Raw genomic sequence first — 72089 nt, 5'->3', positions numbered from 1 at the left:
CTACTCTACTGCAGGGTAGGGTAGATGGATTAGGCGGGTAGGTTAGAGTTTTTGATATTGAATAGAGGGGTTACTGTACCTACGCTGGTCATCAATTCATCATGTGAATATTAAGCTTTGGCTTACTCAGTCACTGTAGTTGACGGAAGTCAAAAGAGAAACATCTGAACAGGTGTAAAATAACTCTGTTATGGGAAACCATGACATATAATTTGGAATCACTACACATGGCTATAAAATGTGGCACAAGTCAATAATGGATTTTTCTTGATTAGGTAGGCTGGGATGGAAGAAATTAGGAAGGAATAAAGGAGTGAAATACTAAGAGGTGACTGAGTGGGGAAAGGGAAATACACCTTGTGTGTTCAGTTTGCAATGCGTTGAAAACTAAATGCTGCATTAACATAAGAAAATGCATTGTACAGTCATCACTGCAGTCACAAATGGAACCATACTGTACTTTGGTCATGGGTGACAAAATGCCATGTGTGGGGAGGGGGTGATGAATGATGATGGGTGGGGTACATCTACCTCGCTTAACAAATAGAGTGAGTCAATTGAGTAGATCTAATTTTTTTTAAGAACCTCCCACTTTGAACCATAGCTTTGATAACCATAAAACAAAGTAAGCAAAGTAAGTGAGCAGCATGCCCCTCTCCATGAGAAAATGAGAAAGCTCCCTTACTTATTCATCCAAGCAATCCAAATATTCATTAATCCATTCATTCTAAGTCACTCACAGCCACCATGATTTAAACTTTACTTTCACTCATCTAATCTTTCACCGGAATTTCCAACCCATTATCCATCAATTCAATATCCACCCTTTCTTCCAGCCATCCTTTCACCTATCTATCCCTTTACCCACCCACACACCCTTTCACCCACCCACATTTTAACTGATATACCATTTCACCCATCTTTTCTTTTAACCATCCATTCTTTCCCGTTTCACTTACAAAATCATTTTTTTAGCACTCATTATATGAGCTTTTGCTGGTTTGCAGATAGAAGAGGCCAAAACTCAACCACCACTGCAGGTGGTAAAACGGGGGATTTATGGTCCTGAGTCATAAGTTGACAATGCCCTGGTAGCTAGTGAGTATAATAATAATTGTCAATAAGCAATCAATGTGACTTACCAGTACACATCCCTGCCGCTGCTTTTCCCCTTCCACCTGACTCTCCTCCAGCAGCTGCACTTGGGATGCCATCACAGGTGGTGTGTGTGGCTAGAATAAAACATTAAAACACACAAGATGATGGACGGAATGTTGCACATTGGCAAAACATTCACCCCCAGTCACAGATCTGGGTTTAATCCATCGTTATTTTGCTCACCACGCCACCCCAGTTCAGACATGGCCATATGCAAATCAGTCTGGACCCTGTGCCTCATGGGAACAGTCCAGCCCGAACTGCCAAGCCATGTCTTCCCTGGACCGGAATCAAGCATCCTAGGACCGGTTTCGGGGTTTCACCCCTCTTCAGCCAAGATAGCTTGACTCCAGTGGTGTAGAGAGCATGGGACTCACGTCATGGTGAGCATTCATATGTCACCACTCACAGTACTCCTTGTTCCAACCTCCACTGACACTACAGAGATCCAAGCCCTCATAGGTGCCCATGCTCAGAAACCTTTTTTTTTTTTTTGCAGGTTGCCTTTCTAAGCATATACTGCTGTTTCGATGTGCTACGTAGATAAAAGTCAAGTCAACCATTGGTGAAACAATGGAAGCATAGGAACTTACCACACTGTTGCTAAACACAAACTTAAAACTGACATTGCAAGAAACATAAAGGGTTGAGCAGAAGACAGGAAAATGCTCTTACGAACCCCAAGTCACCTCAGTTTTCAGATCCAGTTTCATCTACATAAAATTGTTGATATCTTTCTTTAATCCTCCCAGTGCAAGACATGCTGCAAACATATGTATCAAATCCGCCCCATAGAATTGACAGATGGGGCAGTGCGTACCAGAAGAGCATCCCACCTTCACTATTCTCGCTGGGGTAATATAAAGGCTAAAACATGTATTAAAAAGCTGGGCTTGCAAACTAGTGCACATCAATTTTAATTGAGCCAGCATTAATTAGTCAGCCAATGCGTCATTTTCTGCCTGCACCCAGTCTTGCCACCATCTAGTATGTTTATCGATATCATCCAACATCCAGCTATTCCAAATCCTATATAGAGATCCTTTTGAAGGCTTCTTCCCAATAATCAACTTTACTAGCTCTACCTTTGAAAATCCCGGTAGCCCCTCTCCTTTTTCCCCAAAAAATCCCTAATCTGCAAATATTCAAAGAATTTATTATGCTCCAGATCAAAGTTGGAATTATTAGTCTCAAGCGTGGTTATACAATTCCCTACTACAAAATCCCCTAGAATAAAAGGTCCCTGCTCTTTCCAACATCTAACATTGGAATCCCAGGAAATACCCCGTAAAATAGGGTTTCTTTGCTCTGGGCTATAAAAATTAAAACGGCCATTACCCACTTTTTACAGAACAGCTGACCTAATTCGATATATGCAGATAAGAGTCTACTTAAACCTCACTTTTTGAAAATAAACAAATTCTATCTTCCGCAATAAACATCCTCGAGCCTCCTCTCCTTTCCACAATTCTTAAATCGCGGGGAAGCTGTTATCTACTAATCTCCTTTCCTCCTTACTTTGAAACAGAATAGCCATCTGTTGCAGTGCAGTGGCCCAATGATACTATCGAAGATTCGGAACTGCCCAACCTCCTCACACTCTTAGAAGAGTTAGAGACTTCAATGCCCGATATCCTCCAATCCAGTTCCTTAAACCACTGATTCCCTACCTCAAGGGGGATGGCCCTTAAAAAATATCGAATTTTGAGAAACAACTATAATTTTCACTATATTGCTTCTCCCTATTAGAGTAAGCCGTAGGTTATTTATTCTCCCAAAATCTAACCTAGCTTTTTTTAAATCAGAGGGTCAGGATTAATCTCCACAATTTTATCAGTTTCTGCTATGAAATTAACCCCAAGACAAACCGCATTCTCAACAACCCACCTATCTTCAAACTGTACGTTACTATTGATTATAACTTGAGTCTTGTCTTGGTTTAGTAGATATACTGAAAAGCAACCAAAACTACCTGCCTGCCTTTCAATGTTGTTCAAAGCAGCCCCTGGGTCGGTGGTAATGATTGCCAGGTTATCAGCATATGCCAATATTTTGGTTTCCCACCCCTGAGAGCACACCAGTAGAATGGTTCAGTGACTAAATATCGAGGGACAAAATATCGACTATACAAAAAATCGACACTAAAATATCGAGGGACAGAATATCGACTCCCTATCTACAAACAGGTAAGTACTAAAATATCGATTCCAAAATATAGACTGTCAAAATATAGTTAGCCAAAATATCGAATTTTTTAAATGTATTAAAAATAATATAAAATTAATTAAATATTAAAAACAATTAAATAAAACATACATAATATAATATAAAATAGCTTAAAATGTAAACATAATTTAAGTAATTTAAAAAAGTCGAGATTTTGTTGGATACTGGGAGCGTAAAAATTACTATTCCCACTCCAGTGAGTGCAACAGTAGAGAAAGCGTTGGATAGCGTAGGGGTAAAAATTACTATTCCCACTCCAGTGAGTGCAACAGTAGGGAAAATGTTGGATAGCGTAGGGGTAAAAATTACTATTCCCACTCCAGAGAGTGCAACAGTAGGGAAAGCGTTGGATAGCGTAGATGCAAAAATTACTATTCCCACTCCAGCGAGTGCAACAGTAGGGAAAACGTTGGATAGCGTAGGGGTAAAAATTACTATTCCCACTCCAGAGAGTGCAACAGTAGGGAAAGCGTTGGATAGCGTAGGGGTAAAAATTACTATTCCCACTCCAAAGAGTGCAACAGTAGGGAAAGCGTTGGATAGCGTAGGGGTAAAAATTACTATTCCCACTCCAGTGAGTGCAACAGTAGGGAAAACGTTGGATAGCGTAGAGGTAAAAATTACTATTCCCACTCCAGAAAGTGCAACGGTAGGGAAAGCGTTGGATAGCGTAGAGGTAAAAATTACTAATCCCACTCCAGTGAGTGCAACAGTAGGGAAAACGTTGGATAGCGTAGGGGTAAAAATTACTATTCCCACTCCAGAGAGTGCAACAGTAGAGAAAGCGTTGGATAGCGTAGAGGTAAAAATTACTATTACCACTCCAGTGAGTGCAACAGTAGGGAAAACGTTGGATAGCGTAGGGGTAAACATTACTATTCCAACTCCAAACAGTGCAACAGTAGGGAAAGCGTTGGATAGCGTAGAGGTAAAAATTACTATTCCCACTCCAGAGAGTGCAAAAGTAGGGAAAGTAATGATTTAAATTAAATATAACATGACATTAATTATCAATACTGATAAAAAGTTAATTAAAAATATTTACCAATTAATAACACTTAATTACCATTTAAAAATATTAATTATCAATTGATAAAAATTTAATACCAATTAATAATAATTAATTACCAATTACAAATTAATTATCTATTAGCAATACACATAAATAAAAAAAATAATATTTACTTTATTACAATTAATTTACTTCCCACCCAATTCCCCTACAAACCCACAACCCACTCCCAATAATAAAAAATACAATTCACATTATTATCAATTAATCAATTAATAAAAATATTTTTGGAAATAATAAAAATTATTTAGCAATTCATACAAATTATTTACCCATTAATACAAATGTATTACCCATTATTAATTAATTATCAATGAATTATCAATACACATAAATAAAAAATTAATTATTTACTTTATTACAATTAATTTACTTCCCACCCAATTCCCCTACAAACCCACAACCCGCTCCTATTAATAACAAATACAATTAACATAATTATCAATTAATCAATTAATATAAATTAATTACCAATTATTAAAAATAAATTACCAATTAATAATTAATTATCAATTAATTAATTATCAAAACATATAAATATATTTAACATTTAATTAACCATAATTAAATTACTTCCCACCCTATTCCCCTATAAACCCACAACCCGCTACGGAATTAAATTACGCAATAATTAAATTACATAACATTCATTTGTTTAAATAAATTAAACATACATTACAACAATAATACATCATTTTAACACATATACTACCATACATAACACAATTTGTTTTTCGATATTATGGTAATCTATATTTTAAAATTCGATATTATGGTATTCGATATTTTTAAGGTCTATATTTTGGTAATCGATATTTTTAAGGTCTATATTTTGGTAATCGATATTTTGGACCCCAATTTCGATATTCTGACCTATCTATATTTTGTAGAGTCGATATTCTGTCCACTCTATATGTTTACCCAGTAGAATTACTGAGCTATTTTTATTTCTCCAGATCAGGGGATCTATATAAAGGGCAAATAATATTGTTCAGCATGAGCATCCTTGTCTTGTGACATGTTGTATTACCATTGACTCCGACTGCCCCCAAATCACCGAGATCTCAGTACTTTCACAGCTTTTGTAAATCCTGGACCCAAACCAGTCTTTTCCATAACTGCCCAGAGATAAAACCAGGAGACTCTATCAAATGCTTTCTCAGCATCCAAATGTAGTAAAGCCATATGGTCTCCCGATATCTTGGCCACCTCAAATAAAGTGATAAGTTGGTGGATATGGTCGGCTGTACCCCTCCCTGGGATAAACCCATGTTGCATAGGGGACACTATCTTCTCTATTACAACTGACAATCACCTAGCCAATGTCTTCCAATAGATTTTGGTCTCACTGTCTATTAAAGTAATTGGTCGCTAAGACACTAATTTCTGCACAGGTTTTTCCCTTTTTGGGAAACACTATTATATTTGCAGATGCTCAAGACTCTGGTGGGTCTACCTCCCTCTGGATTTGCAAAAATGCTTCCAGGATGTATGTTTTAAGACAGGCCAATTGATTAAAATCAATCCCCACTACTTTCTCTGATGATAAACTTGAAATAGCCATTGCTATTTTGTCTAATGAAAAAGGCTGCTCCAGAATTCCAAATCCTCCTCATTTAGGTCTTAATATATGACTGATTCCAGGTACCCTCCCATGTCTCCTATGTCCGCACCAACCTACTCTGTATACAGCCATTGGTGAAACATTTGAAAAGCAGCCTGTATATCATCTGGTTCAAAGATTAAACCAAATGAAGGTCCTGAATCCCCCTAATTGGACCTTGAACAGTCTGCTGTCTCAAATGAATCGCTAAAAGATGCCCCACCCTTTCATAAGAATTATGTCTCCATGCCATATATTTGTCATCTGCTTTTCTCAAGGAGATGTCTACTATTGCAGCTTTTGCAACGCCACTTTCAGTTGAGCAGACTAAATGTCTAGCCCCCTTGATAGTACCTCTATCTAGTTGGTCTCTACTAGTAATAAAGTTTCATACAATTCCTGCACATGTAGTTTCTCCTTCTTTTGACAGGACCAACTTAACCATGATGTCTTCCCCCCAAACACGCGCTTTGAAGGCATCCCAGATCCTACCTACAGGGGCACTCCCTAAATTGTCGGCCATAAAAACAGGAATCCATTGCCTCTTATGGTTAACATAATCCTTATCCAGCAATAGTGCTCTCTCAAAAGATCAACTTCGACCTGGGCGAGAAACAGAATCTATTTATACATCCAACACCAATGGGTTATGATCCGACATTACCCTTGGGTATTTACAAACCCAGCAGGCCTGTAATAAATTATTTGATATAAAGAAATAATCCAATCGTACATGCACCCAGTGAGGCACAGAAAAGAATGTATAACCGGGATCGGGTGTGCCTTTCTCGACCCACACATCAACTAGCCCATGGGTCGCACCCAAATTTCTCAGTGATATACATACTTTAGGCTTACAGCCTTGATGGTGATCATTGCTTGCATTTAAAACCCCCCTGGTTATGTTGATGTTACAATCTCCACATAAAATAAGCAGGAACAGCCAACCAGCCAGTTCGTTATTTAGCTAGTCTTACTGGCTGTATATTTGTTTTAAAAGGAAGTATTTTAGGGGCTGAACTCCACTGGTAATCTACATTTGTATGCCTTGATACTTTACTACGTTTGATTATACTGTGTTGGATGGTGAATCTATTATTGAAAGTATTCATATTCAGTCAGATAACAAAAGCTGCTGTGTTTAAGTTCTGATTCTTTCAATAACTATGAAATCATCAATGTTTTTTCCTGCATTACAATATGTTGAGGAAAGGTGTTAGTGGTCTATGTTTAGGCATGCCACCTTTTGTACAAGTCCATGAAAAGGTCTGCATAAGGGAAAACAAATTAATGTAATTATTTCTAATAAAATTATTGACTGTCACTCCTAGCTTGCCAAAAGTCAATACTTATTGCTGAATGCTATGACCATGAATGAGTTTTGCAAAAATATTGTTTTTTTTAACAAAAATGTAGCAATGGAAAACATTGTATACCCAATAGTCTGATCAGAATATCTTTGGAGCCTGGGATGCAAGTAAATACATCTGTCATAAACATACCTAAAAAATTGCAAAATAGTGTAACACATTTTCAATGAGAGACTAAACTCCTGCAAGAACAGGACTTCATGGTGTAGGATGACACTTCAATTTGAGGTAGAGAACAAGATAACTATATGGCTACTGTTAGGTAACCTAATTTGGCAATTCAAACAAGCCCTTTCTTTGAGGCATGTCCAGCTCCTGCAGACTGCATCGCATTGATCAAATCCAGTATTTTTTCTTAAATTCACTACCAGTAAAAGCAAGTTTGGCTCTTTTAAGACAAGCCTACTCCAGATTATGAGACACATTCAGGTTTGGCCCTGAAATGTAACTAACACACTCCAAACTAACTACTAAATACTTTACTCCTGATGGTCCTCAAGGACTTACACAGTGTCCAAAACAAATTACGGAGGATAACTTAATGGCACAGCCCCTCCCCGGCCACCATGTCAGGAAGACCCGCTCCCCTCTACACTCCGGTGCCTTGCCGACTGCCTGGTTCTAATATACATTTTCCCTGTGGGGAAGCCATAAACAGTCAGGAGATCCTGGACACTAGCAGAAAGGCACAGTTTGTTTAGGCAGAAAAATTCCAACTTTCTAAATGTGGCATTTTAAAAATAATGATTTTAAAACCTACTTATTAATTGAAGAGAATCTTAAATTATGTGTGGAGGAAATATTTTCTGAGCTATTCCTAAACCTAATTTACCATTTATGAAGTGCAATAAGGTAAACAAATGTTTATGGGAGGCCACTGTGAAAAACTACTTTGGGGGGTTTTCACTGCCAGGCCATGGAAAACATTACATATCCATATCCTGCTTTTAATTATCATGCACTCTGTACTGTGAGCCTTTAGGAGCCTACCTTATGAAGCAAACATTTTCACAAAACATATGTTTGCTAGACATGTGAAGAGTAGATGAACTTGCAACTACAGCAAAGAGGACCAGTATCAAACTCAATGAATAAAAGCATCACAATTTAAAAGGTAATTGAGTCTTGTAAATTGTTCCAACTTTCCAAACATTGTACATTGGAGTATCATGCAATAAACCTGGGAAAGTTTAGTGCAGGGCAACCATTTTCCATTTACTCCACATTGCAGTTCCTACTCAACTAGTTGATTCATGACTGTTCATTTTTACAATCAGTGGAATTGTCCCCCTCTAATTTTTTCTGTAAATCATTAGATGTTCTTTTAGATTTTAATTTGTCCAGTCATACCTTATTGTTTATTGCCAAAGTAAAATATTTTTTCTTTGTCATCCATTTTGCATGTATTCAATTCAATCCAAATGGATTTGTAGAATGCGGCTAATCACCTCTGAAGGTATTCAGGAGTTGGTAGCTTCTGCTGCTGGTCTCAATCGTATACCAAGTCTTGTGTCCTCTTCTGGATTCCAGCAAGGAAGATGACATCCGTAGGTGAAATGGAAGGTTGTTCCATGCTTTTGTGGCAAGGTGGGTGAAGGATCGTCCTCCACCATTGTTGTGACGTATGCAGGGAGTGTGGGTGATGAAGAGGAATGCGGAGTGCAGGTGTCTGAGCGGAAGGTGGAAATTCAGTCGGTGGTTGATGTACTCTGGACCTTGCTTTGTGGAGCGCTTTGAAGGTATGGATCAGCATGAACTGGCATCTTTCCAGCATGGGGAGCCAGTTAAGCTTCTTGAGGTGGGGGTGGTGTGGGTCCGCTTGGGGAGGTCAAATATAAGCTTGGCTGCAGAGGTCTGTATTGTCTATGGTAATGCATGCAGTGGCGGCTCCTCCTTCAAGGGTAAAAGGGCGAGGACCCCCTAACCTTCACTGCCTCACGCTGCATCCAATTTCCTATATATTGCAGCTTTTACATAAAAAAAATCTCATTTGTTTATATAGAAAACCTGAAATAACACCTTACAACGGAAGAGGGTTTCCCTGTCCTGTATTGCAAGTGTCAGGAGTGGGCTGTTACAGCCCATCCTCACACAGATGCAATACATATCTGGCATGCTGCACTAGCGTCAGGCAGTGCAGCATGTCAGACAATGGTGATATGGGGCCCGTCTGTCATGCAGCCCTATGCCTCACCAGAAGCCTTGATGAAGGTAAAAGGGCATCCTACATTCCAATCTGACCTTCTGATTGGGCATAAGGTTGTGAACTTCACTCTGGCGCCACACAGACTGAAGTCACTGGCAGTGAAGGGAGCGAAAAGATCGCATTTATAATAAAGTCTTCTGGACAGGTGAAACCAGTATGTAATCTGATGCTCATGTTTGAACATTGCATGCATGCAGCCTTGCTTTTGGAACACCACAATTACACAGCACGTACCTCATAGCAAGCATGTGGAAGGGTGAGTGTGTGTCCGGAGCAATATGTTTGTCTTCTCATTTCTGCACCTTTCGCCGGCTTAGAATTAATACCCCTGGTTGCACCAGGTGCCTAGAGGTGCTTCTCTTTCAAGTGAGGCGTATAGTATTCTGATGCTTTCTTTCATCATTCTGCTGCTATTGATATCTAAACAGACCTGTGTTCTTGGTAAATGATACACAGTTAAGAGAACAAAAATCATTGTTAAAATGTAAATGCGCCGCAGAAAATTGTGTATCCACAGCTTCTGATTCAGCACGTCAGAAGTACAATAGGATCTATGGTGAATAGTGTGCCTTGGAAAACGTACCTCCTGTTTAACAGCCACAGTATTTCTCTAACTGATCGGCATTCAAATCAATATTGACCATTACGAATAGGTATAGTTTTGCATAGCGCCAATGCTTCCAGAGTCTGTTTCAAAACAGTTTGCTGGGAGGAAATGGTGGGCTACAAGAATTCAAGGTGGCAGCATCTGTCCTTGGAGGTGCCTCTAATGCGGTGGTAGAGAGACAGAGGGAGGCTGCCGCTTGAAAGAGGCCACAGCACGAGGGAACGAACACAAGAGTAAAATAGATGGTACTATTATGAATTATTAGTTTTTCTTTATCAGAGTTATAGGTATTGTAGCAGATATACTGGTACCAGAGCCCAAGGCTGTAAAGGGACTGCTGCACCTCCCAGGTGGTTGTCTTTAATTGCCCACCTGGGTGGGGGGTTGATTGGATATAGCACACAGCCTATTTGAAAGTGCTCTGATGTATGACAATGAATAAAAGGAGGCACAATAAAATAAAGTATTTATCTGGAATCAGACAATTTAGACTAGTAAAGTAGCTGAGATTGATCTCAGATTTTCCAGTTTCATACTGTGCAGCTTAGTCACTAGATGGGTATCTTTTTCTGACATCAAAATGTTAATGCATTGTCATTATTTTTTGAAGGATTAGATCAGAGCGTTGGACAAAAGACCTACACTACATTACATTTTTTGGCACAGAGAGATTTGTCAGGATTCAAAACTGCTTCTCCATGTTGCATGGTTGGTAGCCGTAGCCACTAAGCCATGTTGCTTCACATCTTTTTGAACATGAACTTAGAAACATACACCTCCTAACCCCCAACTACAATTCCATTAGTAATCTAAAATGAAAGTCTGTTGTAATAACCACCTTTATTTGGGCCAAGTTTCTTATTATCCATGAAGCAACTTTATAGTCTATTAAATCCAACATAAGAGATTTTGTAGAGCGCACATCCTGAGCTCCCATGTTTGAAGGTGCTCGGTTATGTTATAATGGAAGAAAAGGAGGGTTGCAGAAATAAAATATTTTCCTAGGATCACATAATTTGGTCAAGTGGAGAAGCCAAACAATGTTTTCTAGTTTCATTGTGTGCAATTCTTCCACTAGATTGGTATATCTTACATCGTTTTACCTCTCTGGTTAATGCTTTGTCTTTCATTCTTAGTGCAAGAAATAAGGGAATGGGTGGCAGAAAGAAGCCACATTAAAGCTCGGCTTGTTTTGGGCTTGAGGGTCAAAGAAGACCTCAATCTGAGTTAGGCTTCTAGCTTAAGCCTGCAGTGGACCAGGCACCATCTAGATTTTTAGGTCAATGTATGAGATAATTGTGATGGGAAATGCTCCATTTTTGTGTTTGTTTTTGCAAACTTATTTGTCAGAGAACTCCGAGATTCTCAAGCCCACCTGAAGAAATTTAGCTGATTTTCTTCACTGTCTTGCTCAGTCAAAAACAAAGATATTATTTACGCCCCACTACTTTCTTAAATTTACCAGCTGCCGCTGAATTCATGTGCCTACAGTGTTGACTTATAACATTGATTTAGCAGTCTATTGGTATATGAATGCTACTTGCTACATCTTAAATCTGCATTTCTTAACAAGTGCAATTTCATTTACTCTTTGCAAAAATCTACCCATTTTTCATATGCTTCTTGAAATATACTGGCCTCTTTTAAAAGCATGTCTCATCTTTAAGTCAGAATGATTTTCCTATATATTTCTATCTTCAGATATCTGTTTATTTTTCAGAAAAAAATTATGTTTTTGTCTTGGAAGAAAATAGCTGCAAAAATTCTTATATCTTTGCCAACTAAGTTCAAAATGTGTATTGCTGTCCAGAGATTTATGAACTTCTGATTTGAATTTTGACAAGATCCTCTTTTATTTGCTTGTAAACAAATTTAATGGGTCTGTCCCAATCTAACATTGTTCTAATAAATTGGATTATTGGTTGGGGTGAGAACCCACGTCAAACAATATTCACAATCCATGTCAGGTAGACCTACAAACATCACTACATAAACATGTGCTTAACCCTATTGTAGCCTGTCTCAAAAGCAGTCAGGCTTAACTTTTCGGAAAATAGATTAAACTTTGAAAATAAAATAAAATGACATGAAAACAACACAAATTCAATCAGTGGACCAGGAGTTATGAGGCTTTAAAGTTTCAGGTAAAAACAGTGCCAGTAGGTGTGAAACACCAACTGCGAGTATCTGTTCATTCCAGACCAGAGCAAAGTCACAAGTTCAAGCTGGCCGGACACAGGGCAGGCTTTAGCCCGCTGGGATAGTACCTTCTGTCCTTGGTGCAGGGTTGCACTTAGCTGTGATGCGAGGCTCTGCATTAGGTCTGGTGAAACTGGTGGTCAGGAGCTATGTGGTGCCGCAATTCAAGGCTCTGTGTTGCTCTGCTTTCAGTCTGGAAAAGTAAGTGATCAGGGGCTTTGCGGTGCTGATATGTGAGGCCATGCATCAGTCTGTGTCAGGTCTGGAGAAACCTTCAGTTAAGAGGGAAAAGTATACTCTGATTCCAGCCAAGAGTCAATTAACATACGTATAGCACTTGGGGGTCAGGACTCACTCTTCAGAGGCCAGCAGAGGGGACCAGGTCAAGGCCAGTTGCAGGAAAGACCTCTGGAAGCTTGTTGTGTCCCTGTAGTTCAAACAGGAGCTCAGCCAACTGACCCAAAGAATCACTTCTGGGGTCCTGGGTTCAAGGCAAGCAGTGGCAGTCTTTCCTCTTCGGATAACAGGGCAGTAGTCCTTCCTCTGAATCTTTTCAAGTCCAGGAATATTCTGATTTCAATTTCTGGAATGCCACTTTTATGCCCAATGCCAGTCTGTGGGACACTGCCTTTGTCTTACCCTAAGTTGGGTCTTGTCAGTTTTTTCTTTTTCCCTGGTTTTGGGTCCAGCCTGGCTAGTGAATCAAAGGGCAGGCAGGCCCAGGTGTGAGCTCATCTTCCAATGACAGGGTACGCTTTTTATGACATCGGAAAGAGCTTCTCTTTGAAGAATAATCAGGGCAAGGGCACAGCTCTTACTCTTTGAAGTGTAAGCAGGGCTACTCTTTGAAGTGTAAGCAGGGCTACTCTTTGAAGTGTAATCAGGAAAGGGGGGGTAACACCTCTGCGACCATCATGTCAAGAAGACCCACCACCTCTACACCCAGGCCCGTAGCCAACTGTCTGGTTCCGATACACATTTCCCAGTGGGGAAGCCATGAACAGTCAGAAGACGTTGGACACTGGCAAAAAAGGCACATTTGGATCAGGCAAAAAAAAAAATGAAAATTGGCAAGTCCTTTAACTTATAAATGAAATTAGTAGAAGAAGTATTTTCTTAGCTGTTGCCAAACGTTAGCATTTCTTAAGTGTAATAAGGTAAACAAATGTTAGTCTATGGGAGGCCAGCTTTGCCACATTAAGAAACGCTTTGGGGGGTTCCCACTGCCAGGATGTGGAAAGCATAAAATATCCATGTCCTACTTTTTAGCTACCATGCACTCTGTCCTCTGAGCCTTTGAGCCTCCCTTAGAGGTGAATTACAAATATATTAAAAAAAAGATTTAGGCCTGCCAAAAGATTTATTGTGCCAAGTCGAAATGCAGTTAAAACCTGCACCACAGGCTGCAGTTGTTGGTCTGAGACATGTTAGTGGATGGCAAAACGAGTACTTCAGCCCAATAGTAGTACTTAATGTACAGGCTCTGTGTAGTACCGTTTAATGTGCCAATTAGGTATATGCCTGTTTACTATGTTTGGAAGGGAGAGTACAAACACTTTACCACTGGTTAGCAGTAGTAAAGGGTGCAGAATCCTGAAAACATCAAAAACAGGCTCAGCAAATCAAGGCAGTGAAACCAAAAATTTGGAGGTAGACCGTGCGGCAGATGATCATTTCCAACAATTGGTATCACTGCACACTTCCATCCGTCAAGGACACCTCTGCTATGATACGATGGAAAGCATCCATTTGCAAATCTCTGTTTTAAGCGCTGAAGTTGATTTTCTAAATGCTGACATTCGAAAATAAAATATCAACTCACAAAACTCACAAAAGTTCTGCTCTCTAGTATGAGCACTCCAGGAAGAACTGAAGTATTCCACGCCTGTATCTGTTTCTCTGTGTGTTGAGAACCCTTAATGGACACAAGCTTCCCTGAGAGTGTTAACTCCGTGTTCTTTAAGGCAGTAACAGTAACGTTTTTAAAGCAGTCTAGGAATACATAGGAACAACTGCTGTTAATTCTGGTGGCCTTAGCATAATGCCGTTTATGGTGTTGCACTTCACCCATCTGCCGATTTGCCCAGCAACGACAGGCAGTTTGGGAAACAAAACACAATGTTCAACATCAAGTAAGACAAATACTCACTGCGGCATAGTGGAAAGCAACCTTGATATTTATCATATTACAGAGTGCTGGAACACCCCTTAGGGTCTAGTCTGCGTCCTGGAAATATGTAAATGCATAATTCATGCGTTAATTAGGTAAATAAATAAACATACAAATAAATAAACACTCAATCACAACATCCTATACAACAAGTACCTTCAGAGGGACTTGCTACTTTTGAGTACTAACTGGACAGTGTATATTTTCATATTATTATATTTGTTTCCAACTTTCTTTGTATGATCACTATTTATCTCATACAATTTGAGAATAACTGTAAAAATGTTCCTCACACGGTACACACAATGCACTTTCTCAATTTCATTCTCCATACGTTTAAACAGGCACATGCATCAATGTAAAAACCGGTCGCAAACGGGCAGATTTTCAGAATCTGCCCCTTTGCGACCGGTATTTTTGCATTTGGGATGCATCATCCCGAATGCAAAAATCGCAATTTAAGGAATCTCTAAATTGCGATTCCTTAAATTGCGATTGCATTTAAGGAATCCCAAATTGAGATTCCTTAAATGCAATGCATGAAAGTGAAAAAATTTGCGATTTCGCTAATAGGGGGAGCAAATTACCATGAAGTTGAACTTCATGGTAATTTGCAAAAACTTTGAAAAATGCACTTTTGTGCATTTTTCAAAGTTTCATGTTGCGCACACACATGCCCTTGGAGCATGTGTGTGTGCAACATATGTGCACAGATCAATTTCAGGGGTGCAATAGGGTGTCATTTTGACACCCTTGCACCCTTGAAATTGCATGAGCAATTTGCGAGTACCTACTGGTACTCGCAAATTGCTCATGCAATCTCCAATTCATTCCTATGGGCCTGGAGGCCCATAGGAATGAATGGGACGGCATTCCTTAATTGCGACTCGCAATTTGCGAGTCGCAATTAAGGAATTTGTAGGAATCGCTATTTTTATAGCGATTCCTACATGCATAGGCTTTTGCAATTCCTTAATTGCGATTCCTTAAAAATCGCAATTAAGGAATCGCAAAAGTCTTTGTTGATGCATGTGCCAGAAAGTGCTGAAAAATTGTGTGCAGCAACAACCACTGCTGACAAATGTTTGTCCATGGAGTAGAGAACTTTGATTGACATAAATCCACGGAGTACAGCTGCCACCTACATTATTGTACCATACATTATATCACATTCTTAGTTCCTTAAAGATCCCATTCTTCATAAACTTTTCTGTTACAAAAATGGCATTAATACAATTTCAGTGGCTAGTTATTTTTCTCAGAATCAGAATAAGGTTATTCGATTTAAGCATGTACAATCACAAAAGCAAACATATCAGATAAAAAGGAAAACAATTTAGACGTTATCATATCTAAATGTGAACATGCAATATGTTCTAAAATTCATCCTACATGAAACTTTAAAGAGTAAACAGTAGCTAGTTATTTCTACTACATATATGCACAGGTGTAGTAACTTCAATAGGCTTCTGTACACTTCTTATATAAAGCGGTATGCAATACAGTGCAGCATTGAAGCCAGAACTAGGATTTACACTAACGGGGTCTGCTAATACAGAACAAATGCGTGGAAAACACAGCAGACGAAGAAAGACTTTGTTCATGTTCTCTCTTTGGCGACGTAACTAAGGCGGTAACTCGAGATAGATAATTGGCAAGTCTTTTTATTCGACTAAGCGTCTGAAAGCTCATTCGCCGAACGGTTGACTATTATACAATAGAATAATTGGTATAAAATATCATAGGTGACCTCCACAATGCTTTAAGAATAGGGAGCCGGCGTGCTATGAAAATTGTTATAAAAAAAGTAATAGCAATGCCTCCTTGGAGCTAATACCGGCAGGCATTCCCTATGGGCACTGCCGCCAAAGAACGAAACACAAAAGAAAGAAACATCGACATTTTTCTTTCTTCTGCTTTTCTGACATCACTCCTTGTTTCCAGACGGTGGCTTGAGTGTGATCGTGTTTGCTGCTAACTAAGTGGAAGGGGTCATTCCTTTTAGAACATGAGCTTGAACAATGCTTGGGCAGTTTGTATTTTAAGATATTTCACATAATATATGGGGAAAGAACCTCGCGTCATACATTATAAGGATGCTTCAAGTCATAGAGGAGTTCAGTGACCATATAGAGGAATGAGGCTGAAGACCTAAAGAATTAAATCAAAGACATTCTTTTATACAGCGATTGCAGGTTCTCATGTACTATTCTTAATACATAAGTTTAAATTGCACATTGCATGCCTATTGATGACATTCCAGATGGTATGAATGAGCATTTAGGTCTTCATCATAACTTCAGTGCATTCTGTAGTGGAAATGAGTCCTCCTGCATACACTGATACTGCTGGGTGCTCTATTTACAGGGTGCACAATTATGGCATCAATCTCAATTAAGGTCGCCAGAAAGAGGGATAATTGATTAATATTACATGTTTACCTTGTTCTAAGGTGCTTAAAATTTGAGGGCCTCATTGACAATATTTTTCCTACCCTATGGCAAAAAAAGGGCATGGATGTGCTGAGTTTATCAGATACTGCACATTCCTGGCCTTTTTCCCTGTGCTGGCATTCAATTGGCTGCCATGGGCCAAGGCAGGCACCCTTGCACCATCGTTGTAGGGATGCACGTTTTCATGCAGCAAAAGGCCCCTTCCTGCACAAAAACAATCAAAAGAGGTGATGTCCCCTTCTTATGTTGCTACAGAATGCAGCACACATAGAAAGAGGAAACAAAGAGGTGAAATAATATTATTTCTCCTCGCTGTGCCTATCCTACACCATCCCTGGGTAGGCGTAGGCTTTTGATACGTTCCCAAGATTCCAGCTTGCTGTTAATCTGGTAATGTGTCGAAGGCCATGGGCATTTCGTGCATACACTCTACAATATGCCCATGGCACGCCTCCCAATCATAGTGTGAGGCAACGCAGCATCTTGCACTGCGTTGCCACACTCAAAATATACAAGGCAACGAAATCCATGCAGGGTGGCTTTGCATGACCTTGTAGATATGGCTAAGCCCTGTGCACCACCGTAACATCATGAGAAGTGATGTTCCGGTGGTGCATAGGGCTTGTAAATGAGCCCCGAAGTGTGTAGTATTTGCTGGTGCAATTTGCATCAGGTTTTACTTGCCATAAACCGTGCAGGCAACATCCAGTGCAGTGGCGTATGAAAACTTGAGGAGGCCCCCCTACAAAGTACATGGAGGGGGCTCTCCCACCCACCACCTACCATTCTGCTCAGTACACTGTGGTAAGGCGGCGCCTTGAAGCTAGAGCAGCAGGGGCTAATGTTACACCACTAGTGGATTGTGGTAATACTGCACTGATTATAATACCAATTTGTTGATCTGCAGGGAAGGCCATAGCAAGTAGACTTTTCACTAGAATCCAAATATATTTCTCACCCAAAGTTGGCAATTCTTTTTTTAAGTATAACAGAAACAACATGAACAGCTGACATGTGTTTAAAAGATATTTCCTATTGGCCCTCCCACTCTGTTATTCTCCATGAAGGAATTTCACTAATGTTGTTGGTTGGCCAGGGTTAACTGTTAGCTAAAAGCAATCTATCATTATTTTAATGCAAGGTACTTATTGGACCATATGAATAAGTGTAGCAAGTTTGCCACCCCCTCTTGCAGTGTGGGGAGGAAATTAAGCTGTAATGTGTGTCTTCAGCTCTGAAGAGAAACACATGAAATACAGCTTTAATTATCTGACATGCTTCCCTAAATCATACTTATCGAATCATAGGAATGCCTCAAAGAAAATTGAAAACTACTCTCCTAAGGCCCAATCAACTATGGGATGGCATTCCGCCGCCCACCAAACCCTGAAAGCTACCCTCTCTTGCCCAAACAGGAGTGTGGGAAAGGTCTGTATGATCTCACTTCCTGAGACCACTCTAGAAAAGAAACAATAAAATGTGAATTGATGTGCATAGAGATAAAGGGATCTTTGCAGAAGCTTCCTGTCTTAACAGTAACAAATTACCCTTTCTGCCAAACTGAAGGTCCACCCACCACATTTCGAATCAGGGGAACCTTCATTATGTCAATAGCAAGGACTACTCTGTCTCATCCCCTGGCATAAACTTCTGATGGCATGATGAAGTAAGATCTGTCAGAGGTTTAGCCTTATGTGAACCCACCAGATTAAGAGTGGTCAAACACAAGGCTTGTTTTAATTGTTCGTCACCACCAGGTAAAACCTGGACCCAGATTTATCAAACTTTCATGTAATGCAATGCAATGCAATGCAGCAAGCAACCTTGCTGCACTCCATGAAAGGGAAAGGGCAGGAATGCACTGTATTTAACATTATACCGTGTATTCCTGTCACTTCTTAGCGCTGATGCACTTTTGGCTGCCTAGTGCCAATGGATGCCTCCTTTGCGTCAAGTTGTAAAGGTGCCTGAGTTGTTGGCAGGGTTGTTTTTGTGCAGGAAGGTACAACGTCCTGAACAAAAATAACCCTCAGTGGCATTTTCCTCTTTCTATGTGTTCTGCAGAATGCAGCACCCCAAAACGAGCAGAAATGAAGATATTTCTCCTTATTATACCTCACCTGGGAGGCATAGCATTTTGAGGCATTTCCAGGTCTACCACTCATGGTAAATCTGGGAATGTGCCAAAATCCAAGGGTGAACACCACACTCCACCCATGTAATTACTCTCGGGTCAGAGTAATGCAAGGCAGTGATTTGTGCTGCCTTGCGTTACTACAGATTTATTAAGCCATGCAGAGCCACGTAGTCCCTCCTGACTCCCCAGCAAGCACTCACATCTGGTGCCAGCTGGAGACAGCATTTGTTTTTCAAAAAGAGTGCCCCGCTGTCCACCCAGGGCACTCTCAACATATGCAAATGTTGGGAGCCGTGGGGGCAGGGGACCCAGTGTCCCCACAGTCTAAGCTGGCTCCCCAGTCAGCACAAATTGTAGTGCTGGAGGGAGCCGGTGATTTTTAAAAGTTGTTTCTCACTCGGGCCAGAGCAGGACTTTTCTGAGTTCCTGCCTTGGTGGAAGCAAAGTTGTGTTCCCTGCCTGGGACAGTGTGGACTTAAACCAGAGCCTATATTCCCTGCTCGCACTTTCCTGGGAAGGAAACGCCAGTATCCTGGGTGATAGGGTCCATAGTTCACTGCAGTAGTCATCGAGCCCTGGTTGATGGGGTACCCGGAGCTGATGTAGTGCCCGGAGAGGGAGGCCACATGCTTCCTCTCCTAAAATAAAAATTTGCCCTGGGGAAGGGGGTTCATGGGGCTTCAAGAAGGATTGGTGTAGGTGGCTGCACACCCCCACAAATAATTTACCTATCGGCCTCGAGGATGGGGTCATCAGGCTTCAAGAAGGCTCAAGGAGTGAGCCGCATGCCCCTTCCTCAATCGAAAATAAACCAGAGATCCTCCTGACCAACCCCCAGGGGGGTTATTTTTGAAAAGCGCAAAAGGCCACTTTTTTTTAATGGGGACCGTGGGTCTTCCACAGATCTGTGGTGCTATTTTTTAGATTTGTTTTTTTGTAACATGTGGGGGGGTTCCTTTGCCATCCCATCAGGTCTAGTGGGGTAGAGTCTCCCTACCCTGCCACCTATGCGTTTTTTCTCCTTTTTTTAGATGAGTGATTAGAGATCTTGATTCCTAAAATGGCTGCCGCCACATCTTAGTTGAAATGGTGGCAGACAATCAGATCTTATCTTGAAATCTATTGGCTCCGCGGATCTTCTGCAGTACGAAATATATAAATATTTTGAACTTTAATTTTTCAAAAACAATTGAACGGATTTACACCAAATCACAAAAAAACACAGTTTCTAGACCAAGATCTAGATTTCTGCCAAATTTGGGGTATTTTTGTTCCACTGTTTTTGCAGTATCGCTCTTGCATTTTTCTATGGAGAATTGCATGGGTAAAACTGGTTTTTGGGAACCCTTGTTTTCTCGGTCCTTGTTTGACAGATCACCCGAAAATATCCAGGAAGGAGCTGGGGTGGATAATCTTTCTTTTTGCAGAGGTATTAGGCAACCTTAAAATGGTTTTCCAATGGAAATGTCGACTTAACTATAAAGACCCAGTGGGTAATAAAGCTACTACTACTACTACTACTACTACTACTAATAACCTCTTCACGGCTAGGCCTTTTCCCCCCGTGCTAAGCCTTTTTTGGGTTATTTGGGGTAGTGCGCGCTTAGGCCCCTGTAACTTTTTGACCACATAAGGTATCCACGAAAATTTGCGTCTTTTTCTTCCAAAAAGGGGATTCTAAAGGTACCCAGGGTTTGTGGATTCCCCTGGAGGGATCCCAGAAATTAGCCAAAATACAGCTACATTTTGTTTTTGGGGGGAAAAATGGGAAACAAGGGCTGCAAATGAAAGCGTCTGGGTTTTTCCCTGCAAATGGTATCAAAAAAGGGTTTGTAGGGCTGAAATCACAATTTTCCCAGCTTTTATGGAATGACAGACTTTTTTCAGAAAACCAACATTTTTTACACAGTTTTGGCATTTTTCTGGGACATAACCTATTTTTGCTATTTTTTGTGCTTTCAACCTCCTTCCAGGTAATGGTAGATATGGGTATGAAAGCAATAATGGATCCTGTGAAGCTATACATTTTAGAAAAATAGACACAATTCTGAATTCAGCAAGGGGTCATTTGTGTAGATCCATCAAGGTTTCTTTATAGAAACTAACAGTTAAATATAGGAAAATGGAAAATTAGTTGAAAAAAACAGCCTTTTGTATTAACGTTTTCACCTGTAACTTCTTCTAATTATTACAGATCTTTGAAAGCAATATACTGTTACATCCGCTGGACCTTACTGGTTGTGGGGATATATAGGACTTGTAGAGTCACCAAGAATCCGACGAACCCAGAGTCAAACACTGTGCATCAATTTGCATTGGCTTTTTAATATGTACCGGGTATATAGCAATTATTGTGGGAAAATGTATACATGGAAAAATTGGTTTGAAAGACACCTATTTATTTCTAAAATGATACCAAAAGATAGAGTTTAGAAACAGTAGACATTTGCACATTTCCAAAATTGGGAATACTCATACTAGCATGATAATTATCCATCATTTTTCAAAATGACTTCTTTTTTACACAATGTCTTTCATTTGGAAGGCAGAAATGCATCAAAAGTCAATAGGTAATAACAGTTGCTTTACAAATCTGAATTACCCTCAGTCTCCCGATAAAAATGGTACCTCACTTGTGTGGGTAGGCATAGTGCCCACGACAGAAAATGGCTCAAAACCCAACGTGAACACACCACATTTTCACAATGAAAAATTACCCTTTTTTTGCAAAGTGCCTAGCTGTTGTTTTTTAACCCTAGCTCTGCCGGCATCTAGGGAAACCTAGCAAACCTATACATTTTTGAAAACTAGACACCCAGGGGAATCCAGAATGGGGTGACTTGACTGCCTCTCACCAGGTTCTGTTACCCAGAATCCCTTGCAAACCTAAACAGTTGTCAAAAAAACATTTTCCTCACATTTCTGTGGTGGAAAGTTCTGGAATCTGTGTGGATCCACAAATTTCCTCCCACACAGCATTCTCCCAGGTCTCCCGAAAAAAATCAGACCTCACTTGCGTGGGTGGGTCAAGGACACGCGACAGGCAAGGGCCCAAAACCTATTGAGGCGACATCAAAATTACCTATCACAAACCAACCTGGTTTTGCAAGGGGGGTCCCATGAGATTTTGGCCCGGGGCACAGCAGCCATCTAGGGGAACAAAAATGAAATGCACTGTCAATAATTGAAAGGACAACAAACTGAACCAGTGACTGGCAGTTCTTTAGCTGTAAAGCCACTTCAAGGCACCAACCGCTTTACAGGCCATTCACTCACCTTTCATACATGAGACACACAAGACCATTCACATCACCAGGCACAAAACGAACACATTACAACATTCACAAAAAAGGACAAGGTACACCCTGCTTGACAAAAACAGAAAATACACATTTTTATGCACAACCACCTCTTCCTCAAGCACACATACATACTGGTTAGATTTGGCACAAGGGTGAGTGATGGTTCAGTATATACAGTTGTATTAACCAGAAATTTCACAAAAATGAAATGCACTGTTAATTGAAAGGACGAGAAACTGAACAATTGACTTACAGCTTGTGAGCTGTAAAGCCACGACAAGGCACCAACCTCTTTACAGGCCATTCACACACCTTTCATACGTGTAACACATGCAAAACCATTCCCGCCAGCCGCGGATACAGCACATTACAATACTCACACCAGCAGACAGCGCCATTCAAGGGCCCACATTTGCTGACAAAGCGACCACACCAGCTTACGGATTGCGTTGAGTGGCATTTGGCTAGCAGTGTGTGTAGTGACCAGCAGATAGTCACTACCCACACACCGCCAGCCAAGCACCAGTCCACGTACAACACCAGCAGAGCACCAGTCCACACACACCACCAGCCAAGCGCCAGTCCACACACACCGCCAGCCAAGTGCCAGTCCACACACACCGCCAGCCAAGTGCCAATCCATGCACACCACCAGCCAAGCACCAGTACAAACACACCGCCAGCCAAGTGCCAATCAAAACACACCGCCAGCCAAGCGCCAGTCAACGCACACCACCAGCCAAGCGCCAGTCCACGCACACCGCCAGACAAGCGCCAGTCCACGCACACTGCCAGCCAAGCACCAGTCCAAACACACCGCCAGCCAACCGCCAGTACAAACACACCGCCAGCCAAGCGCCAGTCCACGCACACTGCCAGACAAGCACCAGACCGCGCACACTACAAGAGAAGCACCACTCCACGCACACCGCCATCACATTTAGGATGTCTTTAATATAAATAAGAAAGCCCAAACAAATTGCAAATAGATACAAATCTACTAACACAAAATCTGAAACTAAATACACTACACAAATGCCAACCTTGAAACTGAACAAAAAGCATTAAACAAAAGAGGCCAGGCAGTTCACTTGGATGCTCACAGAAATTATGTTCGTGTGGTGCATTCTAAAACAAGCAGGCACACACAGCCCAGGGTTAGAAGGACACTCTGGGCAGTACATATGAGTCTCCTTCCGCATAACACTTCGCCAACAGACTCTACATCTCCTACTGGGAAAGTCTTTTGAGGGTGTGGGAGGAATGTGATCAGGAAAGTAGTGATCTTTCAATCTAGCAACATCCTCCACCACTCCAACTCTAGGAACACTTGCCTGTTCTACTAAAACAAGGCTGCCTATTACAGACTCCTGAAACTTAGCAAAAGTCATCTTTGACTCAGGACAAGAATCCTGGAACACAACAAAAGCATTAAAGGTTGCCAAGTGGAAAAGACGGATAGCCATCTTCTTATACCAAATGTAAGCCTTACGAAGAGCAGGATAAGATTCCAACCTCAGATATACTGTTTCAACACCACCCATGTGCCTATTATAGTCTAAAATGCACACAGGTTCGTGCACTTCAGCAATGTGACCCCAAACAGTCACAGGTGCAGTGCTTTCATCATGGATGGTAGTCAGCATGTAGACATCTCTCCTGTCTAAAAACTTCACAGCTAGAAGCTCCTTGCAATGCAACGCACTGTACTGTCCCCGCACAAGCTTTTGACAAACAAGTTCTTTTGGGAAACCTTTACGGTTAGAGCGGATTGTGCCATAAGCAACAGTGTCCACTTTGGCCAATTCCCTGAACAACCGCACACCAGTGTAGAAGTTATCGACATATAAATGTTGGCCTTTGTTAAAAAATCCTCTACCAAGTTCCCACGCAATTTTCTCAGTCACTCCAAAAGTAGACGGACAACCAGGGGGGTTAATCCTGGATTCCTTACTGGTGTCCACCCTGAAATTAGAGACATATCCAGTCCTACTGTCACACAGCATATACATCTTAATTCCACACCGTGTCCTCTTACTAGGAATGTATTGCCTAAAAACCAAACGGCCCTTCAACAACACCAAAGACTCAACCCCTGCAATTTCTTTCCCTGGAGCATAGATCTCAGAAAATCGATAAACAAAGTGATCAATGACAGGCTGAATCTTAAAAAGACGGTCACAATCAGGGTGAGCTCATGGCAACGCTAAACCATTATCGGCAAAATGCAACTTCCGAAGCAGAAGCAAATAACTATCATACTCATGACTGCCGGAAATATAGCAGTTGCCATCAAGGGACTAGTAGACCAATATGAAGACATTGATGGCTTCCTTAGTAAGCCCATCAAAAACGTTAAACCCAAGAACTTCTTCATCTCTGCCAGATTTGTAGAAGTCTACCAGGTAGCTCTAGAGTGGGGCTTAAGGCTGCACTGTTGTCCCTCAAAAACTGTTCGGCATACAAATCAGTCTGCTCAACAATCTCTGCCAAAAATACATTGTCCATAAACAACTGAAAAAAATGTATCGGCAAATTTTTTTTTTAGTATTCACTCTACACCCTGGAACACCAGTAAAGTCTGGCAATGCCGGCTGCACCATGCTTTGGGCAACCCAGACGTCAGCACTTTCAACGGGAAACCTTGCAGCCCCAGGCTGCAGCCCAGATACCTCTTGCCGCACTATATCAACGGGAAGCCTTGCAGCCCTAGATGCCACTTGCCGCACTACACCAACAGGAAGCCTTGCTAAGAAAGGAGACTACACAAACAAGTCAACAACAACCAACACTGTGCTAAACAAGTAAGTAAAAAAATGTGTGCCTTTATCATAAAGATCTATATACTCAAAAACTATACGATTCACTTACAAGAGACAGCTACACTCACCAGCACCTACTCTGCAGAGACACAGCAAAAACCAACGATATCCCACTAGAAAGAAAAAAACAAAACCAATTACTCACAAGACAACAAAATACACATCGAGCACAAATGCAAAAAGTTTTTGACACTCAAAAAACAGAAGCCAAACATACTGCTATTATTACACCATTTGCAAAAAACACATTCCTGCAGAGAAATAAAACTCATTTACATTGTACAAAAAAAGTCTCTTACCAAACACATGCAACTACACAAACAGCAGAACGACCAGTAACGAAACCACATCCTGGAACAGTCTAACGAGCAAAAGCCTTGAACTAGAACAAAAAGGGAGAAATAAAGCATTACAATTGCAATTCACAAGAAATAAAACAATTAACATTATAACACGCTATGTTACTACCCAAATGGGGGCAGAAAGGCCAAATAAACGGGCAGATCTGCCTGCAGGGGGGTGAGAATGCACATAAAAAAATATATGTCCCCTGGAAGATACTGATTTATTTATTTTTAAATCCCTGGCTCAAGTGGGTTTTTCTTCCCCCCTGGGCCAGAAACACCCAAAAATGCAGGTGATTTGTCCCCAGGGGGGGCAGAAAAGTCTTAAAGATTATTTAGGCCGATAAGGGGTCACTTTCATTTAAAATTTAAACACTCCCTGGTGTCTAGTGGGGTTTTCTCCCTCCCCGGGGGCTGAAAGGGCAAATAAACATACTGATCTGCAGAATATACTTTTAAAAAAAATATGGCCTCTGGAAGCGAACCTTGCCCAAGGGGTCGCTTCCAATTAAAAAAAAACAAATTCCCTGGCTCTAGTGGGCTTTTCTGCCCCCCTGGGGCCAGAAACGCCAAGGAAATCAGGCTATCTGTCCCCAGCGGGGGCAGAATATAATTTTTAAATACATTTGGCCCCTGGAAGTGGCCCTTGCCCAAGGGGTCGCTTCCATTTAAAAATAAACAAATTCCCTCATGTCTAGTGGAGTTTTCTGCCCCTGGGGGCAGAAAGGCAAAATAAAAAAAACGATCTGCCCTCAGAGGGGGCAGAATATACTTTAAAAATAAATTGGGCTCCAGGAAGCGACCCTTGCCTAAAGGGTCGCTTCCAATTTATAAAAAAACAAATCCCTGGCTCTAGTGAGCTTTTCTGCCCCCACTGGGTCCACAAGCGGCCAAAAATCGGCCGATCTGTCCGTGGGGGGGGCAGAAAAGTCTAAAATTAATTGTGCCCCTTAGAAAGCGACCCTTGCCCAAGGGGTCACTTCCTTTGCACCAAAAAACGAATCCCTGGTGTCTAGTGGGGTATTCCTGGTGCACGATCTGCGCGATTGTGCACCAGGAATGCCCTGCATTGAGACATCAGGGGAGAGGAAACACTGTTTCCTCTCCCCCGTTGCCTCAAGGCATCCAGATTTGTCCCCCCACCCCACCGGAGCAACAAAAACGTACCCTCCCTCTTGGACGCGCTGGAAAGAATTGATTTCCAGCACGTCCAGCGCTTCCTGATGAGGTCGGCGCGTGCTGTGTGCGCTGACGTCATGGAAAAACATGGGGGGGTCGGGGGTGGCAGCGGAAACTCTTCCGCTACCATCCCCCCAGGGGCTGTGGTCATGACGAGCGGTTCCGTCATAAGCACAGCCCAACCGACGCTCATGACGGAGCCGCTCCGCCATGAGCATCGAAGGGGATAATAATAATAATAATAATAATAATAATAATAATAATATTAATAATCTAATTTGCTCTTCTCATGCTCTGATTATACCTACACATATTACATCACTCTAACGTGTTCTAGGAAAACATCAATAACATCAATATGACATATGAAATTACATAATTGGTGAGAACATAGTGCTTGATGGGGCGTGAATTATAGTTACTTCAGGTTTCGAGGTATATATGTTTCAATTAACTATAACTGGTGAATTTCAGTGTTTTTATTAGTTTAAAAAGTTATTTTGCAACTGACATTGACCCCAAAATAAAACTTCACTTTAACCTTAGTGGTTTTTCATTGAATATGTTGTACAAACATATATACATAATGAGTTTTAACAAATAAAGATACTTACCTAGGAAATAAAGGCCTGCGAAGTAAAATACTGAGAAAGTTAATCAAGCTGTAAAAACCCCAATATAGTTACCATGTGGCGTAAAGTCTCACAAAGTAAACACTGTGATAGTATAGAAACATATCCTTGGTGATATATTTTTTGGATCCTGCCAAAGTCAAGTATAGGAGAGCCCATGAGCAGGCACTTACAAAAGCTTTCACATTACATCACGGGAACCACTATTGCTAGGGCCAGCTGACCTTTCTGCTAAACCTTAAAAAAAAGAAGAATCAGCTGGCGATGGATGTTATTAAGTAATATTGGCATTACTTATGATGATGTATGGCTCTTTTATGTTTATTTTTGGTGTTTTGTTTGCTTTTTCCGACATAATAAAAACAATGTCACAAAAAAAAGAAGAATCACACCCTCCTTGGAGGCTAAGCTGGGGGTGTCAGGTGTGGATATTACTCAAGCACTTGAACTGTCCAGTAAGGTTTTAATTTCTGGAAGCTTACGCTCTCAATGCTTCATGGCCCTATTTGATTTATATTATACCCTGGCTAAGATTGTTAAATGGGGGGGTAGTGGGGGACACTTATGCCCGAAATGTGGACTCCTAGCTGCAAACGATATACATATGTTTTTCGCTTGTCCTAAATCGGGGTCCTTTCTTCTGGAGGTAGAGCGGTTTATCAACTCTAGGCTTATGATATCAGTTATTCTTTCACCCGAGATGGTTGTCTGTGGGTTAGAAAATAACGGACCGCCTGGGAGATCCCGACATGCATCAGCCTTCCTGCTTATTGCGATGTCCTTAGTCCGCCTCTGTATTACATCACAATGGATCAAGATGTACCGACCTTTATTAACTGGAGAGCGAGGATCCTGGCTCTTTACAATCTGGAGTCAGTAGTTTGGTGGAGGTGGGGAAGAAAGAGGGGTCAGAAGATTTGGGCTCCAGTGGTGGAGTGGCTTAGTGAATAGACGCCATCTGGGTTTTGTTATTTGTTTATGGTTTTTATCTGGATTTAACCTGCCTTCTAGCTATGTTTCTTTACGTATATTGATTTTTGATCTTACATAAGTACCTTTCCATATTTTCTTTTGGAATGTTTCTTCTTTGCCATGATTACTATGTTGCCAATATATGTTTTCTGTTTACCAAGCTTTGATAAAAAAAAAAGAATGAACTGAAAAAAAAAGAAGAATCACACCCTCCACTCATATTTGGTTCCAGAATTCTGGACATACAACCCTTCTCTGTGATGGCAATCACTAGTAAGAGTTTTGTCTACTTAGCATAACACTACAGAGTTGTGGTGTTACATTTCTATTCGCTGTTTTGTTAAATGAATGTGAAACCTAAAACAATGCTATAAGTCCTTCACTTGAATTTTATGTCCATCCATACCCCAGCATAGCTCCTAAGGATTAAATGTCAGTTTTTTTATTTACAAAATATGATCCACTATTTCATGCATGTACAATTCAGTGATCATGGTACCGTTCAAGCCTTCATCTTTGAAGAATAATAAAGATAAGTGGTGTTCTTGATGATGCTCAGGCCTGCGGCATGAGTGAACAAAAAATATATGCTCAGGCCTGATCTGAATGCATGGGGACTACATTGTATGATCTGTCAAAGAGGAAATAGATAGTCTAAGAGAGGGCATATTGAAAAAAATGGGGAAACAGATATCAGCACCAGCCAAGAAAAGATGACAGGGCAGCAAAGATAATGGGCTGTGGTATGCAGAGAACCTCTTGTCAACAGTGACACCTGTACTTACCGAAACAGAGACAATATGTTCAAATTCAAATTTTACTATGGTTTAATAGCCATACCTATATCCTCAGTAAGCATTTGATTTGTTTAGAAAAAAGACACTTTGAAATAATATGACCAACTAAATTATTGAAAAGCTAAATGTTACAATAACATTACATTTTATGTAAGAACATCACAATGGTGACAATTGCAAATTTAAGGGTGTGGCACAAGTTGCTCTAGACTGTAGGTATCATGTTTGGGATGATATTAGGAATTCTCAAAGAAAATGTGTGAAAATTTACAGGCAACTATGGACATTAGGAACCTATTGTGGAGCATGTACTATCAATGGGCTCGCCATTCTCTGCAAAAGTAAAGCAATGATTGTGGATTGATAGTTTCTTGTGTAAGCTCCTATTCAAAGAAAATATTGATCATCAACTCACACTGCTTTCAGCCACAATGCACTGTTTTTCAGTAACCTAGGGCATCTAAACAGTAAACTTCAGGCAGCTGTGTCTGTCTCGTTAGAAATCAGTTTCCCACCACTCAATGTTTATAGGTGGAATGAAAACTATTGATGCTATACCACCCAAATGACACATCCTCTATTGCCCCCAAATGGTCCATTTTACTTTCTTGAGTAACTAATTCAGTTCCTCACTTGAAGAGTGGTTGCTTCAGGCACCAACAATAACTTGAATGGCTTTGCACCTGATTACAAGTTTGACGGATGGGATACGCTGCCACAAATGTGATGGATATCCCATCCACCGTAGTACGAATGTAATATATGTATGACACTTGCAGAGGGGAAATCTGTCACGTTTGTGATGAAGTATCCCATCTGCCAACCTCTAAATCAGGCCCTTTAATTTGTATTGTAAAGGCTTAAAAGACCCTGCTGTTTCATTATTTTCTTATGGTCTTCTCAATGACAATCACATACAGCTCGGTCTAACACTCATACACACAAGGCTTCATTGTGGATTCTATTCTAACAGAAGGGTGAATAAAATTGAGGTATCCATCCAAGTGCACTGGTTTAATCCTCTCTTTTCCCTTCACTCTTCTATCTCCCATTATCACAGCCATGTGGCATCCTACCAGTCCTAAAATGCAGTGGTGGCTAGTGACATTTGAAAGTGGTGAGGCGTAATGTTGCGGATGAGTGTAGTGTAGTGAGGGAGCGTAGCGAGCTAGTCCGACTGGCAAAACAGAAGGTCCTTGGATTTATCCCCCCCAAGGAAATTTTGAAAAAAGAGTGGGAAAATGGGCATTTTCAAGCAAATTTGAGACTGCAAGAACATTAATAAAGCAATTGTGAAAGTGTAGTTATGACATCAATAAAGAGATTTCATATGATAATGACATAGGTAGCTGCATATTCAGTATAACCACAGAACTTCATAATAGATTTTGAGATAATAATGCTGAGCACTTCACAGATCTCTTCATTTATTGATATACCTTTAAAAATTAAATCTTCTTAGGAAATACAATCTGTTGTGATTTTTCGGACTAGACACAGTGAGATAGCAAGGCAATACAAGTAAAAGGTATTCTGGCACCTCTACAAGGCACTGTACAGCTCATTGAGAGCAACCAAACATGAAGGGAACAGGATGTGGTCCCACGGCTAGACTGACAAATTTGGAGCTGGGAAACCAAGGTTCAAGCCTCGGGTCGACTCCACATCCTGTGATTCTGGTCAAATCACTTAATCTTCCTGTGCCTGCCAAAAAAAATAATGTTTCCTTGTGTAACGTAACCGGTGTTCATGTAATGCTTTCCAATACCTTTGGGTCGAGCTTGTGCTATTTAAATCTGCAAAAAAAAAGTTAACATTAGACAGATGTCAGGCATACACAAGGGATTTCAGTGTCTCCACTATCTGTACAGCAGATGAGGAACAACTGAGCATGTTGTGTGCAGATTTAGATTCCGTATATAGGTTTCCCGATTTATGCCCTTATATAGGTACAATTCAGATTACCCTTATTTGGACATAGAAATCCGGCCCTTATTTAGACATTGTCCGTAAAAACCAAATACAGGCCTTGTCCATCCACGTCACAACGAATTCTTGGAAAACCAGACCCTTAAGCCTTTAGGAATTTCCCTCAGCTTGAATATTGATTTCTCCAAGAACTCATTAAGTATGGATGAACATCTATTCCTTAGGGGTTCATTCATGACGTTCCTCTGCCCGACTTTTACGTCAATACTGGCATTCCTAGACACCTTCAAGGTATAAATATACCAACACTTGCCCAGGCAAATTGCGGTTCGCGGAGGATTCGATCCAACCCAGACTACGTGGTTCGCCACGGCTAGTTTGGAAAGAGATCGAGTTCCAGCCTGATGCATTGACCTGACGCTGCCATTCTCCTCGCAGAGAATCCAGCTCCAGTGCTCTCTGACTTCCCTTGCGGGGGGTTAGACTATCGAGTCCAGAAAAGAGATTCCAACCTCTCTCATTCTAAGGTATGGAGCTGACTAGAACTTAGAGAAACTTTTGCCAACTCTTGGCTAAACTAAATTATAGCTAGCTATAATTTAGAAATGGCACCTACTTCAAACCTCATACTGCACTTCGGTTAGGTACACTGGGGTAGAACAATTTAGAAGCATCAGATGAGTATCACATTTTAGCTTATGTTGTTTATGTATGTATTTTGATTAATATATGTCAAAGCTACAAACCATGCTATTGCAGTATTATTTTATCTTACTGCTAACCTCGGACATATTGTACTTTGCAGTCTGTCTTACTTTTGTAGCAATTCATATCTCTTGCATGAGAAATAAGACTGTTCAATAAACCCTTTTATTGAAACGCCTGTCTCTCTATTTCTGTGCAACTCTGTAGAAACGAAGCATGCACGATTGACTGAGTGAAACTGTTATCTATTGTTTCCACGATTCTGAGACTGTTCCGATTCTAAAAGGAAACAAAGTTGTCATGTTTATGCGGTTGTCAGAGACTAATCCCTTCTTGTATATTCAAGAAGTTTCTAGTTACCTCTGAGTTAGCTGGCACACACAAGTAATTAAGTTTAATATACTCGATAGAGACATACTGACCTTAGTCCTATGTCAAATCTATAGTGTATGTAATTCCAATGCGCAGAGCCTAACAGGGATATAGGAACTACACTACAAGCAGGTAAAAAACTAGCAGCATTCACGAAATGTTAGGATTATTGTGTAGGTAGACGAGTGGCCTCAATCACTCTGTCACTGGAAGATTTTCACAATTTGGTACACAGGGCATGTCCCTTTTTGGTACAAGAAAGCAAATCTTTGCTGCACTTTACACATTTTTTGCATGTTTGCATTGCTCAAACTTACCCGAAGGAATTAGAGCACTGTACAGGAGTGCCGTGTACATTACACAAGGACATGTTCATTTTTCTTTCTAAAGCAAACACAAGGAGACGATGGACGGAGCGCTGAAACCTTTCAGGCACTCACCCCCAGTCACAGACCTGGGTTGAATCCATCATCATTCTTTAGCTCACTTCGCCACCTCAGTTCAGACCCAGCTAAATGCAAATCAGTCTTGCCCCGGTGCCTCATGGGAACAGTCCAGCCCGAACTGCCAAGCCAGGTCCTCCCTGAACCGGAAACAAGCATCCTGGGACCAGATTCTGGGTAACACCCTTCATCAGCCAGGCTAGCTTGAATCCAGTGGCAAAGTGAGCAAGAGACCCACATCTGGGCATACCCTGCCAACTTAGGGCAAACAAAGCAAACACAAGGAGATGGTCAACGGTTAGCTGTAACTTTTAAGACACTCACCCCCAGTCACAGACCTGGGTTGAATCCATCATCATTCTTTAGCTCACTTCGCCACCTCAGTTCAGACCCAGCTAAATGCAAATCAGTCTTGCCCCGGCGCCTCATGGGAACAGTCCAGCCCGAACTGCCAAGCCAGGTCCTCCCTGAACCGGAAACAAGCATCCTGGGACCAGTTTCTGGGTAACACCCTTCATCAGCCAGGCTAGCTTGAATTCAGTGGCAAAGTGAGCAAGAGACCCGCATCTGGGCATACCCTGCCAACTTAGGGCGAACAAAGTAAACACAAGGAGATGGTCAACGGTTAGCTGTAACTTTTAAGACACTCACCCCACACAGATCTGGGTTGAATCCATCCTCATTCTTTAGCTCACTTCGCCACCTCAGTTCAGACCCAGCTATATGCAAATCAGTCTTGACCCTGTGCCTCATGGGAACAGTCCAGCCCGAACTGACAAGCCAGGTCTTCCCTGAACTGGAATCAAGCATTTTTCTTTCTAGGCACAGGAAGATTTAGTGATTTGTCCATACTCACAAGTGGATTACCCAACGCCAAGACTCAACCTTGATTCCCTAGCTCAAAAGTTGGCCATTCGGGTCCTAGGCCACATCATCTCCCTTGCAGCCAGCAAGGTGAAAAAGAAAGTGATTTTCAATGTGTTTTCTTCCTGTGGAACTGATCAGTGGTAGGAACGGATGTGGTGTAACTGCTAGAGCTGCCAACTTTGCTCATAATGGAAATTCCTACACCTGGTGGCAACCTTGTTTGCTCCCAGATAGAAATCAATCAGTCTTCTTTCACTAATATGAACACCTCTATGATAAGGTTGATCTGCACACAGTAGACACAATGATCTAGTTTCTCCAGAATGCCACCTTTCCGACCATGCCACCTTATGATGTCAATCAGGAGCAGGGGATGGGCCCGCCTCCTCTAGGATGCCATAAGAATTGTGTGACTTTTGTGGGATCCGGAGGCTGGGATCGAATTGGCTGATGGGGAGGGAGGAGACATCTGCACAGCAAGAGAATCCCCCGCATCAGTTATTCCGGGCTAAAAATTAGTTAAGTTGTTACTGTTCTTTTATTTCTTGCATGAACGAGTGTGTCTGCCTGTATTTGTGAGAGCAATAGAAAAATGGAGGAAGAAGGGACCTCTACGAGAAATGAGGGAAGGGATGGGAAAGGAGTCATATTTGTTAATATTCACATATTTTCATGTTTCGACACAATCCATCTGATTCCAATGAACTATATGTTCTTCTTTGGTGCTAAATCAGGCAGTGTGGTGAATATTTATGACCGTATAGAAGGTAATTTCGCTTCTGAAATGTAAAATTCCCTAAAATGAGACATTGTTATTTCCATCGACTTCCAAGCTCCCCTTTATCAATTCCCCTCTCTATCCCGTGCTTATTTTTTGATGACACATCTGCATATAAATAGTAATACGTTTGCTTGGCTATAGTGGCGCATGCTAGTGGAAGCTGCTTCAGAGCGCTTGTGAAGTTTTACATAAGCACAGATTGCACATTTTTTTGGGGTAGAATTTATGTGCTACGTTGGGTAGGCTGCTTCATTTGTGCTTCTGGAAACTAAGCCAAAGTCTCCTAACAAATGACCAAAGAAGACCCTTCTTTGTATTGTATTGTATAGTGGAGGGTCAGTGGACCTACAGAAACTCTTTCAGTGGTAATTACCACGTCGGAATGTTAGATCTGCCAATAAAGATCTAGTCCAGTTCCCCAAAATCTATAAGGACAGATGTGGAGGTAAAAGCCTTTCCTATCGAGCAGTGAAGCTCAGGAATAAACTGCCAGCCATCATTTGGTTTCAACCTTCCAGATTCCGGTTTAGGAAAATGCTTAAGACCTGGATTTTCCCTTTACTGGAATGAAGCTGTTTCACCTGACTTCTACTCATCCTCGTGCTACACACAGCACCAAGACATCTCAGCATTCGTGTGCTCTACAAGCATTTTACTTACTTACTTACCCTTCCTGCAGTCACAAACCCACTGAAAACAGCATTTCTTTTGTAAAGTTCACATGCCTCGGCTGCGGTTCGCGATTTCTAATCCTGACCCATTTAGCCACTTTCGGATAAGATCTGCACCATTGAAGTGACCCATTCAGTCACACCTAAGTTCCTGTTGTGTGTGGCTTTCTAGGAGGAATACACAAAGCCCAGCTGCCAACTACACCCAGTCAAGTGACCAGAGACAGGATGCAGGCACCGAAATGGCTAATACCAAATTTCTAAAAGTGGAATTTTTAGGATTGCAATTGAAAATCTGACTTCACTATAAATCAGGATTTTAAATTAGTATTCCAGAGACACCAAACTTGAGACAGGTATGACTTCTCATTTGAAAATTACACTTATAACACATTATAACATATATATCATCCCTAAGTTACCCGATGGGAGATATAGGCCTTGAAGTAGTGAAAAACTAATTGAAGAGTTTTCACTGCCAGGATATGTAAAACTTAAAAGTACATGTCATGCTTTTTAAATACATCACACCCTGCCCTCTGGGCTGTCTAGGGCTTACTCTATGGGTGAATCTTATGTATTAAAAAGTAAGGTTTGGACCTGGCAAAATGGTTCATATATCAGGTCGAGATGGCAGTTTAAACTACAGACATACACTCTACAACAAAAGGCGTGAGACATGTTTACAGGGCAACTTAAGTGAGTGGTACAACCAGTGCTGCAGGACCTCTAGTAGCATTTAATGTTCAGGTCTCAGGCACATGTAGTGCCTGTTTACTAGGGACTTATTATTAAATTAAATATACCCATTGGGGATAAGCCAATATTATCATGTTTGGAATATATAGCACAACCACTTGCACACTGGTTAGCAGTGATATAGTGTGCATAGCCCTAATATTTGTGCTGCAGCCCTGGCAGACCCTCATCAGTCCCAATGACCTAGGTACCATGGGTACCAGTTAGTAGGGATGTTCAGGGGTTGCGAAAGTTGTGTAATTTGTGGTACAGTTTTAGGAAAGAGATCTATCACTCAGAACCTGGTTAGTAGGGACCCTGTGCACTTACATTTGAAATCACATCATGCATCAGGCAAAAAGTAGGGGCTAACCCTGTCAAAAAAGGCACTTTCCTATATGAGCCGCCTCAAACGAAAGATGATGAAACTAACCTTTCCCTAGGGAGTAGTTATGTTCTAAGTGGAGAAACCTGGAATGTCCATCTGCATTGGCAATAGCCAATGATCTACTTACCCCTGGGGTCACTATGCCCCCTACATGACCACTTCCTGGGGGAAGTGGACCTAACCCTTTCCCAGAGATCCTAAAATTGCCATCACCAGAATAGTCATTTCTGAAAAGTCGTATCAACTTCAGGTAGCCCAGTTCAGGGATGGTGCTCTCCTGAAGGTGGACACGCCTGTCTTGCCTAGCTAATTTTCTTGCCTGTCCAGGTGCCAAGAACTTTGGACAAAGGGGTCAGTTTCCTATCCTTTCAGAGAATCTAGATTCACATACGAAAGATGGTGGGCCTCTTTGAACCTTCCTGGACCTGGAATGCTAATCTTCTGGTCATCCTGTGGGCTGCTGTTAAAGGCACCCCTTGCTCAAGCAGCCTTGGTTTATGGCCCCTAGAGAGCAAAAGCCCTCACCCTTGGGGGTCAGAAACTCATCTCTGGTGACAGGCTGGTTACAACCAGTTAGGCATCATACCAGTGGGTGGTAGGTTTTTAGGGGACACCTCTAAGGAGCCCTCCATGTGCATGTATTATTCAATCCGACACTGGCATATGTATGGGTTTATTAATATGAGATGTTTGATGCGAAACATCCCTTTTTACAGTGAAGCCACCATGTAGCTGGGGAACTTGTTTCTACCAGAGTCCAGCACATGTTTTTAAAATGGCTACTCTGTTCATGTGTACTGGGAACAATGGAGCTAACCAGCACAGGAGCATACTTGCTTGTCTGGTGATGCACTCATATGTAGTATAGTGCACCCTGCCTTAGTGCCGGAAGACCTGCTGTAGTGGTGACTTACCTAAACTGCATGCAGTGTAGGTATGCATGGCTCACAGGCTGTGTGCCATGTTGTGTTTTCACTTTTGTCTGCACCAAGACATGCAGCCTGCAGTGGCTGTCAGTTCGCATGAGCTTGGTCTGGGGGCCCTTAGGTTGCCACAATTTGTGCTGCTGCCGTTATGGACCCTCTTTAGCATCTCAGGCCATAGGTACCAGGGGTACCATTTGCAAGATGGGTGCCATTGCTAGGGACCAAAGGTATTGCCAATTGTGGAAAACAATTGTATAGTTCTGGGAAAGAGATCTTATGCTAGGGGCCTGGATAGCTTGAACCCCGCGCACATCAAAATCACTGCAAATATTAGGCAGAAAGTGGGGGTGACTATGTCGCAGAGAGCACAGTGTTAAAGTAGCAGAGCATGCTGTCGAATACACTTTGGACCAGATTTTATCCCAGGTGGAAACTAGCCAAGTACAATACAACTCCAATTCCCACAAAGCTTCCTTAGGAAACAGGCCTGTTCATATTGAGTGGTTGGAACAATTTGAATGTGACAGCAGCTTTTGAGAGCACATTTCTAGAAATAGGACTCCTCAGCACATTGAGGATCCATGGGGCTAGAAAAGGTGAGTGACCCAAGTGTAATATGGAGACCTTAAAGCTCATTATATTGTGTAAACATAATAATTGAGAAATTGTATGTGCTTGATAGTTCTAAAAAAGAAACAATAAGATTATCCTTCAAAATTTGTGAAATGACGAAGATATCTTTATCTGTCTACATTTTTTCAATATGGTTTTACCATTTTTCCTAATCAATTTATTATACCAGATGGGACTGCTAACAAACATCAGAAATTGATCAATTTGAAACCATAAATAGTTTCAATAAGGAGGAAGAGTGTGATAAAGTAGATGGCAACCACATCTTGGGTTATTGAGACATAAATAGAACATTTTGCAGACAGGATGCACTATTTCCTACTCCCTGCTGACGAGAGGCAACTACCTCGAAACACGTGTCCAGGGATGGCTAACGCTATTCACACTTGCACTCACGACACGAGCATAGGTGTATCCGCCGACGCTAACTACAGGGACCACAGTTCTTTGGGGTAACACGAAGGTAGGTCAGCAGTGTGCGACCATTTTGTTGTAACTATTTAGTGGCTCTCTGAGCCGGGGAGTCGACGGACTCAGGTTACGCACCTGCGTTGCTACGAGAGGTACTAGACCTGATAATGATTTTAGCAGCTTACATTGCAACCCTACACTCTTTCCTACTCCCTGCTGACGAGAGGCAACTACCTCAAAACACGTGTCCAGGGATGGCTAACGCTATTCACACTTGCACTCACGACACGAGCATAGGTGTATCCGCCGACGCTAACTACAGGGACCACAGTTCTTTGGGGTAACACGCAGGTAGGTCAGCAGTGTGCGACCATTTTGTTGTAACTATTTAGTGGCTCTCTGAGCCGGGGAGTCGATGGACTCAGGTTACGCACCTGCGTTGCTACGAGAGGTACTAGACCTGATAATGATTTTAGCAGCTTACATTGCAACCCTACACTCTTTCCTACTCCCTGCTGACGAGAGGCAACTACCTCGAAACACGTGTCCAGGGATGGCTAACGCTATTCACACTTGCACTCACGACACGAGCATAGGTGTATCCGCCGACGCTAACTACAGGGACCACAGTTCTTTGGGGTAACACGCAGGTAGGTCAGCAGTGTGCGACCATTTTGTTGTAACTATTTAGTGGCTCTCTGAGCCGGAGAGTCGACAGACTCAGGTTACGCACCTGCGTTGCTACGAGAGGTACTAGACCTGATAATGATTTTAGCAGCTTACATTGCAACCCTACACTCTTTCCTACTCCCTGCTGACGAGAGGCAACTACCTCGAAACACGTGTCCAGGGATGGCTAACGCTATTCACACTTGCACTCACGACACGAGCATAGGTGTATCCGCCGACGCTAACTACAGGGACCACAGTTCTTTGGGGTAACACGCAGGTAGGTCAGCAGTGTGCGACCATTTTGTTGTAACTATTTAGTGGCTCTCTGAGCCGGGGAGTCGACGGACTCAGGTTACGCACCTGCGTTGCTACGAGAGGTACTAGACCTACTAATGATTTTAGCAGCTTACATTGCAACCCTACACTCTTTCCTACTCCCTGCTGACGAGAGGCAACTACCTCGAAACACGTGTCCAGGGATGGCTAACGCTATTCACACTTGCACTCACGACACGAGCATAGGTGTATCCGCCGACGCTAACTACAGGGACCACAGTTCTTTGGGGTAACACGCAGGTAGGTCAGCAGTGTCCGACCATTTTGTTGTAACTATTTAGTGGCTCTCTGAGCCGGGGAGTCGACGGACTCAGGTTACGCACCTGCGTTGCTACGAGAGGTACTAGACCTGATAATGATTTTAGCAGCTTACATTGCAACCCTACACTCTTTCCTACTCCCTGCTGACGAGAGGCAACTACCTCGAAACACGTGTCCAGGGATGGCTAACGCTATTCACACTTGCACTCACGACACGAGCATAGGTGTATCCGCCGACGCTAACTACAGGGACCACAGTTCTTTGGGGTAACACGCAGGTAGGTCAGCAGTGTGCGACCATTTTGTTGTAACTATTTAGTGGCTCTCTGAGCCGGGGAGTCGATGGACTCAGGTTACTCACCTGCGTTGCTACGAGAGGTACTAGACCTGATAATGATTTTAGCAGCTTACATTGCAACCCTACACTCTTTCCTACTCCCTGCTGACGAGAGGCAACTACCTCGAAACACGTGTCCAGGGATGGCTAACGCTATTCACACTTGCACTCACGACACGAGCATAGGTGTATCCGCCGACGCTAACTACAGGGACCACAGTTCTTTGGGGTAACACGCAAGTAGGTCAGCAGTGTGCGACCATTTTGTTGTAACTATTTAGTGGCTCTCTGAGCCGGAGAGTCGACAGACTCAGGTTACGCACCTGCGTTGCTACGAGAGGTACTAGACCTGATAATGATTTTAGCAGCTTACATTGCAACCCTACACTCTTTCCTACTCCCTGCTGACGAGAGGCAACTACCTCGAAACACGTGTCCAGGGATGGCTAACGCTATTCACACTTGCACTCACGACACGAGCATAGGTGTATCCGCAGACGCTAACTACAGGGACCACAGTTCTTTGGGGTAACACGCAGGTAGGTCAGCAGTGTGCGACCATTTTGTTGTAACTATTTAGTGGCTCTCTGAGCCGGGGAGTCGATGGACTCAGGTTACGAACCTGCGTTGCTACGAGAGGTACTAGACCTGATAATGGTTTTAGCAGCTTACATTGCAACCCTACACTCTTTCCTACTCCCTGCTGACGAGAGGCAACTACCTCGAAACACGTGTCCAGGGATGGCTAACGCTATTCACACTTGCACTCACGACACGAGCATAGGTGTATCCGCCGACGCTAACTACAGGGACCACAGTTCTTTGGGGTAACACGCAGGTAGGTCAGCAGTGTGCGACCATTTTGTTGTAACTATTTAGTGGCTCTCTGAGCCGGGGAGTCGACGGACTCAGGTTACGCACCTGCGTTGCTACGAGAGGTACTAGACCTGATAATGATTTTAGCAGCTTACATTGCAACCCTACACTCTTTCCTACTCCCTGCTGACGAGAGGCAACTACCTCGAAACACGTGTCCAGGGATGGCTAACGCTATTCACACTTGCACTCACGACACGAGCATAGGTTTATCCGCCGACGCTAACTACAGGGACCACAGTTCTTTGGGGTAACACGCAGGTAGGTCAGCAGTGTGCGACCATTTTGTTGTAACTATTTAGTGGCTCTCTGAGCCGGGGAGTCGACGGACTCAGGTTACGCACCTGCGTTGCTACGAGAGGTACTAGACCTGATAATGATTTTAGCAGCTTACATTGCAACCCTACACTCTTTCCTACTCCCTGCTGACGAGAGGCAACTACCTCGAAACACGTGTCCAGGGATGGCTAACGCTATTCACACTTGCACTCACGACACGAGCATAGGTGTATCCGCCGACGCTAACTACAGGGACCACAGTTCTTTGGGGTAACACGCAGGTAGGTCAGCAGTGTGCGACCATTTTGTTGCACTATATTAACCTGAATTTGTTTGATTCCAAATGCCCTGTGAAAAGTGGAGAATTCCTGAAAATTAACACCTCCCAACACTGGAATTTTTCAATCAATCTAGGGAAATTCTTGTTTCTTCATATTCCAAAGGAACTTAGTTAATATAAGGTATTAAGAAGCTCAATATCAGAAAGATGTGTTTCTTGTGATAAAACTAGCTGAGCCTTGAGCCTAGCCAAAAGTGACAAGACTCTTTGCCTCTCAATAGGGTTTTTTAATCCCTTTACTTTCCACATAACAATTCTAAGATTGATTACAAATAATGTGATTGAAAAACATTTTACTTAATAAACACAAATTATTTAAAACGCCTAGAAAAAAAAGGAAGAAGAAAGAAATACAGGAAGGAGTAAAAGGAAACAAAGGACACAAAAAGAGGGAGACAATCCCCATCAGACTACCAAATAGGAAAAGAAAAATACCTAGTCGAAGTTGAATCAATGCGGATATGAATTGAAACACCCTGAATGATGTGAGAGTGGTGCAACACCTAAATGCAGACATACAAATCGTGACTCCAACAGATGGAAAAGGAAAGAAAAAATATATACCAGACTGTCAAATTAAAAAGAAAAAACAACTAGTGGAAGTGCAAGTAAAACGTGCAACTCATAGCTCATTGTTGAACAATAGAAACATATAAAAACAACATAATGACAATTTTACAAAGTCTCAGAACTGAGGATAGGTAAAAAAATAACGGTGAAATAAACAACAAGAGGAGTTGGAAACAGAACAAGGAGCAATACAACAATCAAGTCTGAAATGTAAAAAACAAAAAACAAGGCATGGAATATGAATAGCCATTCAATCACCTCAAAACCAAGAAAGAAGAAAAATTTAGATGCAATTAAACATTTCTTAAACAAATAAAAGAACAAGAAATCATGAAGTTACAGAAAAACTCAGTTCCATTCCTTCAGATCTGTGCTGTCTGATACAATCTCCGAGCTTGCCAGAGTCATCAAATGTAAAAGTCTTATCCTTGTACATGACCTTCAAAAAGCAGGGATGCACTAAACCATATGTAGCATTCATAGATTTGAGTTGTGGATGATATGCAAGAAGTTGTTTTTTTAAGTGCTGTGACTTTGGAGATATCTTGAAAATAGAAGATTTTGCTCCTTGACCAGTATAATTCTCAGATATTTTAGTGGCTGAAAGAACATTCATCAGCTCTGTAAACTGCAGGAAGGGAATGATGATGCCCTTAGGCATTTTACTAGATGAAGAAGAGATCTTAGGGCACAAGCAATAAGCCCTTTGGATGCTGAGTGGAACATGATCTACCAGATGAACAATTGAGTGAATAGTCTTTTATAAGAATGTTGGAACCTTCAGATACCTCTGGTCTACCATACAAGTGAAGAGTATTTCTCCTGTTTCTATTTTCCAAGTGCTCTGTCATTTTTTAAAGTTGGTTAATTTCCTTGGCCATAAGGGAAACATCTGGTATTCAACATAACTCTCTGTTCAATGGCAAATATTCTCTTGTCATGAAAAGAACATTTTTCCTCAATTCTTTGAAGAGCTGCATTGGTTTCAACAACACAAAGTTTCAGAGCTCAAATCTCTTCAATGAGATCTTCCAAGATCAATGGGGAGGTGATTTGGAGGGTAATCATCATCACTGTGGGCCATTTAACAGAGGTAGAGATCGTTTTTAGCTGCCCCTGAAACTTGAGGCGAAGCAGAACACCTTTGTGAAAAATCACCTTCCTATTTCATGCTGGCCCCAAGATATATGTTATCAAGATCCTTCTGATGCTTTTTAGTCTTGATAAGGAATGGAGACCCGAAGGACAAAGAAATAGTTTTAGTTTCAGCCCTTTCCCTTTGTGGTCTCCTGATACAGTCACAGGAATGAACAACATGTGCCGGAACGCTCAAGTAATAGCAGGTTCATAGCTATGCCAAAAAGATTCCATGTAAGGGCTCTCAGTGTGGACTTGATAAACAATGCTAATGGAAGTGAGAGGATTAATGTTATGAACAAATCATATCCAGCAACATTTAGGACCATCAATGACTTCACGATCCAGAAATACATCTGCAGCAGGGTAGGCATAAATATTTCTCAAACTATTGCCAGGTAGGTGAACGAACCAGTGACCCCACACCCTAGCAGAATAATTAATATATAGTGCATGTCATGCCAGGTACAGAGGTGAAACCCCACCATTGCAAGAACTTCATTGAAATTAGGCAGAACAGTATGTTTCCACTTATAAATTAGCAAAGAAAAAGTAGTGGGCCTTTAGCATTATAAAGAATCCTAAGAAGAAAAATAAGCAGGCTGCAAGCATCTTTTTCTCTTCCACATCAAATGGCCTAATCTAAAATATGCTGCACACATAACTGTTCTTGTACAGTTCATAAATATTTCAGTGTGTTCTTGTTAACAAAAACGTCCTCTGGTATCAGGAAAAGAGCTTTACATTAATTTCAGAAATGCTTTTGAATGCTTTGCTTACTTAACAGTTGCATTGACTTAAAAAGGCAGAGCAATATTATTCTAAGTCATTATTATCTCTGTCCTGCTTTACAGCAAAATTAAATCTGTGTTAAAGAAGCCTTTCATAACAATAGAGATAAAGTGAGAGGATGAAAAGCTCGCAAATCGCCTCAGCACTGTTTCCAAAACATGACGGACATGATGTATTCATGAAAAGAAACAGGTAGCTTCTCCCCAGAAGCTTTTCACATTTCTGTAGATTAGATAAACGTGCTCATCCTTCAATAAATCTGCCACCACATGTTTCTTTTAATTGTTATGTCATAAGTCTCCTCAGCAGGTCTTGAAAATCTGACGGGAGCAACATGCACATGCTTATTAAAACAAACATGCCCCGTCTCTTCTTACATGTCAGTTAACAGGCTGGAAAATAATATTTTTCTTAAAGGAAACTACTGCCACAACTGGCCTTATTATCTAACTCTATTGTGTGCTGCTACAAATCAGCCTTATGCCACTTTATTCTGAAGGTCCTCTCCATCACAGCCAGAGTCTCACTAAGCTGCATCAGCCATCTTGGGCTGCATGGAGTTAGGTATAGATCAGATAATAAATAGTACCCTTTACAAAATAGACAATTATGACTCCTGTTTCAGAATCCTCCATAACCTGTCAGCAGTATGTGAAATGGTTTGGCCATCCACACTATTGAAAATACTTGAGGAACAAATGGGCATTAAGGGTGTTGTGCTCAACTCAGACAAATGGCTAAGTTTATCTCCAACACCTATCTACTTCAAAAAGGGGTCTACCATGCATCCATGCTTCCTTGCACCATTTTTCTCACTCATTAGAGACTGCAAAAATTGTTACTAGTTTTACACAGATGACAGTTGTAATTAGAAATCTCCTCCACAAACGACATTCACTTTCTCAATCAGACTCTCAGACATAATAGTGTATGTACCGTTATCACAAGTTACATTTGTTGAAACAGAGTTCCACCTGATTGCCCCCATAACTTCTACACAAGACTATCTGAACTCTCAGTTATGGATTGCAATCTTGTTATCACGGAAAGTACAAACATTCTAGGCTTCCTCCTAGAAATGAGCTTACATTTCCAAGCTCACATTAACATGATAGATAATGGTGGATAGTACCAGGTGAGATTCCTACAAGGAGTAAATTCACTCATCCCTTTAGAAGACTTCAATCTAATGTTTCAATCCCTGCTTGTGGTGATATTAGAGGACAGCAACTTCTATTCACAGGCATTTCCAAACTCTTCCTAGCTCCGCTTAAGGCTGCTCTTAATGTTACCACATAGCTGGACCCAGGTATGATAAAATGTAATAACATTTGCCTCTTTTGATAACTGCTGAATGGCTTCCAACAACATCAATTAGCTTTTATAAACTAGCCTGAATCACTTCAAAGCAATCCAAGAGGAAACTTTGAAATATCAATTCCTCAAACTGATTGTTTTGGTTAGTTAAAATCAGGTCTCAAGTCATTGTTAGACACAAAAGACCAAGGAAATAAACATGTAGAAGAGACGGCACACAGGATAATGGAAAATGAGCAATGTTATATGTGAAAGTAAATTTCTCAGACATAGACCCAATCACTAGATCAGACACACTTCCGGGTGAATATTGGAAATGAGTGTTTAAGCTCACCTCATACTGAGCTCCCTTGTTTAGGAACAGCGGTTGTTGTGCCTCCTCGCAACTCACTTTAGTTCACACCCAGATTCACTCATCCTTTCACCTTTGTTAGTTTTTTCCATTGTTCATTTTCACTGGGTTCCCTTGATTCCTTTTTTGCTGTTATCTGTTAAATGCTCATTAGCAATTTCTTAAATTCTGCTTCCACTCCAGCCTTTTTTCCTCCTGGTGCTGCAGTGAGCTCCATCTTTGTCTTCAAAGATCTACTCCTGGGGCTAAGTATAATGCATCCTCTGCTTTCACCAGGTATGCCCTAAACTGTGCTATTTCCATGTTCTACGGGCCCCCTGTTATGTGACCCCACAGTAACTCATGTTTTCTTACCCTGAGGTGGAAATCTAATCTTGATAGTTTGGATTTGAGATGCTGTGCCTGCCTAAGGAATGCAGTCCAGATCTTCCAAATACCAACCTGCAGGATGCAGGAAGGACTCTCTCTCTATCTCTCTCTCTCTCGCTACATCTCTTTCTTTCCTCACCACCTGCCCCTCTCGATTTCAGTTTTCATTACGATTCTTGACCCAATCCAATTATGTGGGTTGACCTCTATTGGGAGACTGAGCCGCCTGATTCAATATTTTGATGCTTTCAGTAAAAAGTCCATGGCATTTTCCAGAAACACATAAAATTGAGTCTGATGCCAATCCCCTGCAGGTGATGACACATGCGATTATCATGGTCCAAGGCAATCTTAGAGCCGCTCGCCAAAACCAAATTTTTGTCATAGAGAAAATGGATCAGGTGCTGAAGCCGACAATCACATATGGCGAACCCGGAATTACTCTTGCTACTCCACCTAATCCAAATAACAGCATCGATTTAGGAGGGCATAGCATCATTCTTTTATAACTTGATTATACCTCCCTATGCCTATGCACTTTTGCTGCCAGCCGTAATGGTCATGGGGCACCCTTGGAGATTCCAAGCTTGAATGACCCAATGCCATTTTCACTTTCTAGTGAATTCTCAGTTTACTGCTATTTTTGGAAAATGCTAATCTTGAGCCTCTGCACAAGCAGCATTACTTTCCATCCAACAACGCAAGGAGTATTAAGGAGCATACAGTAGTCGGTTCAAGCAGGTAAAAGAGGACATCTCTTGGATGAATGTGTTAGTGGAAGTGGTCTTCTAGCAAGACAATCATAAAGTTCTAAAAGATGACCAACAAATGTAAAGAAGACCGGAAGGATTGTGGATTTCAGCCAAGATGTTTATTTCAGTACCTATTTATGCATCCAAGGAAAACGTTAGTTTGTCAGAGGAAGCCATGCAACTGGGAAAAAGTCACAAGACTCTAACCACAGAAGGAAGGCATTGCAGAAGAGAACAAGGTTGGTTCCTTTATTGTGGAAAGCAGGGCCATTTTGTAAATGAATGAAACAGACTGGCAGGAAACTCCAAGACTCGAATGTGAATCGTGAACCCCATTTATGTTCTTGTTCTGTTCTGAGGTTCACCTCTAACACAAGAGAATATGGCAAGGAACAGTTTCAGCTCCCAGTACAGATTTTCACCAGTCATGTTCCCTCATCTACTTTAGCTTTCATTGACTGTTGGATTTCAAGGTGATTTATGGACATAGGACACCAGATTTCAAGATAAATAATGATCACCTAAATAACTCAACAAGGTTTCAGAATCTATTTTACGGATTGATGGGAAACCCTATAATTCTGAAGAAGTATTTTGGGAAACTCCCTCCTTGGGAATTGCATTAAATGATGGACATTTTGAAATAACTCAATTCAGGCTCTTTGAAACTCCTGCTTTTGTTATTGTACTGGGCACCCCTTGGGTGAGAAAACAAAATGTGAAGGTCGTACATGAATGACCAGCGTCTAGAAACATAAAGGAGGTCAAAAGATTTTTAGGATTTTCCAATTTTTGTAGACAGTTTATACAATGCTTTTCAGAGATTGCACACCCGATTTCTCAGCTAACACACAAAAACAATCTTTTCAGTGGTGCAAGAACAAGTGAAGCTATTTGAAACCATCAAAAAATCATTTCTGAATGCACCCATCTTATGATGTTTAAATTGCGGTCTGTCTCTCATCATAGAAACGGATGCCCCCTCTTTTTCTACTGAGGCTATTCTGTCACCAAAAATACTAAGAAAGGCAAAATCCACACATTGGCTTATATTCCCAAACTTTAAAATCATTGGAATTCAACTGCATTATCCAAGACAAGGAGCTATTATCAATAAAGAAAACGTTGTTTCATTGGAGACATTATCTAAAAGGAGCCCAACGTCACATTAAAGTCTGGACATACCACAAAAAATATGAGGGTACCTGACATTCATGAAATGAATGAACTACACACAAAAAACTACTTACCCTTGTATATTCAAAGGTGTGATTATGATTATGAAGCCAGGTACATACCATGCAACAGATATGCTAAGGCATGTTAAGGAAGACAACTTATGCAGACAAGGGGAAGAGCTTCAGCTGATCAGCAGCCTCTCATCTATTTTAATTACTCAAAATGAGCCCCATGAGTAAAGGATTCATAAATGACTCCTAAAATGATATCAGAAAATCAACAAAGATCAGTGGGTTTCACAAGATCCTTGTAAAAGAAGGAAACTGTTGAAACTACTATGGCATTATCAATGAATCATTATTCTGGAGAAAGAGAATCAGCAACAACTTTTAAAAAGAGGATATGATTGTTCTGCAATGAGACATCTTGAAATAAGTTCAACACAAGACATGATTTCTTGTCAGTTTTAGTGGCCAAATCTCAACTATACAGTGCATGCTCAAGCCAAAAGCTCAATGAGAAATCTTGTGGAAGCTCCACAAATACTCACTATGCCCCAACAACCTTGGTCAGAGATTTCAATAGATTTTATCACAGGTTTACCTCCATCACAGGAAAGATTGCACTTTTGGTCATAGATGATGTCGCGAAAACTCAATTTATTCGACTGGACAAGATGTTGCGTGCTCCTTCAATAGCCATTACCTTTTTGAGGGCGTTTGTTACACAGATAATATACTCTAATCGTCATTGATTGAGAAGCCCAGCTTATTGCAAAGTTTTGGAAGGCTTTTCTACAATATTTAAAGGTAATGCATTTCATGTCTACAAGTTACTGTCCCCAGAGTAATTGGCAGACTGATAGCCTGTAATCAGACTTTGAAACAGTGGCTTGGAAGGGGTATGAGTTTTCTTATAATTCATAGGAACCAGCTTAATTTGCCCATGCCCCTTGACTGGTCTCGGCATTCCAGAAGAAATTTTAGTCAAAACTTAAGGAGCAGGGAACAGAGGTCAATGGTGGGGAAGGAGGGATACTATCAAGTCACAAGAAATGATAAGGCACAAGACACCAAGGAAACATGTAAGAGATGGCACACAGGGCAATAGAAAATGCACTGTGTTATTCCTAAGCAACATTTTTCAGACTAAAAGGGAATGTTCCAGACACAAAAGAACTAGCACATTCAGCACTCGTCCGGATCAATAATAGCAATCCATTTATTCAGACTCAACTAACACTGATCTCCCTTATCTGGGAATAGTTGTTATTGTGACTCCTCCCTGCTCATTTTAGTGTACAGCCGGCTTGACTCTTCCTTTGTTATTTTTTCCCCTGTTTGTTCTCCCAGATTACTTGCCTTTTGTTATTTGTTACCTAACTCATTGCCATTTTATTCATTTGTATTCCCTGTCCATACTTACTCCCTCCAGGTGCTACTGCAGAAGTCTCTATTTTAGGCTCCTGAGCTAGATTAGTGGTACACCATGTGCGTGTTACAGCTAGCCATCTGCTTACACCGGATAAGACCCGAGCTGTGTTAATTCCATGTCTTATTTTCTCTATAGTAATTAATTTGCTCACTCTTTGGTAGAAACCTATATAGTTTAGAACTGAGACGCTGTGCTTAAGTAATCTGGTCCAGATCTTCTAAATACCAACTTGCAGGGGTCTCTCTCTCTCTCTCTCTCTTCCTATCTCTGTCTCTCTCTCTCCCCATCTCCTCACCACTGTTTCCAGTAGTTTGGAGTTTTTATTATCATCCTTAACCTAATCCAAGGGGTGATTTGACCTTTAGGGAGAGATAGAAGTGTTGACCATGATATCCTTATGCTCACAGTACAAAGTCTGTGCCAGTCAATGCTTACTGTGGAGTTTGGAAAATCCAGTTTTAAGAAAGAAAAAACTATGAGTGTGATACCATAGAAGTCATCACAAGTTTTTGCGTGCCATGCCTCTAGTCACCAGGACACCTGTTTCCTTCAATAAAGTTTAACACCTTGGCTGATAAGACCCTCTCCTCCCTCTGCGTTGACCCTCTTTTTGTTGTTTGGGGCACTTCATGCTTAAGCTTTCATAACTGTTTTCTACAAAATGTATGCAATCCAAATCTGTGTCTTTTTTCTCCACATGATCAGGATAGCAATGGTCTCTAAGCCTTGTGTATTCCCAAGAAGGGTACCAATTATCAGCCAAGAGCAACATTTAGATAATATTTTTGAACTGTGAAAGAAGTACTTGCCAATAAAGGGCATGTTTATTTCTAAATATTGCATCAACAAATGCTTTGATTTGCTAAGGGCACACTCTTTCTAGTTTTCAGGAAGGTGCAGGTTTTATAAAAGAAGCTTTTACCACAGTGGAAGTCAATGTTTCCTATTTTTTTGTGGTGTCTATTTTCTTGCAGATTGTGGTGGAAACAGGTGCGAAACCCATTGGTGAATTCACACAGCTCAACTTTTCAGAAGATTAAGCACAAGTCAGAATACAGTAAGGGGGCATTAGAGTAGATCACTCAGGGTTTTCCCATACAAACTAGGAGGTCGATTATGATCTCGTTTGGAAAGGCTCAGACCCGAATCCGATTCGGAAACCGTCTTTCCGACCAATTCGGAAAGCTTTTCAAATGACCGATTAAAATGTTCGCTATGCATTCAGACTTTCCGAGTCAGTTCCGAATGGTATTTAGTGGTACACCATGTGCGTGTTACAGCTAGCCATCTGCTTACACCGGATAAGACCCGAGCTGTGTTAATTCCATGTCTTATTTTCTCTATAGTAATTCATTTGCTCACTCTTTGGTAGAAACCTATATAGTTTAGAACTGAGACGCTGTGCTTAAGTAATCTGGTCCAGATCTTCTAAATACCAACTTGCAGGGGTCTCTCTCTCTCTCTCTCTCACTCTTCCTATCTCTGTCTCTCTCTCTCCCCATCTCCTCACCACTGTTTCCAGTAGTTTGGAGTTTTTATTAACATCCTTAACCTAATCCAAGGGGTGATTTGACCTTTAGAGAGAGATAGAGGTGTTGACCATGATATCCTTATGCTCACAGTACCAAGTCTGTGCCAGTCAATGCTTACTGTGGAGTTTAGAAAATACGGTTTTAAGAAAGAAAAAACTATGAGTGTGATACCATAGAAGTCATCACAAGTTTTTGCGTGCCATGCCTCTAGTCACCAGGACACCTGTTTCCTTCAATAAAGTTTAACACCTTGGCTGATAAGACCTTCTCCTCCCTCAGCATTGACCCTCTTTTTGTTGTTTGGGGCCCTTCGTGCTTAAGCTTTCATAACTGTTTTCTACAAAATATATGCAGTCAAAATCTGTGTCTTTTTTCTCCACATGATCAGGATAGCAATGGTCTCTAAGCCTTGTGTATTCCCAAGAAGGGTACCAATTATCAGCCAAGAGCAACAGTTAGATAATATTTTTGAACTGTGAAAGACGTACTTGGCAATAAAGGGCATGTTTATTTCTAAATATTGTATCAACAAATGCTTTGATTTGCTAAGCAAAAACCATCACCACCCCCTCTTGTACCGCTTTGTTCGCCATAAGTTGGCAGGGTATGCTCAGACGTGAGTCCCTTGCTCACTTTGCCACTGGATTCAAGCAAGCCTGGCTGAAGACGGCTGAAATGCCAGAAACCGGTCCTAGGAAGCTTGTTTCCGGTCCAGGGAAGGCATGGCTTGGCAGTTCGGGCTGGACTGTTCCCATGAGGCACAGGGTCAGACTGATTTGCATATGGCCATGTCTGAGCTGGGGTGGCAGAGTGGGCTAAAGAACGGTGATGGATCAAACCCAGATCTGTTGACTGGGTGTGTGTGTTTGATTGGTTCTGATGCTCCGTCCATCACCACCCCCTCTTGTACCGCTTTGTTCGCCATAAGTTGGCAGGGTATGCTCAGACGTGAGTCCCTTGCTCACTTTGCCACTGGATTCAAGCAAGCCTGGCTGAAGATGGCTGAAATGCCAGAAACCGGTCCTAGGAAGCTTGTTTCCGGTCCAGGGAAGGCATGGCTTGGCAGTTCGGGCTGGACTGTTCCCGTGAGGCACAGGGTCAGACTGATTTGCATATGGCCATGTCTGAGCTGGGGTGGCAGAGTGGGCTAAAGAACGGTGATGGATCAAACCCAGATCTGTTGACTGGGTGTATGTGTTTGATTGGTTCTGATGCTCCGTCCATCACCACCCCCTCTTGTACCGCTTTGTTCGCCATAAGTTGGCAGGGTGTGCTCAGACGTGAGTCCCTTGCTCACTTTGCCACTGGATTCAAGCAAGCCTGGCTGAAGATGGCTGAAATGCCAGAAACCGGTCCTAGGAAGCTTGTTTCTGGTCCAGGGAAGGCATGGCTTGGCAGTTCGGGCTGGACTGTTCCCATGAGGCACAGGGTCAGACTGATTTGCATATGGCCATGTCTGAGCTGGGGTGGCAGAGTGGGCTAAAGAACGGTGATGGATCAAACCCAGATCTGTTGACTGTGTGTGTGTGTTTGATTGGTTCTGATGCTCCGTCCATCACCACCCCCTCTTGTACCACTTGATTTGCTAAGGGCACACTCTTTCTAGTTTCAGGATGATGCAGGGTTTTATAAAAGAAGCTTTTACCACTGTGGAAGTCAATGTTTCCTATTTTTTTGTGGTGTCTATTTTCTTGCAGATTGTGGTGGAAACAGGTGCGAAACCCATTGGTGAATTCACACAGCTCAACTTTTCAGAAGATTAAGCACAAGTCAGAATACAGTAAGGGGGAATTAGAGTAGATCACTCAGGGTTTTCCCATACAAACTAGGAGGTCGATTATGATCTCGTTTGGAAAGGCTCAGACCCGAATCCGATTCGGAAACCGTCTTTCCGACCAATTAGGAAAGCTTTTCAAATGACCGATTAAAATGTTCGCTAAGCATTTGGACTTTCCGAGTCAGTTCCGAATGGTATTTGGAGGAACCAAGTCATTCGGAGCCGACTCGAACAGGTCAATGGTTCACATTTCTGACCGAGCGATCACGATGTCAGATTTGGACAGCCTTTCTGAATGCGTCGTTCCGACATGGATTGGCTGTCAGAATTTGACTTTGGGGCACCGCAGCAGGCCCCCCTTCTTCCGGAGCCTTCAGAATGGGGCCCTTGGGAAACCCAAGGGACCCCTCTTTGCAACCATGCACAGTGTGACAGGCACCATGGTGTGCCCGCAAAGGGTGCATGATTTTCCCCACCCACCCATTTCTTCAATGGGAGCCTGTGTATTCGGTCGAACACAGGCTCCCATTGAAGTCAATGCGAGTCCGACCAAACGATATTGGGAAGCATCGTAATCGGTCGGTCGGACTCGCAGAACCCGATTCGGTCGGAAACGATTTCGAAACCGATTCGGTCGGAGGTGTTTCCAACGGAAATCGTATTCAGCCCCTAACTGGTGAAATAAAAAAAGGATTAAAATAAGTAGGAGAAAATTGATAGAGTTGACAACATTTTCATCAGTATTTTAGTGCCAATGGCGATTTACAAACATAATATACCATTACATCTGTCAGGCGTTTCTACTTGCAGGGGAAACATTTTTTAGTATGTTTGTAAAAAACATGCAATAAGAAGAGCCAATAAATTATGTGCAGCTTATAATGATTTGTCATTGCATATTGACCATGCATCTCTTCATAGGTTAAATCTAATGAGTGAAAAATGGCTATGAAGGAGATCTATTCATTGTTTAAATGTGCCCGTAATACTCGTATAGTATTTATTTGTGAGCCTGCCAAAATGTAAGTTACTGGGGTATAATTCACATAATTGTTGGGAACTTCACATTATGTTTGTACTCAGAATTCCCAAAAGGCACCATTACACTTCTTCTTGTAATTGCATACCATTTGCTGTAATTAATTACAGCAAACTCACTATTCACAGTTAAAATTGACAGCGCATGAATGGGAGAACAGAATGCGAGTAGCTGTTGTTCTCAGTGATTTCGCGTTTTGCAACTTTTTTAGCACAAAATTGGTTCTTATGTCAAAACTTTACACAAGAACATAGTTATCACTAAAATAAAGCACTAAATGATAGATTTACAGTTTAATGAATTTACATGAAAGTAAATTACTCAAATATTGCACACCCCTAGTTATTTGTACAATTCTGAATTTAAGGTTAAACATCGTATCAGAGGAGATTTAGCAAAATATGTTCTTTCCTGCACACTGATTTGGCTTACATCTTGAAGTGAAAAGTGGAGAGAAATTCAATTGTTAATAACAAATGTTATACTGTTTCACACACTTGTCCCCATAAAAATGGTACCCCACTTGTATTGATTAGGCCTATAACCCACAACAGGAAAGGCCCCAAAACACTAAGTGGAGACATTTTGGAACAGACCTATCATGCGGTTGTGTTGTCCTTGCATCACACAAGTTGACATAAAGGCAACATAAGGGCTGAAGTGACATTAACAATGCCATGCAATGGGAAATCACTTTGCAACCACAGCCACATTGCACTGTCTTGCTTTACCCTACATTGGGTAGGCATAACATGGGGGGAGCATGGGCACTCTCATGCATCAACCCATGTATTGTGATGCAAACCCAGATTTACTACAGACAATAAATCTGGGTTTGGGCCAAAATGGCGGACCTACTCAAGAGAGGCAAAACAGGAAAAAATATGTTTATTTCACCTTGTTACTTCCTCTTTGCATGTGTGCTGCATTCTGCAGCACATATACATAGAGGAATATGCTGCTATGGATTGTTTTTGTGAAGGAAGGTATTCCTTCCTGCACAAAAAAATCATGACAACAATGCAGACACCCTTGTGTGATGGCACAAGAGGGTCTGCATTAGCGCTAGTAAGCCACAAATGTGTCAGCGCTGGGAGAGAGCAGAAGTGTGACATCTTAATAGACATGGTGCATATCTGCTCTCTCCCTTTCAGACAATGCAGCGCAGCAGGTCCCCTTGCTGAATTGGGTTGCATTGTGTGAAAGAATAGTAAACTTGACCCTAGTTTTTACCAAGGAAAGTAACCAATTTTGAAGATGTGAGTAGGTGGGTATGTTGGCCAGGGCTTGGTCACCACCCAGGAAAATGTATGTAAACCAGATATTCTGAAAACTAGACACCCAGGGAAGGAAAATCAACACCCAACAAAATCCAAATTTCCTTCCATTTGCCCTGGGATGATGATGATGATGCTCTTGGCCTGCAAAAGCGGGGGGGGGGGGGGGGAAGAAAGGCTATTGGGACTTAAGAGGTTGGGCATGTAGCTTGATTCCTTTATAGACAGACATACACCCCATTCTCTTTTTTTGTTAATTTTTATCCATTCTTGGCATCCAGTGGTCTTTCTGCCCCCACTTTTCCCTGGGGGCTAGATTGAGGACAAATCCTCCAGTCTTCCCTTGGGGGGGGGGAGAGTGACTGTAGGGATCTTTTAAATGGTGGGGCACAACCTGATGCTAGGATGGGTCACAGCAACCCTATTCTTTTTGCTTTTTAAATTCCTACTACTAGCCTACTTTGTGCCCTCCAGGGGACATATTGGGGGTAAACCCCTAAGTGCCCCTGAGGTGGGAAAAAAGACGTATGCCTGTGGTCCGCACCTTGGCTGCTTTCCCGCCTCTGAAAGAAAATGACATACCACAGTAGGCTGGCTGATTTCGAACAGCTACAACCGGTTGTTATTCCAGTTGCTGAGGATCACAGCCCATTTCCTGCACTCTTCCTCGCAACTTCCTGACATGCTGCTGCGGCTCTTCCATAGAGACCACCATGATAATCCAGGCTCCTCTGAATTAAAACTAACAGCAGAATAAGCTCAGTAGACCTCACACCGGCTTCCTCCACCATCGGGCTGCCTATGCCAAAGCTCGCAGTCATAACTTATACACTGAGCTCTAGTTCACTGTCACTTGTGGGCTCCTATCTGTGTGTACCCTATGCTCTGACAAAGTGTGCTGCTCCAAGTTGGTGAGCGCTCTGCACACACTTCGCCACCTCCCTGACACACCCAGAGCCTTGTAAGTAAGCAACCCAGTCCACACACAAGCACAACAGCATCTGTGGGAAGGGAACATGGATAGACAAAGAGAGGAGACAATCAACAAGTGCCGAGAATAGTAACTCCGGGAAGGAACAGTGGTGACAATTTTGGAAAGGTGAAACGGCTATCATTTTGATGCCTCTAAGTAATACAAACCAGTGATGGGTGCCGGTAAATTCTGCCACAAGGCCAAGTGGCAGAGTGTTGCTGAACTCAATGCTCCAAGTGGAACACAGAGTGGCAAAACTCCATGAAATCCCCCAGCAGATCAGAGTTTACCACCACCCCTACTGGAAACCCCTTCTGCGACGAGCTGCGAAAAAGGATTTGCTGATTCAGAGAAGAATTTGACAATAACTGCCGCGAAGTCAAGCCAACCAGCAATGAAACTTGGATGGATAGCCTAGCAGGTATGTCTCAGTCCCCTCTCGGTTCTCAGAGCAATTTTTGGCAGAAAATGTTAAAATTCCCATGTTTTGGATCTGAGGAATCTGGGCACATTTAGCACTACTTCCAAGGGTCCAGGAATGGAAGGGCACCACTTGGAGGGTCACTACTCACTCAGGTTGGGTCCAAGTGTGGGTTCAAGATGGTTAAAGTATTTTTTGTCCCTGAGGATCTGAGTAGGAGGTCAAGCAACTAGCCCTTGGAGTCACCACTCTAGCTGTCTTGGGTTCAAGCGGGAAAGCAGGTTTCAGTCAAGGGGGAAGTCGTTTGCCTGTGGCGGCACAAGGCAGTCTTCAGGCAGAAAGGGCAGAACTCTTAGTGCAGCAGAAAAGTCCTCTGAAGTACACAACTAGCCACAGGCAGCACAGCACTTGTCTGGGAGTCCTTCTACAGGTCCAGATTGAGTCTGATGGTCCTATTTTTATTATTTGCGCCAGTTTTGAAGTGCAAGAAAACTTCTTGAATTTTCCCTCCACAGAAGTGTCTGGAAGTCCCTGCCTCCCTGCCCTGGTGCAAGTTTGTCTGGGGCACAATAGGCTATTGTGCAAATCTTTGTGTGTGAGCTGAGGCATGGTCTTTAAAGTACAAGTGGGGCTGTGCAGAGCTCTGCCCCTATCCTGCGTGGATGGCCCATCCTAGAAACATCCAGTCCCTTTATTGTGTGGCTGTCTGGGAAGAATACACAAAGGCCAACTGCTAACCACACCTAGTAATGTGACCCAAGAAACAGGCTGCAGGTCCCAAATGGCTAGGGCAGGAAAATGTCAGCTTCCTAAACGTAGTGTTTTTAGAATTATGATTTAAAACCCAATTTTACCATTAAAGAGAATTTTAGATTACAATTCCTTAGACACCAAACATGATATTTCCACCTGCTCCCAAACTAAGGTGTCCACAAATGTAATAAGGGATTCCAATGTTATCCTATAAGAGAAGTAGTCCTCAAGTAGTGAAAAACAAAATTGTGAGTTTTTCACTACCGAAACATGTAAAACTTAAAAGCATATGTCCAACTTTTTAAATGCAATTTAACACTGCATACAGGCTGCAATGGCAGGATTGAGACGTGTTTTTTTTCAAAACTGTTTTTATTGTTTTTCCAAGGTTGCATTTCTTCCATAAGAGTCAATGACGTAGCCTCCCAACAGTGTACAGACCTAAAAACAAGCTCAGTTTACATGACATGTGAGCTGTTACTTTACATTGAGGTTTGTGTTGCATATCATTTATTCAAAATCAACCTAAACTACCCTCCTTCCCAACCCCCTCCCACAGAACAACACCCAGACAAACAAGAAAAACAAAAAACCCAAATCATAATCTGGTACATGGCTACCATCAAAAGACTAAGATTAATGGCTGGCTGGGTTTTCTCCTTTCTCTTTTTAGCAGCGGGTGAGGTGTTGGGCTATATTATTGTCCAAGCCTCAATGACCATTCAAGGTATGGCCTCAATTTAAATTTGAAAAAGGTACAAAGCTCTTGTGCCTGTGGGCAAGCACACAAGGCCATGCCTTCTGAAAAATAATTTAGCAATGAACCCCACGAATATTCAAAATTCTTGAAGGTGTCTGTAGCAATATCGGTCATACATTCCATAGTGACTGCCCACCATAATCTGGCATGCTATTGTGTCAGGGACGGTACCACCTTGCTCTTCCAGGCAGCTGCTACTGCCATTTTCACTACCCCCAGACATGGCCACATCACCGATTTATCTCCGGTTGTTTGATACTTTAGTGTTTCGTGTCGCAACCCCAATAACACAAAACCCGGATCTGCCGGAATTGGGTATCCCAGTATGGTTTTGATTTGAGTAAGGATCTCTGTCCAGAAGGGGCGGATGGTCGGGAAGTCCCACCAAATGTGTTTAAAGTCCCTCAACATTCCGCAGCCCCTCCAGCACAACTCCAAAGTGGTAGGAAAGATTCTCTTTAGTTTCATAGGGTATAAGTACCAATCATACAAAAGTAAGTAATGTGCTTCTCTTAATGTCATGGAGTACCTGCACTGTGTAATATCTTGGCATAGTTTAGACTAGGCATATTCATTGATTGGTTCTTCTAAGGCCTGTTCCCAGTGGGTTATATGTTGTGGTCTAAGGGTGTGCAGTGAGTTCAGTAGGTGGGCACAGAAAAATTAGATATGGCCCTTATACCCCCTTCCTTTTGTGAATTGTTCCAGTGGAGTCAGTGCTCTCAAGGCTGCCTCCCTCATCTGGAGTACCCAGTGTTTAATATATATGTAGCAGAAGAGCTCCATCTCGGGGAGTTGGAACTCTGAAATACAGTGATCAAAGGTTTTAATGTCTCCATTGCGAAAGAGGTCCGCTACCGCTGAACAGTCTCAAAACTACCATGCATCGAATGGTCCCATTCGAAGCACTGGGGGAAATGGCTGGTTGAAGTGTATGGGAGTAAATGGGGAGGGGAAAGTCATCCATCCCTGCTGTCTATTTAGGTCATCCCATACCCTCAGTGTGGTCTGTGTTGGGGTACTCAAATAAACATTCTCTGGGCAATATCTCTTTGGTTTCAAGATCAGGTCCTAGATGTATTTCCCAGTCACCTCCCTGTCCATGTGCAGCCAGTGTTTATCTGATTCCCTTGCAGACCTTCCAGAATTAACCGCAATTGAGCGGCCTTATAGTATAGATCAAACTCCAGAAGCGATAGACCACAGGCTGATTTGGCCAAACGCAATACTTTAACGGTAGGAGCGCATTCTGGCCTTGCCATATGAAACAAATGACCTGAGAGCGCAGTGTTGAGAAGAACCCATGTTCCAGTTCATTGTGGAGGCCTTGGAATAAATATACCAACTTGGAAGCACCATCATCTTGACTGCTTGGATACGTCCAATCCAGGATAAATATAGTGGGGCCCACCATTTGAAATCAGATTTCAGCTGGTGTATCAGCTGGGGGTAGTTGACCTTGTATAATCCACTCAGATGTGGAGTGATCTCTATACACAGGTAAGTAATATCCTTTTTGGCTCATTGAAAGGGGGTGGTACTCTCTAAGGAATCCCACTCTAACAGAGGTAGGGTCAGGTTGAGCATGAATGATTTTGTTAGGTTGATACGGAATCCTGCGTCACATTCAAATCTATGTAATTCTCCCATCAGGGCTGCTAGTGAGATCCTGGGAGTGGTCAAGGACATCAGGATGTCATCACAAATAAGGAGATCTTATGTTCTCTGGTGCCAAAGTGAAACCCCTTTATCTTTGCCATGGAGTGTATTTTAGCCACCACTGGTTCAATGCTCAACAGAAGGGGTGACAGGGGCCATCTTTGTCTGGTTCCCCATCCCAACTTGAAGACACTCGAGCTCACCCCATTGATCAGCACTCTGGGTCATAGGGCCATGTAGTTGGCCATGATCATTGCGATAAATCGCTCAAAGAAGCCAAACTGCCTTAAGGTGTGGAATAAAAATGCCCAGTCCACTCGGTCAAAGGCTTTTCAGCTTCAAGTTCTACCAGGATCACCGGGACCGATTTTGTAGTTGTTTTTTCTACTAGATTGATGACTCATCATCTGTTATTGTGTGTTTGGTGCACTTTGATAAATCCCGATTGATCTAGATCAATCAAATTCGGGAGTAAATTGTCCAGCCTGGTAGCCAACATTTCACAATATAATTTCGCATTGAGATTCAAGAAGGCTATCGGTCTATATGAACCAAATGCTTTGGGGTCTTTGCCTTGTTTTGGTATTACGGAGATGATTGCTTCACTCATAGCCACAGTAATTTCCCCTGTATTTGCCATGTGGTTAAAGACCGTGACTAGATAGGAGGTGAGTTAAGAACTAAATGTTTTATAGAATTGGGCTGTCAGCCCGTCCGGTCTGGGGACCTTATGATGTTTCAACATTTTGATTGCTGCTCGGGCCTCCTCCTCCATGATCGGGCTGCCTAGCCACTCATTCTGAACTCTGGTTTCCTGGTGGAGAGTAACCTACTCTAAGTAGGCAATTTGGGTCTGCTCCCTCTCCTCCTCTGCCTTGTATAAGATTTCATAGAAGCAGCCAAATATGTGTGCCTTTTCGGCATCAGCTGTGGAGCTCTCTCCCTTTTCGTTTCGAATTTCTCCTATATATTCCTTCTTCTTCTTAATCCTCAATTGGCTCGCCAAATGGGGGCCTTTCTTATTACCCTGGACATATCCCGTTCACTGTAATCATAACAGAGTAAGTTCTGCCCAATTAGTATAAATAGCGTTTAGCTTCTCCCTCTGTGTCGTTACTCTCCGTTGTGGTGTTAGGGTATGATGCCCTTTATTGGTTGCTTCTGCCGCTTTTAGCTTCATCTCTAGTGCTAGCCTTTCTGTGGTCCTCTGTTTATTCTAGTCTGAGTTCAGGGCGAGACATTGTCTTCTCAGCACTGCCTTAAAGGCGTCCCACGTGATCGCAGGGGAAGTGTCGCCTGATTTGTTGAGCTGAAAGTATTCCCTAATCGTCTTTCACAAATCTTCACAAATCAGTCAGTCTCTAATTAGTGATCCAGGTAAGAACCACCGACAATATTTGGATGGGGGCACTTCCCAGTCTAGGATTATTTCCAAAGGGGCATGATCGGACAATGTGATGGGATATATGGTTGTGACTCGAAGTGCCTGGACTAGGGTGTTGCTCAGAAAGATGTAGTGTATGCATGAGTAGCTGCAGTGCGAATGGGAGAAGTAAGTGTAGTCCCTATCATTTGGGTGTAGGGATCACCAGCTGTGTACTAAACCCATTGCCTCGAACTTCCTCTGAAGTGCTTTAGAGAACCTGCCCGTATTCTGTCGGGATTGATGCATGCTGCCTACGGCAGGGTCCCACGTCAAATTAAAGTCTCCCAGCACCACAATGACACCCTCTGAAAATCTCCCCAGCATATCTATGAATATCTGCAAGAAGGAAGCTTGGTTAGTGTTAGGTGTATAAAGCATGGCAAAGGTGCAGAAGCTACCCCTAAGGTGGCCCTTCACAATGAGTATCCTGCCCTCTTTGTCCTTTTTACAGACCAGGAGGTGGAAGTTCAGTGACGTGTGAAAAAAAAGGCACCACCCCATTGTGTTTAGAATCTGCGGATGATGTTTACCTCAGGGGATCAGTTCTGTGTTGCAATCTATGATTCTCGGACCACTTCAGGTGAATCTCCTGGAAGGCCACTACATCACATGTCTCCTATCTGTTATATGCTTCCATAGGCTTGGCGCTTCACTGGGGAGTTGAGGCTCCTCACATTCCATGTTAGTGTGGTGATCACCATTGTGCAGCCCTGTATTGCCTTTGCCCATTGAGCTGTAGGTCTCCCCGTAGTCCTCCCTGGCTCCCTAGTCGTCTATGCAATGTGAACAGCCATCTCTTGTTTCCCCCTCTTGCCCCTCACTACCAGCCTCATTGATGAAATTCCATTTACCAGAAAAAAATGCCTTAGAGAACATATTTACTCAAAGAGAACATTTTCTATTCTGGTGTAACTGCTATTTTGGTTTCCCGTGTTCATAAACTGCTAAGGCAAAGCAACAGTAGCTTATGAGTCGTGGGGACACTATTTGATCGGGTTATAGATCTCAGACTTTGTCCATGTTTTGAGTGTATCTGTCCGCAGGTGCATCCCAGGTCTTTGAAATCATTATTAGTGCAGCTCCGCCTGCTCACCTTGTCTTAGGAAGAGAGTCATGAAACCTCCCATATACCCAGAGGCATCTCCACATCCTAGTAGAACTAAAATGGGTTAATGCTTCTGCAGACCTCAGCGTTTCCTCCATGTCTGGGTTCACCATTTCTGTTCGTTGTTTGATGGTTTTGGGTAGCGTTAGGGTAACCCAGTGCCATCTTTGGTCGCTGTCTCTAGGTTAACGGACAGTCCCAGTATTTTCACTGCGTTATGTACCTCCGTGATGTGGTTCAATCTTTTGTTGAGCTCGAATGCTAGACCGAACGCGTAGGGGCAGCGTTGCTGAATCTGGTTGCGATGCAGTTTGTCTGTAACTGGCCGGAGTTGCAGGCATTGTGTCAGCATAGTGAATCAAAAAGGGGAGAGGGGGACCAGGAGCTGGTTGTGGTCCAATGTCCGTGCTCCACCAATAACAGTTAAATCAATGAGGACATTGTTCCATGTTGGCGGTGAAACAAAAATAGCGATCACCTGCTCAACAAAAAAAAGGGAGGGGAGAAAGAAAGAGTGTAGAGGGGGAAGGGAGGTGAAAAGAGGCAGAGAGAACTTTCCCCAGTGTCAAGGATCCAATCCCGAAGGGGAGGACTCAATGTAGCCTCTTGTTGGCCCTCACACACCCCGAAGGATGTCTTGCTTCATCATTGGGCTTGTTAAAAATGCCTAGGGGTGTCCAAAAAGTACTACTTTAATGTTGTGGGGCCCCTGGCAAATTAAAAAGACCGGTAGGCAGCCGCTGGCAGAGGGTAGGTGCTGAATGAGCCGGCCCCCGACGCAACCCAAATAGGGCGCAGGCAGCCACGGCAACACCTAGGAAGCCCTCGCTTACACTTACGAGGGTAACACTAGCTTGGTACGCTTTCTCTGAATCTGCTGAATAGGTCACTGTACCCCGCAGCTCCGTACCTCTCATTACCTTTTATAGACGCAGGTTACCCTTCCAACCTCTGGAACCCCCGTCTTCACCGTGCACATCCTCCCACTAAGTTAGGTCCTGAAGAAACGCCACTGACCCTCCCGGGCTAACTAGGCGTGAAACATGTCGACCTTTTTATAAGTCACACTAGCACCTTGCGCTTTACAGTGACCCCTTGACCTACCGGTCTTTTTAATTTGCCAGGGGCCCCACAACATTAAAGTAGTACTTTTTGGACACCCCTAGGCATTTTTATTCACACACTCTGCACGCACGCAATCACCTACCTCTTGGATCCACCACTATTTTTTAAGCCCACACACCCGCACTCACCTAACGGCTTTTCTCTTTAAAAGACCTCTGATAAAGAGACCCTTCGGGGGACCATCGGGCATTGCAGCGCCGGCCCGACGAGGAGCAACAACAAGCCCAATGATGAAGCAAGACATCCTTCGGGGTGTGTGAGGGCCAACAAGAGGCTACATTGAGTCCTCCCCTTCGGGATTGGATCCTTGACACTGGGGAAAGTTCTCTCTGCCTCTTTTCACCTCCCCTCTACCTCCCTTCCCCCTCTACACTCTTTCTTTCTCCCCTCCCTTTTTTTTGTTGAGCAGGTGATCGCTATTTTTGTTTCACCGTCAACATGGAACAATGTCCTCATTGATTTAATTGTGTCAGCATAGCCATACACTTTGCCTCCTGGAAGGACACCTCCCCTGTTTTGCCTGCCACCTGGAGAATTGCTTCCTTTACTTTAAATGAGTGGAGCTTTACCTGTACATCCCATGGTCACCTATGTGCTCCTTCCTGTGGGGGTCTGACCCCGTGCACTCGATCAATCTTCACCTTGAGGTTTGAAGTAGTGAGCAGCTCTGAGAATAGACCTTCTACAAAAGCCACCAGGTTTGGGCCCTCTGATCCCTCTGCCAGGTTGTGTATTTGGATGTTGTCTTTTCTGGAACTGTTTTCTAGGTCTTCGTATTTTAATATTGTTGCATGAAGCTGCGTTTCCAAGAGTTGCGCCGTGTCTTCCAACTTGCTCGCCTGCTGCTCCAACCCTTGCACTTTGGTCTCCAGATCGAGTGTCCTGATGCCGATGGAATCTACGTCTCTCTGGATTGTCGCTAGACGTGAGTTGATTTCAGTTTTAAGCGATTCCAGGGACCCAGCCAGATCTGCCTTCAGTTCTTCGTGTAACTCTTTCTTAAAGTCCTGAAAGGATGCCAAAAAATCTTTTTTAGTCAATGCCATTGTGTCAACTGTGTCCAACGATGAAGAGCCGCTGCGTGCTTCCACCGAAGTGAAGTAACTGGATGCCTTGTTCTGCTGATTTGTTTTGGGTTGTATAGGGGCGTTGGCTCTCAGGCTATACTGTTACTGGATTCTCCAGGCCTGCAGAGAGGTAAGTGTGCTGCATTCTGTAGATTATACTTGGCTTCATGTGTCGTATTGGGGAGGCTTTATGGTGCTCGTTGAGCAGGTACCCTGTAGGTCTCTAGACTCTCTGTGGAGGGAGCCCGGGGGCACTAATGCCAGACATCTTCCGCCCTTCTCTAAATCCCCCGCTCCCAATTGGATCACCTCTGGTTGGCCATTCCTGTGAGTGCATTTGGAGAAGAGGGCTGGTTTCTCACTCCCATCAGGGTTTCTTCTAAAGAGCTGTTGCTGGCTAGAGACCATGCCTGTACCTTATGCAAACTGCCTTCATAAAATAGTGTTACTGTGCCTGGCCTGTTGCGTCATCATCTTAAGGTCAGGCAAATGCTGTTGTACTTTGAAGGCTCTGACCTGCTGCTAGCAGGATTTACCCTTGCTCTAGCCTTTGTTTCTGACACTGTCACCTCTTGCCCTAGTTGTCCGCAGCCACTTCACCCAGTAACTCTCTCTGGTCTTCAACATCCACTCATGCTGTGTGTATCGGAGGCTGGCCCGCTTCTCCCTGCATTATCATGTTGTGGAGGCACAGTTCAGTCTACGATGAGCTCGGGCTCTGTGTAGCTGGCAGGTTCAGCATTGGTGGGGACGAGTTCAGCCGCGTTCCCGTTGAGTGAAGGTGAGGTTTAACTGCATGCTGCTCGTCTCACCGCCATCTTATAGTCAGGCATCTATTCCAGCTATCACAGTCCTCTGCCTGGATGTTCCGCAGCTCAGTGCTCCGCCCGCCGCCCACCAGTTCCGTGCTCATCAATCACTACACTTGACACTCTCCCCTGTTGTCATCCGGATTAGTTGGTGTCTCCTTTTCTTCACGCCCGATCCACAGTCAGGCTAGCCCACCCTGGCTTCTCCCTGGTAAGTTCTATTTTGTTGCTGGGTTGGCTGCTCGCTTACTGGGGGGTTCGTACCCGGCGGTCAGCGTTTGCTTCAACTTTTTCTGTGTAGCTTCTCTGTATGCACAGCTGTGCTTCTCCATGTGCTCCTGCTGGAGCAAGGCGGCTGAGGCCTTCTCTCTGGTCCAGCCAGGGCAACCGCTGCTGTGTCTTTATGAGCATCCAATGCATTTTGGTGCCTGATTCCCACTGCCTGGGGGGTCACTACACTGATGTCTCCAACTGTGTCGACACCATTTCATCAAGATGTATTGCAGAGCCCTCGTGGATCACTTCCACTTGGCCATCTGGGTTGGCCACTCCCCCCCGAGACATTTTTTAAGGAGCTACTTAACTGCGTGGCACAATAAGTGTTGCAGTTCCACTAGTAGCAGTGTATTTACCAGTCCTGGGTTTATGGCACACAACTTTACATGGGATTTTACGTCAATTGCATGTGCCAATCAGGTACAAGCCACATTTAGCATGTCTTGAAGAGTATGCACAAGCACTGTAGCTCTGCTTACAAGTAGTAAAGTGTAGAGAGTCCTAACAAATTAAATTCAGCAACACAGGAGGGCAGAAGGCAAAGGGTTTCGGGTAGGGGTCGGCGGATTTTGCGAAATCCACTTCCGCAAATTATCGCGAAAATGTTTAAAATTATCGCAAACAAGTGGAAATATCGCGAAGATGCGGAAGTTGTTTTTCCCGCATGTTCGCGAGATTTTCTGCATGGTTGCGGGTCGCCAACTTACTCATGTGGTTGCTCGCGGGCGCGGCCATCTTGTTTTGAGTTGTCTCGCGGTGCATGATCGCGAGAAGAAAGACGTGATCGCGCGACGCATGACGTCACTGCGGGCGCGAACTCTTGCGAGACAGCGCAAATGGCTACAAACAATACAACATCTCATGGAGAACGCGACCGGATCAAGAAAACTTGTCGGCGAACGCAGGGATTCAGGGAAGGCGATCGCGCGCGCACGAGAATGTATTATTTTACAGCGCGAGCAAGAAACAAATTATCGGCAAGCTGCGGACAGCGGAAATTTTTACATTTTCGCGCTCTCCGCGGAACGTGAAAATGTCAAATTATCGCAATTTCCGCGAACGGAACGAAATTTTCGCCCAGGCCTAGTTTCGGGGAAGACTACCCTAACGCTGACAGACACATACCTCCCCAGACATTATTGTAACTTTTTATCTACGGCACTGCCTGAAAACAGAGCATGTAGTGAACTTTTAGACGGTTTCTCATAATTAGGATTTTTGTTAGAATGGATGCAATTATTTACTCTTGATGTGGCAGGAATGGTACATCCCTCTTATTTGGGACAGTCAGATTAAACTTTGGGGATTTCAGAGTGGAAGAGCTTCGCTGCCTCCTCTGATTCATCAGTGTTGATATGTTGAAGCAAATCGACAGGGGACAGAGGAGTGACAGAGCATTATATAGGAAGGCTGCCTCTAAACATCTTGATATATAAAGATGTATCGGTATGATATTTGAAAAGCAAGCAGGCAAATACAATAATATTGTCTTATGCCCACCCTGCAAAAAAGAAAGAAGGATTTTTTAGCCAGTCAGCAAATTATATATGGTTAGCTTAGGAATTAAATAATGACTGAGGAGTACTATCGTTCGCAGAAATAAATGGCAAGTGGTTTCCTTTGAAAGCATTCTTCTTTTCTCTGCCAAAGGAGCTAAGAGCCGCATGTATAAAGGTTCACAATGAGAAATCGTACATCATGACTAATAAGGACTCACAATTTCTGAATTCGAATATCATAAATGGATTTGGTAAAAGTGGTCGTAATTTTTTTATGGATTGACATAGGTCAGTTCTCAAAATACTGAACGTAGTGGGTCGTAATTTGATCTACTTTATTAATTTGCATGAGGTAGGTTGCCAGATGGGACTCACTACAATTAGCCACAATCACAGGGCTAATGACCTGTGTAATCTGCAGTTGCTTTTAAATAAAGCATCATATATATATATATATATATATATATATATATATATATATATATATATATATATATTATCTACTGGCGGTCGCCAGTAGATAGTTATAGTTAGGACCCTGTTTCCATAGGAAATCTGCAACATTCTATTTGGAATAACTTTGGCGCCGGTCGATGAATCCTCGCGAAATTTTCAAAATAGGTGGGGCGCTACGCTCCGCTCCTACCCTGAAAGTCTCGGGGGGATTCGTCAAGCGGGGGCTGAGAAAAAAGGGGGGTCCCAAAACGCGTTTTTCCCATGCATTTTTCCATAGGACCTTTAGACACAGCTACAGCCCGAACGGCTGAACAGAGTTACTTGAAATTTGGCAGAGAGGTAGTCCTCAGGTCAAGGAAGTGCCTTTTGTAGGTCTGGTGTAAATCTGTTCAGTAGTTCCTGAGAAAATAGGATTTAAATCAATATATATATGTGGGCGGAGCCTAACCACACATCTCATCCTGAGATCTGATTGGCTGTCAGCACTTCATCCAAGAAGTGTTGGCAGCCATCTTGGGACCAATATACATGATAGCACCTCATTAAAAAGCATTGCAGTTAATAGAAGATTTTAAGACTTTAGTTACATTATAAATCATTTGTTGATGGTACCATACTCATTTTAGGAATTGTGGTATGTTCTAAGGTGATTTCACCATGTGAAAAAGCCTTCTGCTGGGATATCATGATTGAGAGAAAAATATTTTCTCATGCTTTTACCACAGAGGTTTGGAAGGTGATCTATAAGCTAAACTGAGAGCTTATTTTCTGTAAATTCACATTATCTTTCTCAGTCATGTGAGAATGAAGTCTGACATTCTCAGTAAAACATGTACATCCAACAAGGGCAGAGACTGTCAGTTGATTCCTTTGTGTTCTACTGCAGCTTTCCAGAGTGTTCCAAAGAACTACTAGAGCGCTAACCGTCCTACTTATGATAAATGTATGGCACACCTGAAGCCATCTTGCTTGGATTAAAGTGGTAACTCTTAAAACATTTATTTAAAAAGGAACAAAATGAGGTGGTTCATTTTTCCATAAAAAGTATGATTAGTGCTGCATAAAGAAAAATTAGGGCACATTTTGAGTGACTTCTCAAATCCTGGCATGCAGACTGAAACATGCACTTTCAATACCAGCAGCAGTTTTCCCTGGTGAGCAGTAGCTTTACTACAGTGATCTAATGAGCAAAAAGAGTGCTAACATTCTGATTTTATGGCAAATGTGTGACACATTTGAATGCCTTCTTGATGGAATCAAAGTAAAAAACTGAAAGTATTTCCTACTGAGGAGACTGCAGTAAATGAGGAAATTAGGAAACGTCATAACAAATAAGTCTCCCAAGATGGCCACCAGAGACAAAAGAGCCCAAATGTAGCCCAAATATCACCCAGATGTAGCCCAAGTATAGCCCAATGACAGAATGTCCAAGAATGTTCTTAAAAACAACTAGAGCACTTACTGTCTTCATTATGACAAAAGTATGGCACACCTGAAGCCATCTTGATTGGAATAAACTGGTAACACTTAAAACATTTAATTTAAAAAGGAACACAATGAGGGGGTTCATTTTGCCATAGAAATTATGATTAATGCTGAAGAAAGAAAATGAGGGCACATTTTGAGTGACTTCTCAAATCCTCTTCTATTTCATTAAAAAATTCTGACATGCAGACTGAAACATGCACTTTTAATACCAGGAGCAGACGCCCATGGTGAGCAGTAGTTTTACTACAGTGATCTAATGAGCAACTAGAGTGCTAACATTCAGAATTCATGGCAAATGTGTGACATATCTGAATACCTTCATGATGGAATCAAAGTAAAAAACTGAAAGCATTTCCGACTGAGGAGACTGCAGTACATGAGGAAATTAGGAAACTTCATAACAAATAAATCTCCCAAGATGGCCACCGGAGACAAAAGAGCCCAAATGTAGCCCAAAATCACCCAGATATAGCCCAAATATAGCCCAATGACAGAAGTGTGCAAAACACTTATTATTTTGTGTTTTTGCAGTGTTATATAGTGCAGACTTGTCAGGTATTGGAGTGCTTTACATGAGCATTGGTTACATCACACAAGAACAAATTCATTTTGGTTGTAGACATGGGGAGACTAAGTGATTTGACCAGAATCACAGAATGTCGAGCTGAAGCAGAAACTTCAACCTGGTTCCCCAGTTGCAAAGTCTGCAGTTCTGGAAGTAACACCACATCCTCTCCCCTAAGTGCAACATTTAATCAAGTTGTCAACTAGATAAAAAAACATAAAGATAACAAATAATTTAAAAGTGCTTTGTCGCTATTTGAAAACTCAGAAAATATGTCCTTATTTTAGTCTTTTAGAGCACTAACCATAATTTTGATGCCAATGAGACCCTCTCATATATGTAATTTCTAAAGGAATGCTCTAGGTATTACAGTTTTGATTACATCAAGATGATGTCAGGCGCTCCACACTTTTGTAATAAATATAGAATGTTAGCAATCTAGTTGTTCATTAGGATACTGTTGAGAGGCAGAGGCCAGGGGCACGGACTCTGAAAATTGAAGGCAGGTAGGAGGGTGCAAAGGCAACAATTTAACCACACTGAGCAGGCAGGAAGGGCCGTGGAAGCACAACAGACTATGGAGGGCAGTGGAAAGGGGGGCAGGGGCAACAAACCAACAATACAGGACTTGCAAGAGAGGCTGTTGGAGGGAAGATCTATTACGGGTCAAGGAAGCTAGGGGCGGTCCCCAGAGCCCCGGGAGCCACCACAGAACTGAGCAGGAGAGTGAGTCAGGGACAAAAGGGGCACCTTAATTTGAGCCGGGGTGCCTAGGAACGCTTGCTCCAAAAATGAAGAAAACAGACATATGAGACATGGAATTGGAGGCAGAATACAATGGCAGTTTAATGAGAAGATGCAACTTCAAAGAAACCGCAGAATAGAGACCTAAAGTACAAAATACAGAATCCAGATAATCATACAGCTGTCATGATATTCTCTGTATCTCAATTAATGGACTGACAGAGAGAGAGAGAAAACACATCTATAAATGCATCATGAGAAACAAGTTACACCAAGGAAAATGTTACCTAGGGACACTCACATTTACTCTTAGAGCAAGCATTCCTGCAATTACAATACAACATCTTTTAAATGCAAAAGTAAAGAGAACAATGGTTAAACATAACATGACATTTCATATAGGTAAAATAGAATAAGATACTTCAAGTAAAGCCGAGCAAGACATTTTAAGCAAAGGAAGACAAGAGCTCCCAGTTCTTGGGGAAAACCTGCACAGCCTGTTAACCTACATACAGACGGCGAGGTTGTCCGTCGATATCTGTGGGTGCTCCCTTTTTATATCATTTTGTGGGCTCCTTTGCACGCTACATCTACCTACGTATGCTACCGAAAAGCTTCGTCTGCAGATTTTACCAGACATTTCGTCATTTACCCACTTAATGCTGACAATGGACTGGGTGAAAAGGTCAGTCTCTCAGGCCAATAGCTTATCGTAAGTTCCATAGAGCAAGCAGAAAATAATGGGTATTGTACAGGAATTCAATATATTCATGTATAAAATCTCCTCAGTTCTCCTAACTTGACGCTCTGCGGTTGCCACTTCCTTAAAAGCGGGAAACCTGCCCAGGAAGCAAGTACCAGTCCAGGATGCAGCCTACTGTATGTCGACAGCTTCAGGGGGATGTTGAACTTTGATACCGAGCACGGAGCACTCGGGTAGGGTGGGGGCTACTAGTTTGGAGCAGAAGGCCTCGCAGACCTGCCTTGAGACTGCTATACACTAAAATTGCAGAGCTATGGTCAATTTAACAAAGAGGCCTACATATTGAACAGAAGGGCCTACACAGGGGTTTTATGCTGGCTGAGTGGTAAGGATGTCTCAGGATAATTATATAGCAACACAGGACCCGCTGGTCAATTTAATACGGCCTACAAATGCGGCTGGCAGGGCAAGGACAAGGGTCTCATACTTCAGGTGTGGACAGAACGGGCCAGGGGCCCCCTGTGATACAAAATCTACCCTCCTTCAAGGCTGTGGCAATGTAATAGACCATTGTGGGCAGAAGGAAGAGGCAATGGTAGTACAACCATACATGCCAACAGACCCGATTCAGCCAGGAAACGTCCAATGTTTTTAAGCTCAAATGGGCTTTATTTGACCTGTCTCCTGTCTACAATATCCTCTTTTTCAATGTAACTCAAAGGGGAAAATCAATACCCCAGTTTTTTTTCAAAATCTCCCTCTTACCAAGTTCAAAATGTTCGCAAGAATGGTACATTGGATCATGGAAGGAAATGGGATAGGGACATGGACTTGGATAAAGTTGTAATATAAAATATGTGCTGGGGAGTGTAACGTTGCATATGCACTGTGACAAAGATATGGATCCCAGATTGTAATATGTATGGCATAGCACTGTGCGTTATAACATAGGCATCGAGGAAGGCACGTTAGATGGGGCAACATAACCCGTGCGAAGACAAGTGTGGCATGACATATTCACGGGGTGGTGTTACAGTGCACATGGGCTAGAGAGTGTCATAGCATATGCACTAGCTAGTGGAATACATCACAGAGGTGTGTGGCACTCGGCAGGCAATGGTGGGTGTAACACAGCATTGGGCTCTGTCAGGAGCGCGCTGTGACTCTCAAGTGATGTTCGTCCCCTTTCCAGAGAGTAAAATAAAAAGTATTACACATCCGGCAGTGGATGTGTGTTTTATTAACCGTGAGGGGGGTTTCCTGAATAGTTTTGGTCGAATTTTTGTCGAATCCCCTTTGAATGGCTTGGTGTGCATGTGTATTAAATGTGCCCGTCAATAGCTACCCATGTTTGTATAAATAAACGACAAGGGTGTCTACCGGGATTAGGCACGGTAGGGCATCAGACATGTCAGAGCTTCACTAGTGGTGTAAATACATTCCACGTGGATTCATTGCATGCATAGTCGCCTTTTAATGAATATCACGCAAATCGTCATGGTGATAGGTACGTACGGTT

The sequence above is a fragment of the Triturus cristatus genome, chromosome 4_1 (assembly GCF_964204655.1).
Source record: "Triturus cristatus chromosome 4_1, aTriCri1.1, whole genome shotgun sequence".
Classification (NCBI taxonomy): Eukaryota; Metazoa; Chordata; class Amphibia; order Caudata; family Salamandridae; genus Triturus; species Triturus cristatus.
The sequence above is the reverse complement of the archived record's forward strand: the minus strand, read 5'-3'. Positions refer to the sequence as shown.